This window comes from Onychostoma macrolepis, chromosome 15 (genome assembly GCF_012432095.1).
Source record: "Onychostoma macrolepis isolate SWU-2019 chromosome 15, ASM1243209v1, whole genome shotgun sequence".
Classification (NCBI taxonomy): Eukaryota; Metazoa; Chordata; class Actinopteri; order Cypriniformes; family Cyprinidae; genus Onychostoma; species Onychostoma macrolepis.
In genome coordinates, this window is record NC_081169.1 from 5216295 (window position 1) to 5288383 (window position 72089).

The 72089-nt window shown below is 37.9% G+C and overlaps 2 protein-coding genes across 2 annotated transcripts; both read right to left on the reverse strand.

Moving 5' to 3' along the window:
- Positions 1-7409: 7409 nt before the first annotated feature.
- Positions 7410-8366, reverse strand: LOC131520657 (olfactory receptor 6N1-like). Its single transcript, XM_058745062.1, has one exon. It carries the CDS (start codon positions 8364-8366, stop codon positions 7410-7412), a length of 957 nt encoding a protein of 318 aa, XP_058601045.1.
- Positions 8367-31336: 22970 nt separating this feature from the next.
- Positions 31337-32281, reverse strand: or64a1 (odorant receptor, family 64, subfamily A, member 1). The gene has a single exon (XM_058745383.1). It carries the CDS (start codon positions 32279-32281, stop codon positions 31337-31339), a length of 945 nt encoding a protein of 314 aa, XP_058601366.1.
- Between the last annotated feature and the right edge of the window lie 39808 nt (positions 32282-72089).

A 72089-nucleotide genomic window follows, 5' to 3' on the forward strand; every position in this document is an offset into this window, starting at 1 on the left:
ACATAACTCCAACACTGCTTCACTGCTACTTTAACACTCTGTACAGGTGCTGGTCATATAATTAGAATATCATCAAAAAGTTGATTTATTTCACTAATTCCATTCAAAAAGTGAAACTTGTATATTATATTCATTCATTACACACAGACTGATATATTTCAAATGTTTATTTCTTTTAATTTTGATGATTATAACTGACAACTAAGGAAAATCCCAAATTCAGTATCTCAGAAAATTAGAATATTTACATGGCCAACTGAAAAGTATGAACATGAAAAGTATGAGCATGTACAGCACTCAATACTTAGTTGGGGCTCCTTTTGCCTGAATTACTGCAGCAATGCGGCGTGGCATGGAGTCGATCAGTCTGTGGCACTGCTCAGGTGTTATGAGAGCTCTGATAGTGGCCTTCAGCTCTTCTGCATTGTTGGGTCTGGCATATCGCATCTTCCTCATCACAATACCCCATAGATTTTCTATGGGGATAAGGTCAGGCGAGTTTGCTGGCCAATCAAGAACAGGGATACCATGGTCCTTAAACCAGATACTGGTTGCTTTGGCACTGTGTGCAGGTGCAAAGTCCTGTTGGAAAATGAAATCTGCATCTCCATAAAGTTGGTCAGCAGCAGGATGCATGAAGTGCTCTAAAACTTCCTGGTATACGGCTGCGTTGACTGTGGACTTCAGAAACCACAGTGGACCAACACCAGCAGATGACATGGCAGCCCAAATCATCACAGACTGTGGAAACTTCACACTGGACTTCAAGCAACATGGATTCTGTGCCTCTCCACTCTTCCTCCAGACTCTGGGACCTTGATTTCCAAATGAAATGCAAAATTTACTTTCATCTGAAAAGAGGACTTTGGACCACTGAGCAACAGTCCAGTTCTTTTTCTCCACAGCCCAGCTAAGACGCTTCTGACATTGTCTCTGGTCCAGAAGTGGCTTGGTAGCCCTTTTCCTGAAGACGTCTGAGCGTGGTGACTCTTGATGCACTGACTCCAGCTTCAGTCCACTCCTTGTGAAGCTCTCACAAGTGTTTGAATCAGCTTTGCTTGACTGTATTCTCAAGCTTGCGATAATCCCTGTTGCTTGTGCACTTTTTCCTACCCAAATTCTTCCTTCCAGTCCACTTTGCATTTAATATGCTTTGATACAGCACTCTGTAAACAGCCACACCTTTCAGTAATGACCCTCTGTGACTTACCCTCTTTGTGGAGGGCGTCAATGTTCGTCTTCTGGATCATTGCCAAGTCAGCAGTCTTCCCCATTAATGTGGTTTCAAAGAACAAGAGATACCCGGAATTTATACTGTAGGGATGGTCATTAATTGAAACTCAAATGTAAATATTCAAATTTTCTGAAATACTGAATTTGGGATTTTCCTTAGTTGTCAGTTATAATCATCAAAATTAAAAGAAATAAACATTTGAATTATATCAGTCTGTGTGTAATGAATGAATATAATATACAAGTTTCACTTTTTGAATGGAATTAGTGAAATAAATCAACTTTTTGATGATATTCTAATTATATGACCAGCACCTGTAGTGTGGAAACACATGAACACTGAGCAGTGTGGGGACTTTGCTGTGAATTATTACATAAATCTTACCTGTTTCATTCACATATGACTGATGGATATGAATCACATTAAGTTTATTGATTTGTTTATGTTAAAAATATGTAATCTAAATGGACTACTAGTATTATTGTGGAGATTTTATTATGATTTTAATTGTATTCATTATGCCTCCTAATGCTAGAATAGTTTATTATTGTGTTATGCACTGTACAGACAGTACTTTCAGTGCTATTCAAAATCAAAACATTTACTTACTAATGCATATTAATTAGTGTGAACTGTGGGCTTGCTTCTGGCTGGTGAGAAGTCCAATGTCAGGTTCCATTCCTGTCACAGCCAGTCTCAAAGACTGATGCAAATGTTCATCAGTGAGTCTTGATCTCATCAGAGTTTTCATCAATTTCATGTATGAAAAGGTTTGCTCACAGATATACGTGCTGCCAAAAAGTGTGGACATCTTCATTGCATACCTTTTGATGTTTGGGTATGTCTCGTTAGGGAGGGCAGCATAGAATTCAATGAGACCGTTGGGCTTAAATGCGTTTTTCAGAACACCACAGTTCTGTAACTCAGCCAACTCAAACTGATAAGAAGGCAAGGCTTCGTCAATGTTGGTAGTGAAGGGGTTCTGGAAAAGGCGGATTTCTTTAGTGTGGACATGTAGCTCACGAAATCGCACATCAAACTCCGCCTTCAGCATTTCAAGTGCTTCCACTGACTTTTCAGCTGGGAATAGGGCCACTGGTTTCTCAGCTGAGAGACTTTGGGTAACGGGGAGATGAATGAAGTCTTGCTTTTGCACTTGTCCCACACGCAATGCTAGTTTCACCTTAAATGCTTTTATGTGGGAATACATGTCACAGATTAGTTTCCCCTTGCTTTGGAGCTGCAAGTTGAGGCCGTTCAACATCTCTGTCACATCTGTTAAAAAGGCGAGGTCCCATTTCCATTCTGCGTCGATCAGTTCTGGGACAGTTTTGCCCTTTGTCAGAAAAAAGGCATTGATTTTGGGTAGCAGAAATGCCTCGTAGAAATGCCTCAAAACTCTGCCTCGGCTTAACCATGGAACTTCAGTATGGTAAAGCACATCTCCGTGAGCAGACTCTAGCTCGTCAAGAAAGGCTTGGAACTGCTGGTGTTTAAGTCAGTTTGCTCTGATAAAGTTTATACATGACACCACCACCTTCATGACCGATTCCCACTTCAAAACTTTGCAGCAGAGTGATTGCTGGTGAATCAGGCAGTGGACTTGTAATGGGGGGCTGAGCCCTCTTTCCTCCATTTCTCTATTCATGCGTCCTATAAGCCCCCTCGACGCGCCAACCATACTAGGAGCCCCGTCAGTAGTGATGCTGGCCACACTGTAAAAAAATTAAATGTAAAAAAACAGTGAAATGCTTGGCAGCACAGGGTGCCAACCGTTTACCATTAATGGACATAACGGTTAAAGAACATTTAAAAAAAAAACAGTCAATGAATGGCAGAAGCAGCTGCCAAACAAAAACTGTCAAATTAAGGTACAACATCCTATTTTTTTTTCTTATTTTTACTTTACAGGTATTGTCTGGATTATAACTGTGAAACATTCTCTGTGAAACCTTTTTTTGCAGTTAACCATCATCTAACAACAACATACATGCAAAAACTAATAACTATCACTACATCAGCAATTCCACAGTTACTGCTTTTAAATAAAACTACATTTGGCATAACATCTTTTTTCTTGGTCTTCTCCTGGACTGAAGCACAGACTCTACTCTACAGCACAATGGTGACCCACAAAACACAGACAACAGAAACCCTTTAAATCCCAAATGAACATTAATCTAGATCTCAGCATCTTCACTAATTACAAACCAGTCTGACTTTATTTCTTTCATACAAAACTTCTTATTGAGAATTAACACAGGTTTAGATGTTGATGTTTTATTGAAATTAATCAAGTTTGAAGTCACCATTGTGGAGATAAGCGTTTGCTTTAGTTGGGCTTCTGACCCTTCATTTATGAACAATGTTTTTTTCTCTGGTTGCTGTAACTGTGTGTTTCTGAAGCACATTTGTTATAGCAAAAACTGCAAGAGAAATTATGACCAGATGAAGTGGTTTACGTACTGATGATTGTCTTATCATATAGTGGTTTTCATAACTCACTAGCTTCATCAGAAATATCTGAACATTTTAAATTTATTAGCTTTATTTTGTTGTAGTGTTACAATTTTATTGCTTGGAACGTGGCCCTGCTTTGATATTTTAAAGGTTTGTAAGTTATTTTGAAAAAAATTATTTAGATAAGAGTATGTAGAGTCACAGACATCAAGAAACTGCATATGAACCACAACAATGGTAACAATTGTCACCATTGTTGAGATTCATGTGCTGATTCTTGATGTTTTTGTGAATCAAGACACTTTCTATATAATGATAAAAAAATGAATCTCTGACTGTCATAACATCACAAGAACGCTGTACAGACAAAAACAAAAAACATTAAGTGCTAACATACGCTGAGACAATACTCATGATGTGACCAGGCTACTATATGATGATTAACCCATCACCAATAAGTAACCATGTTTATATGTTCTTTCGCTAACTAAGTCACAGAAGCCAGAGAAAAGCTGATATTATAAAGTGAAGAGTCAGAAGCCCAACTAAAGCAAACGCTTATCTCCACAATGGTGATTTCAAACTTTATTATTTTCAATAAAACATTGACATCTAAACCTCTGTTAATTCTCAATAAGAAGTTTTGTATGAAATGAATAAAGTCAGACTGGTTTGTAATAAGTGAAGATGCTGAGATCTAGAGAGATCTGTTAGTGTTTAATGTTCTGTTGCTGCCAGACATGTGATGTTTAATTAATTAATTAGCTAATTAGTTAATTTTACAGTGAAGGTGTTTGATTGTAATAATTTATGAAATTCCTGTAAATGAACAGTGTTGCCAGCTTGTTTAAATAAGGAGATTTTACTTTAATTTTAAGGTTTTAGTTTGGCACCCTGTGCTGCCAGTCATTTGACCGTTTTTTGTCTTTTGTGTTTGATCATAAAAATTCAGGAAATACCTGTAAAATAACAGTGTTTGTCATTTGACCATTTTATGATCTAACGGTTTTGTTATTTTATTAATTACATATTATTTTTGTAATTTTACATACATTTGTTTATAATTTAAATAAAATTACGACCTTTTTTTTAAAGTGCAGCTTAGACCAGTCTACACCCAGCTCTCCCATTGTTTGAATGAATAAATCATATTAATGGAAAACTTCAAATAATGAATAGAACACAAATATAACAAATACATTAAATTATAAATTAAAATGCTCCATCGGGACAAGACCATGGGAATCAGATAAGCCCTTTACACAATCTGACATGGCTGCGGTTGGAATTGAACTGCGGGTTTCATCTGGCCAGAGGAGAACTGGCCCCCCGACTGAGCCTGGTTTCTCCCAAGATTTTTTTTTCTCCATTCTGTCACAGAGGGAGTTTTGGTTCCTTGCCGCTGTCGCCTCTGGCTTGCTCAGTTGGGGACACTTAATTTTTAGCCATTATTGTCGATTTGGTTGCACAGATACTATTTAAACTAAACTGAGCTAGACAATGACATCTCTGAATTCAATAATGAAATGCCTTTAACTGAAAATTGAGTGTTTAATCTTATCATTATACATTACTGACACTCTATCCTCCAATTTGATACTGTTAAGAGCTTTGACACAATCTGTATGGTTAAAAGCACTATATAAATAAAGATGACTTGACTTGTTTGGCACACTTTACCAAAAATATCCTCCCCTGTCTTAGTGCCTTTTAGACTTTGTAGGGCTGCCAGCTCCTCGTACACTTCAAAGTTTGAGCTAACTCCGCGAAGAAAAATTAGCAGCTGTGCCGTGTCCTGCATGTCATTGCTCTCATCCAGTGCTAATGCAAAAAATGCAAATTCTTTCACTTTCTCCTGCAGCTGGGCATATACATTATCTCCCATTTCTTCAATTTGTTTGGTGATTGTACTTGCGGACAGACTCACCGCATTTAAGATCTCTTTTTTTATCTGGGCACACCTCCGCAGCAACAGCATTCATACATTTCTTGACGAACTCACCATCACTGAATGGCCTATCGCTGGTTGCAATCAGTTTAGCTACCTGAAAGCTATCTTGAATGGATGACTGGTTCAACTGGGTTTGTAGTACAAGCGTATTCTGCTGAGCTGATAGTACACTTCTTAGCTTCGACACTTTGTCTGCTCTCATTTGGCCTTGCAAGTTTGCATACTTTTCTCTGTGGTGGGTTTCATAGTGTCAGTGCAGATTGTATTCTTTGAACACAGACACTGTTTCTTGACAGATGAGACAACCAGCCACTTCTTTGTACTGAGAAAAAAAAAAAAAAAAATCACTTGTCCACTTTTGGTTAAATACCCTGCATTCTGAATCAACCTTTCTCTTTCCCAACCTTTTTACCATTTTGTCGTCACTTTGAATTTTCGCGCTGGCTCGCTCATCACCTGTTTGATCGCGATGGCATGTTACGTTGAATGTACCATTCTGTTGTGAATTTTAAAATTAATTAGGCTATATTAATAACTAAGGGAATTTTTTTTTTTAAAGCCAACCTTTATTATCAAATATAGACATGATATAAGTAAAACATATATTTAAAATTACATTTTAAAATTACAAAATATGTCTCTGGCATTGTTCAGAGGGCCGGTCCAAATGTGGGGGCGGGCCGTAGTTTGGGGACCCCTGCTCTAAAAGCTTGCATTCTGCAAATGAACGTCACTTTATTGTGACATCCCAAAGAGGCCAAAAAAAAAAATACTTGCAAAGTTTCTCATAGTCAGTATGTTGTATGTTGTGGACCCATCAAAATAGTGTTAGAAGATATTAAGCAGACAGTTTATTTATACTCTAATGACTGCTAGTTGACTTGTAGTTGCAAAGTTACTTACTGTTAGTAGAATGTCTAAAGTGGACTATCGAAATAATGTGTTACCCAATTCTTTTTATTTATTATACAATTAACAAAAGCAAAAACAAAGGCTAACAAAGGCTTTTGTTTTAATGTCATTTGTTAAACTATTGCCACACACTTTGGACATTTTATAATTTAATTTACACTAGTGCTGTCAAATGATTTATTGTGTTTAATCTCGTCCAAAATAAAAGTTTTTGTTTACATAATAAATGTGTTTGTACAGTTTATATATCATGTATATATAAATACACACACATGCATGTATATATTTAAGAAAAATATGTTATGTTTATATATTACATATATTTATATATGATATAAATTACAAGAATATAAATATGTACATGTAAATACATGTAAATATTTTCAAAATACATGCTGTATGTGTGTGTGTATTTATATATACATAATAAATATACACAATACACACACATATATTATGTAAATAAAAACTTTTATTTTGGATGCGATTAACCATTTGACAGCACTAATTTACACATATTATTAGTAACAGCATGAGTGTCTTAATGTCTAGCATTGTTGCCTCACAACAAATATATAATTAATACAGTACTTTTCAAAGTCATCATCATCAACATGACAGTTAACCTAAATCAATACAGTTTAATACATATGAAAGAATCTTATAATATGGCTGAAATAAAATAAATAAATAAATAAAACTACTAGCATCACAATTTGTACATTGTTTTCAACAAAAAGAGGAATGGGAAAAAAACATAAGTTGTTTAAAAAATATCTCACAAATAATCTAGTTTTAGAATGTTTAAGATAACAAAAATCTATATTTTAACTGTATTTTAATAAGAATAATTTACTCACGTATTTCTACTTCTTTTTTAAAAAAAAAGAGAAACAGTCTCATTACTTCCTTCCGTAGTTTTGTCAGATTTAGTCCATAAATAAGAGGGTTTAACATGGGAGGAACAAGTAGAAATTCTAGTGCCATGAAATTACGCAAATCTTGTGGCAAGCTTTTAGAACCATACCGAGTGTATAGCACATCAAACAGCAATGCAACAGTCACATTGAGCAATGCAAGAAGATGTGGTACACATGTTTGTATAAATTTGTTTCTGCCCTCTGTTGACTTTTTGCATTTTCCAATCAACTGAATGTATGAACAAAATATCAGTACTGCATGTCCAAAATATATAATAATAATTACATACCCAATCACATTGTTTACTGTTGTAGAAAAACAAGAGAGTTTAACAACTGACCAGTTTTCACAATATAGCTTTTCAATACTAGAGCCACATAAGGTTAGCTTTGATGTTAATACAATTACAACACACATGCAAAAAAATGGAGAAAGCCAGCAGAAAAGGATGCATTCAAGGATCCTTTGACTAGTCATTACTGAATGATACTCCAGTGGTCTACATATTGCCACATACCTGTCATATGCCATCACTGTTAATGTTGAAAAGTCACATAGAACCGATGAATAAATGACAAATATCTGAACCAAACATCCAGCATAAGAAATCATGTGACACTGGGATAATAAATCATACAAGAATTTAGGGTAGAATCCAGCTGTGCCATAAAGTCCATTCATGCATAAATTACATATAAAAACATACATTGGCTCATGAAGCTTCTTATGTGAGATTACAGTGTAAATTATGGTCACATTACACAACACGATTAATGGATAATACAATGCAGTCAAAGAAAAAAATACAAATCTGTTTCCCATTGTTTCATTTAGTCCAGAAAGTGTAAATACTAAGACAATGGACTCATTCTCCAGTGGTGGCTGCATCTGCAATATATAGTCTTATTATAAAGCTTTAAAGTTTTTTTTTTTTTTTTTTAACTTTAAAGTTAACTAATAGCTAGATAGCTATTTAGTCCTGTAAGCGAATAGAAACATTAAATACTCTATGGTAGAATACAGTTGATTGTCAAAGTTGTATGCAAAAAAATCAATGTGAAAATCTTACCACAATCTCTTTTTGTATGTTTGACAGAGTGTTGTGTAGAAGGTTGATTTGGTCAGATATATATGGACATTGGTCTCATGCTAATTTCCTTGTTTACGAACACTCGTAACAAAAAAAGCTCTCTTGAGGATCCTTTTAAAAATATGTGAAACTATATCAAAACTCACGAAAGCAATGTGCAAATAAGCACTCACGTATAAATGTCATTAAGTCATATTAATTTTTGCAAACCCTGTTCTTTCAGTGCAGTTGTTAATTACTTTTACAGTATGTAAATGTCTAACTACATTGTAATAACATTATTATATATTTCACAATGTATTTCTATTTGCATGTTTTTTTCTCTGCAATATGTTTCATATTTGTGAATTTCATGTTTAAAATGTTTTGTTTTTTTTAAATTTCAGAATTGTTGTTAAAATCATATGCAAGGAATTAATTATAAGGAACAAACAATAGTATCACAAAAAAAAAAAAAAAAAAAAATATATATATATATATATATATCTATATCTATATAGATATATAGATATAGATATATATACTAGGGCCCTTGAATGCTTGAATCTGATTGGCTGAGGCACGTTCTAAGGTGTGCAATTATTTTCAGGGAAATGCACACCGAACGTAGTTCGTAACGTAGAACTATGTTCGCCGTGCGTTTCCCTGAAAATAATTGCACACCTTAGAATGTTCGTCAGCCAATCAGATTCAAGCATTCAACTTATTCAATTTATTCTTAGTATAAATAAATATAATAAACAGTAGGATAAAAACGACAGATCATTTCCATGTTTTGCCGCAAAATTATGTTTTATTGACGGAAAGCACATACTCTATCTCTCCCGCTCTCTCTCCCTCACAGATGCACATACAGTTTGCACACACGTTAACATATGCGCTAATGTTGTTAGCGCTATTCTGATGATTTTTTCAGAAACATCAACTTATCAACATTAACTTTATGATATTAACCCTTTAGGCACCAGGGTTTTTTTTTTTTTGGGGAAAATGCTGGATTTTGACATCAAGAGTTAAAAAGCTTGTGGCTTGAAAGGGCTTAAAGATAGAGATCTACTGTAAATTAGAAAAATTACGGACATGACCGAAGGTTTATGTGGGGTGTAAATATACTCATCTAATTTGCATATTATGACGTCATCAGGGGGCGGCCCTCCTGAATTTCATAATATTCAGGAAATAGTAGATATTGAATTGATGTTTGAAATTATTTGAATGTTTTTTTTTTTGTCTTTTTATCCTCATTCCAAATGATCATAAAAGAGGAAACCAACAATAAAACAGGAGAAAGTACTAAATTATTATTATATTACTATACTATATAGCAGTGGCGTTCCGTCCATAAGCTATAAGCTGCGAATGCGCCGAAAACCCAGGCCGTCTGAGAGAATGAGTTCACGGGCTAATGAATATAAACATGATTATAAGTTGATGCCTTGTCATTTGAGATGTGACCTACAGCTTAATAAAGTGTTGGGAATACATATGTAAAATTATTTATTTGACAAAAAAGGTAATTTTTTGTAAATCTACGTCAGTCAAGTCAAGTCAAGTCACCTTTATTTATATAGCGCTTTTAACAATACAGATTGTGTCAAAGCACTTAACAGTATCAAATTAGAGGATAGAGTGTCAGTAATGTATAATGATAAGATTAAACACTCAATTTTCAATTTTCAGTTAAAGGCATTTCATTATTGAATTCAGAGATGTCATTGTCTAGCTCAGTTTAGTTTAAATAGTATCTGCGCGATAATCGCTAGAAATTAAGTGTCCCCAACTGAGCAAGCCAGAGGCGACGGAAGTGACGGAAGCTTCCGGGTAAGCGGATTCTCCGCAGCTTTGGTACCTCCGCTCTGTCGCTGTGACTCTCAGGATCGTTGCGCGTTCTCAGGGTTTACCTGGTATGCGCGTGATTTCATGCAAGAGGTAAGCTGTCCGCAAAGCGCTCGCCCAAGTGGAAAAACGCGCTGTTACTGCCAGATCTCGATTGCCTAATATTAAATTGTGTTTGATGCAAAAGCAAAACTGACTTGACTAAATCATATGCAAAAAAACATCATAACTGTTACGGGGCTGACAAGACGTGAGACGTGCGGATCCAAGTGCAAGCTTTTATTTACAGGCATGGTCATAAATACAGGCAGGGGCGAGCAATGGCAAACAGGTATGGCAGGGACAAGACAAAGAGTAATCCTAGGGCAAGCAAAGGTCGGTCGACAGCGAACAGTATCCGGAGGGGCTTGACGAGAGAGGTATCTGAAAGCGAAGCAATGCTCCAGGCAGGGGAAAACACAATCCAAAACAGGCAGGGGAAAACACAATCCAAAACAGGCAGGGGAAAACTAGGAAAACTATCAGGGGCTCTGTAGAGTTGCTACGGCTAGGGGAGCGGTAAACTCAAAAACTATCAGGGGCTCTGTAGAGTTGCTACAGCTAGGGGAGCGGTAAACGCATACAATACTCGGCAGTGAGGGAAACAAAGTCCAGGGTTTAAATAGAGTGTGTGATTAGTGAGAGCTGTGTGATCAGTGCCTTCAGCTGTGTGTGCAATCAGTGCAATGGATGATGGGAAATTAAGTAGATGGTGAAGTGTAACAGTAATGTGATCAGTGCAATGAATACTGTGGTGAGTGAGTGACCTCTGGTGGTGAGTGAATGGAAGTTACAGACCAGATTCGTGACAATAACTGTATATTTTCATGCTTTCTCAAGCAAAGCAAATTTTGAAAGTCCACACATAGCTGGTCATAGACAATGTTGAAGACGTTATTGTTAACAAGTGGTAAATAAAAAAAATAAATAAAAAAAAGGTTTATAAAAATGTATTTAAAATTTTAAATAACAAACATCAGGAAAAAAATAAGAAACAATACCTTTGTTTTCCGTATTGTGTCGCTTACAGTTAAAGTCCTTCTCTGATGTTATTGTTGTTTGCAACATTACTTGGCAATATTATTATTATTATTATTATTATTAATATCTTATTTGTTTTATTTAATTTTTTATTTGTATTTTCATTGTCTATTATTGGAGTAGTGTCACCCGGGTTGGAATTTTAACTCCTATTCACTGGGAATAAAAAAAATAAATGAATAAATAAATAAATAGCTAAATAAAATAAAATAAAATAAAATAATAATTCAGTCTATGCAGAGACATATAGAGCGGGGGAATCCCCCATCTCCCCACCCTCTGAATATTGCGTATAAGTGTAAACCTTATTTGGCGGTTTTTACTTGGGAAAATCAGCTGTTTTCTAGCATTGGAATAACTATGGATAAACCTGAATTCAATTCATTTCATTTACAAATAAGGTAGGAATGTGCATACTTTTAAATCGACACCTGCCACGGTGTTTTCTTTGAGTGTGTTTTAAAAACGATGAGGAGGAGACAGGGGAGGAGAGGGGGGAGGGGCGTGTGGTCTTAATCTAAGTACTCAGCATACCCGGTTAAAAAGGTCACCGCTCGCCACTGCTATATAGTAGTAAAATGCATGTGAACAGTAGCCTACTTTTTGATCAGTTCATCAGTAATATTCAGGAAATAATAGATATTGAATGGATGTCTGAACTTATTTGCGTATTTTTTTTTTTTTGTCTTTTTATCCTCATTCCAAATGATTTAGGAAAAGATGAAATCAACAGTAAAACAGGAGAAAGTAGTAAATTATTACTATATTACTGTGCCATAGTAAAATACATGTGCCTATTTTTTGATCAGTTGACCAGCTATCTGCCCAATCAGGTATCTAGGTGACAGTTTATTATTCTTGAGACTATGGTACCTCTCATTGCATGGCACAGCGCACAGACCTACCCCACACTGACTGCACCTGTACTGTCGGCGGTCCTTTGAGCGCGCACAATCAGAACAAATGACGCAATCTGGCTGATCATCAGCAACACAGAGCCTCTCCTATGGACACTAAGACCACGTCCACCCCTGCTACCCCCATCCCTGTTGGGCAAAGACTTGAAATGATCACTTGATGGTGCTTCATGAACACTCTCGCCTTTTACGGCGGCACCATTGCGCATGCAAAGATGTAGGGAGAAGCGCGATCATTAGACGACCAATCGTCATTTCCAAAAGGCAAATATTCCCACATCCTCACGGTACAACTTTTTAGCCATTTGGCGATTTTCTCTCACAAATCTCAAAATTTACTCAGACGCTATGAACTGAACTGCTTCCACATCAATGACACGATAGCTCACTTTCTCTGCTATTTCCTCGAACAATTTTGGTCTAGACTTGAAGTACTTCATGTCTGCCATCTAAGTGGTAGGGAATACAAATGAGATATTACACCAAATTAGGAACTACAGTCTATTTCATGAAGTATAGACTTGTTGCAATTTTGCGACTTTGGCGCTTAGAGGGTTAACTGCACTACAGGGTTCGTACAATGTGCTTAAAGTGCTTGAAGTATTGAATTTGACTTTTTAAAATTTAAGTCCTGGAAAACAGCCATATTTTTAAGAAGGTACTTGAAAAGTACTCAAATTTTTAAAAGGCACTATATGTGAAATTAGTGTATCTTTTTTTGTCATGTTTGCTACTGTGAGGATGTGATGAACACGGAGTCGAGGGACATTGATGTTTAACACCGAACACAGGAAACACTCGGCATAAGTAACAAGGAACTAATGAGCATAATTAAGGAAACACAGGTGAAACAAATGATACAATCAGACACGAGGAAACTAGGTCACAGAGCACATGGGGAGAAAAACACAACAACACAGGAACATAAGTCTGACATTATCTCCACCTTCCGGAAGACGCATCCTTGCGCCACTGGCGGAATGGGCAGTTCAGGGGGCCATGGCAGATTGGACAGTTCAGGGTGCTCTGGCTGGACGGCCTCTGTGGCCTTGGCCTCGGCACTCGGGCCCGGCCACTACAGCCGGAGACGTATAGCCCCCTCAAAAAATTTTATTGGGGGAGACTCCGGGTCCCCTGGCTGGAACCAGCTCTGGGCTGGGCTGGGCTCTGAAGTCCACTCCGCGCTGCATTTCGGAACCGAAGGCCTTCCTGGTCTGCCCTCAGGAACGGAAGCCAACTCTGGGCTATACTCAGGAATGGGAGCCCTCTCTGCGCCAAACTCAGGAATAGGAGCCCTCTCTGGGCCTGACGTGGGAACAACAGCCCTGCCTGGGCTGGACGGGGAAACAGGAGCTCTCTTGGGGGTTCCTTGGGGTTGACAGGTGGTCGGAACCATTGATTCGGTATGTGGAGGGTCCTGGCGTGGGCTGAGCTGGAGAGAACGGTGTGTTTCAGAGGGGGCTGGATAAGGAGTATTTAAATTTTCCTTTATTTCTTCTACCTCGAAATTGGAACCATTCAAATAAAGGACAAGATTAATCAACTCGATCAAGGGAAAATCACATGTAGGGAGATCACAATGGATTGTTTTCTCATCCAGCCCCAACTGAAAACAAGCACTGAGTGCAGCATCATGCTAGCTAACCCGGTTAGACAGCTCAAGGAATTCCTCCACATACCTCTCCAATGTCCGACCACTCTGTCGCAGACACTACAGCTGATCCTCAGCCTCTGTCATCTTTGTTCGGGTTCGGTGTTCTGTCACGATCGCTACTGTGAGGACATGAGGAACGTGGAGTTGAGGGAGTATAACGAGTAACAGTCTTTATTCATCCAAAAAGTAAGGGTTATCCAAGGCAAGCAGGAGACACACACATAGCACATTGACGTTTAACCCTCTGGGGTCTGAGGGTGTTTTGGGGCCCCGGAGAAGTTTTGACATGCCCTGACATTTGTGCTTTTTTCAGTTGCTTATAAACATTTTAATGGCTAAAGTCTAAAAACACTGTATTCAGCACAAACTGGGCTACAATAATATGTGAGCAGCTTGTACGTACGTGATTGTGTTTTTGAGAAAACGTTTATGCGTGGTTAGAAAAAAACTAAAATGGTCACACTTTATATTAGGTGGCCTTAACTACTATGTACATACATTAAAAAATAAGTACAATGTACTTAGTGTCCATACTGTATTGCAAAACACTATTGCTGCTATTGAGGTGTTATATGGGTAAGGTTAGGGACAGGTTTGGTGTTATGGGTAGGTTTAAGGGTGGGTTAAGGTGTAAGGGGTGGGACAACAGCGTAATTATAAATGTAATTACAGAAATTAATTACAGATGTAGTTACATATAGGTATTTTTAAAAATATAAGTACAATGTAAAAACATGCATGTACACAATAAGTGCATTGTAGCAAATTATTAATTTAAATGTAAGTACATAGTAGTTAAGGCCACCTAATATAAAGTGGGACCACTAACATTTTAAAGTAACTGAAATAAGGCCATAAAACACATACAGAACATTTGTTCACAAGACTTTTGAGAACTGGATCTTGTAGCCTAGAATATTTGCTTCAAAATGATCTGAAAATAATCTGACTCACTCATTCAGAGAAAACAATATATTGATTTAAATTTTCTAAGTCATTTTTTGAGTAGAAAGGGTCTATGCGAGAGGGCGTGAACTATCCTGGATAATGCTGTGACTCACACCTGAGAAGACAAAGGCCCGCATAATGAGCCATTGAGTCAGGTGTGTGACTGAGAGGGAATTGCTACAAGAAAGAATGTGAGGAAAAAAGAAATGTGTATACATATAACTATCACATAAAATAACTTGAGAAAACACAAAACAGACGTGAGCAACACAATGAACGGACAAAGACAAAGCAAACATGGTGACAATACATACACTACCAGTCAAATTATTTAAACAGTAAGATTTGTAATGTTTTTTTTTTTTTAAGAAGTGTCTTCAGCTCACCAAGCCTGCATTTATTTGATCCAAAGTACAGCAAAAACAGTACATTATATTTATTATAATAATGTATATAGGCCTACATATTGTTACTATTCAAAATAAATAAAGCACCCCCCCCCACTCCCACACTAAAATTAATAAATAAATTAGTGAGCATGTTGATAGGCTTATCAGGAGCAACTATATTATTACATTAGCAATCACCAATATTGCCCACGTGATTTTATAACATAGATGCACACATGCTTTGCGTGTATTATCATACAATATCACGTCGTGCAACATTTAAATGCAATGAAAGGTTGCCTATCATATTTCAAAATGTTGCACTCGATTTCACACTTTATTCTGGAGTTATAGTTTGGGAAAAATTCAACTAAAAAATGCGTTCAACTTTGTCACAACAACACATTATCGAATGCCAATAAGAAACATTACTTACTCTGTATTAATACTCTGTTCACAAATTGATTTTTCTGCCTGGACTCATGGCATTTACGTACCTGGGTGCACTTTTTAGTGTGACATGAAATACGTACCAATAAGTACATATCACTGCAGTTTCCAAAATAAATGAACAGTTTCACACAAATTTAGAGTTGTGATTAAAAAAGCATAATTTTCGCACAATTACTTGAAGAATATCATGCTATGACTTCAAAACAATATTAATATGCTGGGAGATTTGAAAACTGATGCTTTTGAACGTTAGCATCGCACACATCCACCTTGGGTTTTCATAGATGATAAGTTTGTTCGGTAGCTCACTGAGTACGGAGACGGATGAGAAGCACTGGTTCGAATCCCGTGTAACTATGGTTTGACAAAGCAGTTAAAATCTGCGTAAAAGGAAGTTCAAATGGCACAGTTGCATCAGCTTATACGTTTTTATATCAGTTTTGCATTTGTTAACACTATCGGGTAGGTTTAGGGTTGGATTTTGGTGTAGGGCATATTTCCAACATGATAGAGCATTAACCTTTAGCGACAGTTCCCGGATATTTGAATTCTGAACCGCCGCAATACGTATCTGAATCAACGTAATAAAAAAACAGCAATACGTACCAGTATCTACGTAATAAAAACGTGCCAGGGTTCACATACTGAACCTGTGTTTTAGTGCCACTCAGTGGACATTTCTATTTGAAACTGCGGTGAAACATGCAGCAAGGTACGTAAACCGGTGTCGCACAAAAAGTGCGCAGAGGTACGTATTTTTATGAGACCAGGTTGAGATTTTTATAGTGGCCTTTTATTGTGGCCAGCCTAAGGCACACCTGTGCAATAATCATGCTGTCTAATCAGCATCTTGATATGCCACTCCTGTGAGGTGGATGGATTATCTTGGCAAAGGAGAAGTGCTCACTAACACAGATTTAGACAGATTTGTGAACAATATTTGAGAGAAATAGGCCTTTTGTGTACATAGAAAAAGTCTTAGATCTTTGAGTTCAGCTCATGAAAAATGGAGGCAAAAACAAAAGTGTTGCGTTTATAATTTTATTCAGTGTATATTGAAAAGAGAAATATCTTGTGTTTTGTGCTTACAAGTTAATGTCTTAAACTGCCGGTCTTGTTACTTTGCTATTTAATAGTGTTTTCACTTTATTTTGGATTTTAATATCCAATGCAGAGTTGATGTTAAACGGCTCGTTCAGTGAATCGCTGGCCGACTCAGTGATTAGCCGTAAAACAGTGATTCTGTCCAAATTCCCTATAAAATCATAAATGATTCCCTTTGAGGTAAATTGACCTGTTTCCCTTACACACACACACACACACACACACATATATATATATATATATATATTGTGTGTAAATGATTACACAATCCATTGTGTAATGTACCCAAAACAGTCATGTAGTGTGAAAGGAACAGTGATCTGATGACTCTGAAAATTGTGTAGTGTAGTGCATAAAATTGTCTGTATGTGTGTGTGTTAGCTTCGTAATGGACGAGCCATATGTCTAATGTAGTCTAATTTAAATACAAATTCAGAAATGATAATTTCAAAGATAATTTGATCATCTCAATTAAATTTAAATGATGTTGGTCTGTGGAATGGATTTTTTTTTTTTTTTAAAGTTCATGTTTAACTCAGGGCTAACATCTGAATTCATGTAAAATGATGAACAACCCAAATTCAGGAAATGTTGGGACATTTTATTTTTTATTTTTTTTTATTTCAATAAAATGAAAACTAAAAGACTTTCAAATCACATGAGCCAATATTTTATTCACAATAGAACATAGAGAACATAACAAATGTTTAAACCGAGAAATTTTACACTTTTATCCACTAAATGAGCTCATTTCAAATTTGATGCCTGCTAGAGGTCTCAAAAAAGTTGGCACAGGGGCAACAAAGGGCTGAAAAAGCAAGACATTTTGAAAAGATTCAGCTGGGAGAACATCTAACAACTAATTAAGTTGGGACCAAATTCCAACACCAAAACTCCAGAAACTCATAACCTCGATGCCCAGATGTCTTCAAACTGTTTTGAAAAGAAGAGGAGATGCTACATCATGGTAAACATGCCCCCGTCCCAACTATTTTGAGACCTGTAGAAGGCATCAAATTTGAAATGAGCTCATTTAGTGCATAAAATTGTCAAATTTCTCAGTTTAAATATTTGTTATGTTATCTATGTTCTATTGTGAATAAAATATTGGCTCATGTGATATGAAATTCTTTTAGTTTTCATTTTATTCACATTTAAAAAGTGTCCCAACATTTCTGGAATTCGGGTTGTAATTCATATGATGTAATTCATCCTCATATGGCCTAATTTGACTTTGATAAACAAGGTCGTTAAATGTCATTAATTATGTTTCCACTCTCAAGGATTTCCATACTCCTTGTACCCTGAAGGTTTCTCTGTCCAGAGCTGCTCTCAGGTGGAATCACTGAACAGATACTTATCTTGTAATGACAACACTTTAATGAAACCCCACTGACCATACAGTTAGGGATGCAATCTGTCTGATCATAACTTTAATTGACCTCTTAAAAAATAAAAAAATTGTTTAATCTATGATGAAAATTGTTTACCATTCAAGACAATGCAAACACTCTATTCTAAACCACATTATCATACATCTAATTCAAATGTTTCTTTCAAATGGCTCACAAAGATATTAAACACACTGAGCACATATTATACAGTGTGCTTTATTAAAAATAATATGACCTTCACATCTTACTATTTGAGTTTTTATTAGAGTAACCTCTTTAAGTTTTAAATTTTGCAATATAATACAATGGTAATAAAGGTAGGTTAATTTTTCTAGACTAGAGTCAAGAGTGAAATTTTAACAAGTAACCTCTATTGCCTGGACAAGGTTTTTGTACTTTCTATCATATACTGTTCCTTCCAGCCAATGAGGCTTACATACAATTAACCCAAAATTCACTTTTGTAGATTTAAATGTCTTTAATCTATTTCTAATGCCTCTGTGCGTAGATTGTGAGTATTTGCAGTACATGTGTTGTCAGAATGATAAAGATGTTTTTGTAATTTGCTGGTGCTTTTTCTGTTTTTGTTTGTTTTCTTAAGTTGCAGCGTGTTGAGCTCTCTCGGCCACCTTAGATTTATTATTTACCAATTCACACTCTACCAGCAAATGCCAACAAACGGCATCAGTCACATTCATCAGGTTTTGTCTGATCAGTTTGTAACCCCTGTTGGTGTTTGTCAGTGCTTGTTTTCACAGACTGAACATGTTCAGTCAGCATTTCTTTGGGTTTTGGAATGTCTGAGAAGTGACATATTGAACTCGGTCAGCTGTTGGTGTTGTTGTGTGTCTGTCAGTGTGGAGTGAACTGGCCTTTCGCTATAATATTCTAAATTAAAATGTTGGCTTAATTGGCTAAAAATTTATTTGGCCTTCATAACTATCACGTGGATATTTGTATTTACATCATGTATTTGAAGGGAATAGATAGTCATCTTAATTTACTCCTGATTTGTATAAAAAAACTGCTTAATAACTATATTACTTGTATTTACTTATTCGTTTATTTAGAGTATTTGCTACAGGTGTCTTGAATATTTAGGTCAAGCAGCATTCATTGGTATGGTAGCAAATACAAATATTTTTAGTGCACCAACAAATGATGTAAATCAAAACATGTAATTAACATGTTTTGACTTGTTTTCACTCCTGATATGGTCCCTTGACCATTTCAGGAAAGCATCTTGACCATCACATCTCCCAGTGGGCTAAGATAAATGTACCTTCAGGTTTAATTAGCTATTATAAGCACAATCGAGTCCCTCTGGTCATAAGGTCAAAATACCAGTCCCAGTGAGGTTTATGACTGATGATTTACATGGATAATATTGCATCATTATATAGATTAAGACACTGACACAGACATGGGAACCACTGAGTATAATGTAATGTAATGTAATGTAATGTAATATTATTTATTTATTTATTTTATTTAGCAGTTTTCTTTAAATGAAAATTATTGTTTAATTATTTAATATATATATATATATATATATATATATATATATATATATATATATATATATATATATTTAGAGGACAAGTAATACTATAGACCATTATACTATAGATCCACTATTGTCGCGAATCCCGCCCGTGGTCTTCCGTCTGCTTGCCATCAGAGGTCGCCTTCCTATTATAGCCTACCTAGTGATAGCTATATTACGGAGTCATACCATCTTTTTCTAAGTCTAGTCAGTCCTGCTTATTACCTGTTTAAACCGTGTCTTGATTCTAGCCTGGTTTACTTCGTCTAGTCTGTTCTCTGCCTGCCTGTCCTGGACTTTAACCTGACTCGGATTACTCCTTCGTCTCGCCCCGCTCGGATACTGTTCGCCCCTCGTCTGGACTATAGCCTGTTAGCTGGATTACTACTTCGTCATGCCCTCCAGGAAAGACTGTGCCATACCTGTTGTTGCTGTCGACCCATGTCTGTTTGACCATGTCGTTGATTTAAGCTTTGCAAATGGATCCACACATCTCATGACTCTGTCACTTTGTAACAGAATACTCAGCCACACGAGGATCCAGTGGCTTTTCTACAGGACACTGGCCAGGTATGGACACAGCAGGACTGCTATTAGCTCTCGAGCAGGACACACGATCGCTCGAGAGCTATATTCAAGATAATTTAGAAATCGCTAATTATTCTGATTTGCCTGACTGCATGCTGATAGATTTCTTTTGTGAGGGCATTAATCAGCCGCTCAAATCTCGACTAATCTGCGAGGGTCCTCGTTCATCTCTTAGTCATTTTATGGATTATGCTTTGTTGACTATCGTTTCAGCATTCACTGTATGTTTTACAGAGGAAAGTGACACCAAGTCCACTCTTGTAATGGCGGCCACGGAGTGTGCTCACAAAATGGTGGCAACAACAAAATACTATAGTGATACTAATGTTGTTTCTGATCCTAAACATGTCGCGGTTTTATTTCAGACTCCATTCATGCCGCGGCTGCCGCATCAGAGCCTGTGTATGTCTCGGCTGATCTTCCAGAGCCCCGCCATGTCTCGTCTGATTTTCCTGAGTCAAGCCAAGTCACAGCTGATTTTCCTGAGTCGCTTCGGCTCCTTGCATGGTGGTGGCACCCAGCAATGCACCCTCAGCCTGTCATGTCACGGTCAAAGGAACCGTTGATGAACTCTCCCGTTTCCAGATGTTACTGCTGTAGAAACTCCAGAGGTGGCGGCATCCACTGCAGAACTTGCAGAGGTGTCAGTGGTATCCACTTATCAGATCTCTGCCTTTCCTGTCACGGCTACGGAGGCTGCTTATGAACTTCTTTCCTGCTCTGAACCGGCCGAGGAGGCCCTCTCTGAACTCTCGTCCTGTCCTGAACCGGCCATGGAGGCCCTCAATGAACTTCCGTCTGGTCATGTCACCGATTATGAACTCTTAGCGCAGTCTGTCACAACGAAAGAGGCCAACTTAGAATTCCCAACCATTCCTGTAACTACTCCAGAGACAGTATATGAACTTTATTTTTGCCCCGATTCAGCTGAGGAGTTTCCTTTGGAACTCTCAGCCCAGCCTGTTACAACCGAGGCCTTAAATGTACCTTTTCCTTGCCCCGTTAAACCTGTCATGGCCATAGGGGCCTTTAACAAACCTTTCGTCTGCCCTGCTAGCCCTGTCATGAGCAAAGAGGCCACTAATGATCTGTCTGTCAATCTTTTGCCTAACAAGGCTCTTGAGTGTGAACTATCTGTCTATTCTGTCCCAGTTAATGAGTCCAACTATGAATTGTCTTCTGGTCCAGTTTTCCCCAATGACTCAGAACCGTTTATTTGTACAGTCCAGCCAAAACATATGATTTTGAGTTGCCTGTTTGTTCACTCTCTGTCTATGCACCCAGTCCTAAACCACATGTCTTGCCAATGGCAGATAGTGATCCTAGTGAGGAATTGTCTGTCTGTTCGTTGTTCCAAAGCGTGTCTAGTTCAGAACCATCTGTCTCACCAGTTGCAGTCTGTAAGTCAAGTTGTACATTGTCAACCAATCTAGTTTCAGTCGATGACCTTGAGTTAATTTCTAGCGATTATCGCCGATTTGATTTCACAGATAATATTTAAACTAAACTGAGCTAGACAATGACGTCTCTGAATTCAATAATGAAATGCCTTTAACTGAAAATTGAAAATTGAGTGTTTAATCTTATCATTATACATTACTGACACTCTATCCTCTAATTTGATACTGTTAAGTGCTTTGACACAATCTGTATTGTTAAAAGTGCTATATAAATAAAGGTGACTTGACTTGACTTGAGTGTAAACTGTCTGCCTGTCCTGTTCTACCTAGGGTATCTGATTTTGAATCATCTACGCCGGTTTGTTGAAGCAGTTACGCTGGTTTCACATCGCACGCTTAAGCAGAGCGTAGGCGGAGCTGTAGCAGCGCGTAGGAAGAGCGTTTGCTGTGCACATCCATTGTCCTTTCACTCCGGTAGCATTTGCAGCGCACGGCTGAACAGCGTCTTCTGTACAGAATGGGTAAATTCACATCTAATTTCAAATACAACTGGTCTTGATTTATTATTAGATTAGTTTATATTACTGTATTTGTTTTATTTACACCATTTATGTTTATCTTTGTTAATGTGCAGTACGTATTGTAGATAGAAGAAAGGCAACTGCACTGTATTTGTTACTGCTGAGATTATGAAAAAGGATACGACGTAGATTTTGGGTGCTCCCAGTCAACCAGCGGAGGAGAGACTATGGTGCATATTACCATCTTTTGGCTGAACTGCAACTCGACAGTGACCGCCACCTAAAATGCTTCAGGATGAGTGCAGAGCAGATGAATCGCATTCTTTCCCTGATTGCAGCCAACTTAACAAGTCAAACAATACATTATAGGAGGTCCACAGAACCCATGCTATGACTTGCTGTTACACTGAGGTAAGATCAACATGTTTGTAACAAATGGCAGTGTGAATATTAATGTACTCTTATGTATTATATAGATTGCTATGTTTGTATTATATTTTTACATTTTAATGTAAAAGTTTTTTGGACTAGTATGAAACTTTAATTAAAGACATTACACTCAGGTGAATAATTTAAACAAAATATTTATTACGGAAAATGCTGAAACATCACAACAGAGGTATGAAATGTTTTTATTCCACTTGTAAGATTATACAAGCTTTACAATGAAAATAATGTTAATAACTGTAGGGTTTAATATGTAAATAATTTTAATTTAGCTCAAAGGGAATCATTTATGATTTTATAGTGAATTTGAACATAATCACTGTTTTGCAGCTGATCACCGAGTCGGCCAGCGAATCACTGAACGAGCCGTATAACATTAATTCTTCACTGGATATTAAAATCCAAAATATAGTGAAAACACTATTAATAAGCACAGTAACAAGATCAGCAGATTAAGACATTAACTTGTAAGCACAAAACACAAGATACTTCTCTTTTCAATATAAATAAGACTTTATTTATATAAAGCTAAGACATAAAATAATCTAACACATGAACACACGCATTCACACGTTGCAGAAAGAGAGAAAGGATGAGTTTATAGAATGACAATGTGAAATCCTAAGTTTATAGCAATATTGTCACGTCTGGACGGAGAGACAAACACTGGGTAAGTAGTAACACTCTTCTTTATTAATGTCCAACAGAAAGAGAACTTCCACAAGGGGTTCAAAACGTCGATATAACATAGGCACTACAAACTGAGGAATAATTAATCTTAACTTGACCCTTCTTTCAGGCACGTTCTGGCAGGAGATGTGAGGCAGCGGATACAAGCAATCCGGGAGGTAGGTAGCGGTGTGAGACTGGCTTGCAACCTCAAGACCAACCAACGATTGAGTGAGGTGAGTGTCCTGATATAGTGTGCAGGTAAGTGGCATCAGGTGGTGATTAGTAATCTGGTGATTGTGAGCGGGTGTAAGTGGTTGGTATGGATGATGCGATGGGTGGATCTGTGACAAATATGTGCTATTGCATAGATCTGAACAACCATCAATCACTTAATTAACCCTCGCATTGAGTTTCTCAATGAGGCTAACATTTATATTAAATGCACCAGCTCAGTTAGACCTGGAGGTTACTTGCTTGCGTTGCCTTTGTGTTACAGGGATTCCCTTCTGTCGTCTTCGTTGCAGGAAAGGGGTTTTCCCCGAGCTGGTGATTGGCTGGAAGTTCAGTAGTCTTTGAAGTGATGTCTTGGGGAGCCAATGGTTGGGCGTTGGCTGAGGATGGTTTTGGAGTCAGTTGCTGGTTCAAGTTTGAAGCGGGTGCAGTCGGAGCTGGACTTTGCGGCAAACTTAACTTTTGAACACGAGACTCAACGGAAAGAAAAGAAACTAAAGTAAAATAATAAAATGAGTAACGAGACTAGGTGGTTTTTCTTCTTATCGTGGTGTTAAGTAGCAACTGGCCTTTAGGCCAGAGCACGCTCAAAGAGCACTAAAAAGCAGCGTCAAAACGCGGTGGCGAGAAGACAGGAGAGAGAAGGACGAGAAGAAGGGAAGATTTGATGGTGTCCTGAGTTTTTAAACTCGACTTTTGGACACATCCCATCTGGTGTCTTGACCAATTAGATAGGCTATTATCTTAGCTAGGGTTGTTCCTTCCATCAAAAATCAGCATGTTATCAGTCACATGGTCCGAATTTTACACACTCTTGCAAAGTATACTTTTGGATGTGATTTCTATAACCAGAATATGATACATTTGACAAAGAATCAATTGGAAGAAACGTTTCAAGCTAGAATTGTCAAACTCATACATACCAAACACGACTAACCCTTAAAGTCATTCAATAGTTATTAGAAAGACATACATAATAAATGTTTAAAACATGATAGTCTAATGTGTGGGTTACATACATAATATAGTGTTATGCCTAGAAATGTCCTTTTAGGATGATTTTATATGCATATGAAAAGAATGTTCGGTGAAGACCAGAGAGAGGTTAAAAGGTCTCCTAAAGAATTTCAGTCTGAGGAAGCTCGTGATTTCCAGCGTGGAACGCATGTGATGGCCATCTCTTTGACCATCAGTCTTGATTACTTGTCCCAAATTTGACGATCTCCTTCCGGCATTGTACTTATCAATAAGTATTCTTTTGTCTTGTTGCGAGCTGTTCTGTGAAAGAGGCTTGTTGGTTAGGCTGTCTTCAGACGGTTGGAGCTAGGAATCTGATTTATGACGTCCTGTTTTCTTGGGGCCTCTCTGGAATTTCAGCTCCTCATGTTTCCATGTTCTGATCGAATCTTAAATTTGTCTGACTCGTTCTGATCCTACATAACAATACAACAACAAAAAACAATATCACAAGTAATACAATTATTTAAAACTGTAGTTTAAACCAATGAACTATTTACATTTTTTTTTTTTTTTACACAATTGTAAATAAAACAAGGTAATACTAAATACTACAATTGTTGGTAAGCACTGGCAGAATGTTTTTCTGACATTCTGAATGTTGTGGGGTGTGGTGTCACTTGGCGGGGGTGGTGGCTTTGTTGTCCTTCATGGTAGGTGGGTGTGGGGTGGTAAGGCTGAAATCTTATACGTACTCGTATAAATGCACAAATGCAATGACTGGAGATTTTCCATTAATAATAGGTTTCATTTTCGATTTGTTTCTCAGCAAAGCTTACAGTATGCCTTCAGAACACTTGTAATATATAATGAGTTGCCTGGGACAATTTTATGTTTGTAAAAAGATTGGAAAGGTTTACAATTTATTACATTTTTGGATAATGTCTTCATTGGTAATCTCAAAAAATAAGGTAGCCAAATTTGGCTTTAGAACAGTAATAAATAAATAAACTATAAACTAGAGCGAGCAAGCAAAATAAGGGTTATAAACACTTGGAATATGGAATGAGTTGCATGGTATAGTTTTATGTTTGTAAAAAGATTGAACATTTTTACAATTGATTAAATGGACAAGTGCACGCATTTTTCTTTTCTTTCTTTCTTTCTTTATTTTTTGATAATGTCTTCCTTTTGTGATCCGAAAAAAAAAAAGGTAGCCTAATTTGGCTTTAGAACAGCAGCAAGTTGACTAATTACTGGTTGTGGAGGGATAAATAAACTAAAAACTAGAGCGAGCGAGCAAAATAGGGGTTAAGCATAAAAGTGCACATAGTTATTGTATGGGGGCCCCATACCTGGAATTTGCTTAGGTCCCCCAAATCGCTAAGTCCGCCCCTGAATAGATTAATATATTTACAACAAAACACAAGTGTACTTGGACATTATAGTCAAGATATAATGTAATGATCATTGAAATTTAATTATGCTACAATGAATACAAAATGTTTATCAGTTACACTTAATAAAAAAATGTCAATATAAGTAAATACAAAGACAATTATAAAGAAAACAATACGTACTAACTTTCTAGGCTGCAAATATGGCAACATATTCGTCCTTTCATTCCCTTATGCTGCCACCAGCTGAACCACTGGGCATCTACTTTTGCTTTTTCTTTCTGACAAAATTAACATATTCCATCTTCTTGCATTCGTTCACTGTAAAAATATATATACATATATTTATTCATACACAGTAAAACCTCCAGTGTTAAATCAACACTCCCAGTGTATATATAATCCACACTCAGAGTGTTAAAAGAGTCACACTGAAGCAGTGTTAAAGTTAATGAGATAATTAGTTTAGTAATTGAGTAATCAGGCGTTGATGGTTAGACTTCAATAAATAAACCACCAGCATTTAGCGATTTTCATAATTGATTTCATTCAGAGCATACAGTTAAAAAAATAATAATTCTGCAATGCATACTGGGTACTAGCATAGTACAAAACTCATCCATGGCTCCCAGCATGCATTGCTGCATGATTTTTATTTATTTACTTATTTTTTTAAAGATCACCATTGTTGAGGTTCACAAGCTGATTCTTGATGTCTGTGTGAGTCTAATTACTTTTATAGAGAAAAACTTTTTGTGGACAAACTGTTTGGAAAGTCCTTTAGAGTAACTGACTGTCACAGAACCACTGGCTCTTAGAATCACTTTTACTATAGTCAATGCATTCTTTTAACCAGAGATTAGACATACAATGAGTCTATGTTCACTCTTAATGAAATCAGTTCACTAACAGATGACTGTCATTATAAACATATAACAAACCAAATACTGATCATTTTCTCTGGGCTTTTGAGTTATAACAAATATGTTCAAGGAACACATGGTCACAACAGCCAGAGAAAAAGACAGGGGCAAAAAAAACAAGTAACACAGAAGCCAAGAGTCAAGAGCCCAACTAAAGCAGACACTGATCTCTAACATGGTTACTTCAAATTAAACAAAAAATCAACATCTAAGCTTTAGTTAATTCTCAATAAGATCTTCTGTAGATGTCTGACAGAAATAAAGTCAGTCTGGTTAATAAGTGGAGCTGGTGATGCTGTTTGTGGGGTTGTTTAATCAGATCTTGAGATTTAATGTATTTTATTTCAGGTGATTTCATCTAAGGCTATGGCTGAAGTCAGTTGTAGTAGTTCTTGTGTTTCTCTTTTCTTCAGTGTTTCTTTTTTTTTAACAGCAGGTGTTCATCACTAATGCTCAGTCAGCACTTAATTAATCACTTAATTACTTAACTGCAAGTTTTAAAACTTACATGGTTTAAGCCAAGGGGAATTGGTTTACTCAAACGGTTTGAGTTACCCTAACTTATTGGGTTTTACAGTGTAGCTGGGTGTTAATTTACAGGATGACATGTGAATGACAGTCTAGTGATAGTTCTGTAAATCCTTGAGAAAATAAATAAAGTGTGAATGTGTTGTCCCAAGGTCAGGGGGTAACATTTGTAGATAAAATAAAGAAGAAATTTGATGGTCATAGTGAAGACTTCAGAAATCTATGGTGTAGTCCTACAGACTACAAGAGAAAGCCATTTGTAACTCACGTTAACTTCCCAGTTATGCTAGTCAGGCCTGACAGGGTGGTGTGGTCATAGGCAGGACTTTTGCTGGTTCCCTTTGTGTCACTGTTTGCTTTTTATGGCTCCATGCAAGCAAATGTTACCTGTACCACAAAAGACTGCTTTATAAATAATCTTCCTGACTTATCTCAGTTCCTCAGCATATCCAATAGCTCAGAACAACTTGATGATGTAACAGGAACTATGGACTCTCTCTTTTCTAGCACTTTAGATACGGTTGCTCCTTCACGCTTAAGGAAGATTAAGGATAAGAGTCCAACACCGTGGTATAATGAGCACACTCGCACCCTAAAGAGAGCAGCCCGGAAAATGGAGCGCAGCTGGAGGAAAACTAAACTACAGGTATTATGTTTAGCTTGGCGGGAAAGTACCCTATCCTACAGAAAAGCATTACAAACTGCTAGATCTGACTACTTTTCGTCTCTTCTAGAAGAAAACAAACATAACCCTCGGTATTTATTCAATACAGTGACTAAATTAACGAAAAATAAAGCATCAACAGGTGTTGGCATTTCCCAAGATCACAGTAGTAATGACTTTATGAACTACTTTACTTCCAAGATCGATACTATCAGAGATAAAATTGTATCCTTGCAGCCGTGAGCTACAGTATTGCATCAGATAGCGCACTATAGATCCCCTGAGGAACAATTCCATTCATTCTCTACTGTAGGAGAGGAAGAATTGTATAAACTTGTTAAATCATCTAAACCAACAACATGTATGTCAGACCCTATCCCATCTAAACTACTAAAAGAGCTGCTTCCAGAAGTCATAGATCCTCTTTTGGATATTATTAATTCATCATTGTCATTAGGATATGTCCCCAAAACCTTCAAATTGGCTGTTATTAAGCCTCTCATTAAAAAAACACAACTTGACCCCAAAGATCTAGTTAATTACAGACCGATCTTAAATTTCCCTTTTCTGTCAAAGATACTAGAAAAGGTAGTATCCTCACAATTATATTCCTTCTTAGAGAAAAAATGATATCTGTGAGGAATTCCAGTCAGGATTTAGATCATATCATAGTACTGAGACTGCTCTCATTAGAGTTACAAATGACCTGCTTCTATCATTTGATCGTGGTTGTACCTCTTTATTAGTTCTACTGGATCTTAGCGCTGCGTTCGACACTATCGACCACAACATTCTTTTGAATAGACTAGAAAACTTTGTTGGCATTAGTGGAAGTGCCTTAGCATGGTTCAAATCGTACTTATCTGACCGCCATCAGTTCATAGCAGTGAATGAAGAGGTATCATATCGATCACAAGGGCAGTATGGAGTACCTCAAGGCTCAGTATTAGGGCCGTTACTTTTCACGCTTTACATGTTACCCTTGGGAGATATTATCAGGAGACATGGTGTTAGCTTTCACTGTTATGCTGATGATACTCAGCTCTATATTTTTTCGCGGCCTGGTGAAACACACCAAATTGAGAAACTAACGGAATGCATAGTCGATATAAAAAAACTGGATGACGAGTAATTTTTTACTGCTAAATTCTGAAAAAACAGAGGTGTTAATTATCGGACCTAAAAACCCCACATGTAATAACCTAGAACATTATCTAACACTTGATGGCTGCTCTGTCAATTCTTCTTCATCAATCAGGAACCTAGGTGTGCTGTTTGGTAGCAATCTTTCATTTGAAAGGCATGTTTCTAGCATCTGTAAAACTGCGTATTTTTCATCTCAAAAACATATCTAAATTGCGACCTATGCTCTCAACGTCAAATGCAGAAATGTTAATTCATGCGTTTATGACCTCAAGGTTAGACTATTGTAATGCTTTATTGGGTGGTTGTTGTGCACGCTTGATCAACAAACTACAGATGGTCCAAAATGCAGCAGCTAGAGTCCTTACTAGAACCAGGGAGTATGACCACATTAGCCCGGTTCTGTCAACACTGCACTGGCTCCCTATCAAATATCGGATGGATTTTAAAATCTTGTTAATTACTTATAAAGCCCTGAATGGCTTCGCTCCTCAGTACTTGAGCGAGCTCTTATCACACTATAGTCCTCCGCGTCCACTGCGTTCTCAAAACTCTGGCCGTTTGATAATACCTAGAATATCAATATCGACTGTGGGCGGCAGATCCTTTTCCTATTTAGCACCCAAACTCTGGAACAATCTACCTAACACTGTTCGGGAGGCAGACACACTATGTCAGTTTAAATCTAGATTAAAGACCCATCTCTTTAGCCTGGCTTACACATAACACACTAATACGCTTCTATTATTCAAATCTTTTAAAGGATTGTTAGGCTGCATTAATTAGATCAACCGGAACCGGGAACACTCCCCATAACACACGATGTACTTGTTACATCGTAAGTAGAATGGCATCTACGCTAATATTGGTCTGTTTCTTTCCTATTCTGTTTCTCAGTCCGTATCCGAACAGATGGTGGATCGGCACCAAGAGATTATGTCTACAGCCCTGATCGTCAGCGGAGACCAGGACACCCAGATGAGCCCCAAAGACATATCCCCAGCGAAGACCTCGATTAAAATACAATAAAACTAAAAATATAACAAAATAACTAAAAATATAATAAAATACCTAACTACATAATACTATTTATTATTTTTAGAAATTGCAACAAAATAAAAAATAGAAATATAAACTTTTGAACTGCGGGTTTCGTCTGGCCAGAGGAGAACTGGCCCCCCGACTGAGCCTGGTTTCTCCCAAGGTTTTTTCTCTCCATTCTGTCACAGAGGGAGTTTTGGTTCCTTGCCGCTGTCGCCTCTGGATTGCTCAGTTGGGGAAACTTAATTTTCTAGCGATTTATCGCCGATTTGATTGCACAGATACTATTTAAACTAAACTGAGCTAGACAATGACATCTCTGAATTCAATAATGAAATGCCTTTAACTGAAAATTGAGTGTTTAATCTTATCATTATACATTACTGACACTCTATCTTCCAACTTGATACTGTTAAGTGCTTTGACACAATCTGTATTGTTAATAGCGCTATATAAATAAAGGTTTTACTAAATTTACTAATCCTGCATTTCCACGTTTACAATGCATAAAGACAGAATATTAAAATTAGAATATTTTTAGGGTTTTTAACTATACATTTGTTATATAGTTTAAATATTAAACTTTTAAATTGGTGACATATAACACAAGGTCATTTGTGCATATTGTTACAACTGTACTTATAGCAAAAAATAAATAAAGAAAATAAGATGAAGAAAAGAAAGAAAGTATTAAACACAGTAAAGTACTATATGCATTTAGTATTTATAATAAGTATTTTATTGAATATTAGAGTTGAAATTGTTACAGAACATCAAGGAAATAATAAATTTTATGAAGACATCAGAAGTATGGTGTGTGTGCCTCATTGTTTAGGAATAAATAAATAATTTCAGAAAATGAAGTTTTATGATAAACAACACTGTAAAACCAGTAAGTAGCTTTTTAAAATAATCGTATGTTATATTTTAAGTACTTATTCTGGAAAATGGCCAACTTTTGAGCGCTGAAACAAGCATGCAATGTTTTTGCGAATTTCCGGCAAATTTAAGCCGTAAATAAGGGGATTCAAAACAGGAGGGATAACCAGAAATTCCACTGAAAAAATGATAGCCACAATCTTAAATTTGTCTGAATCATACCGACTTAAAGCAATATCACAAAATGAAGCTATAGAGTAGTTAACAAAGCTTATAATGTGAGGAAGACATGTTTGTAATGCTTTGCCCCTAAATTCTTTGGAGCTTTTTTGACAAATTATCAAAATTCTGGCATAAGTATAGAAGATGAAGAAGGCAGGGAGAAAAACTGTTGTTGTTGTGACAAAAAATCCAATTATGTTGTTATTCAAAGTGGAAGTCCCACAAGACAGTCGAACCACAGACCAGTTGGAACAGTACAGTCGTGGTATGTCAGTCCCACACAAAGGCAACCTGGCTGAGTAGAAAATAACCAGACCCATAGAAAACACTGCATAAAGTGATGCTAGTGCCATGTACAGTGCTGTAACTTTTGAGGTCATAATTTTATGATATTTTAAAGGATTGCATATGGCAACATATCTGTCATATGCCATCAGAGTTAATATGGTATATTCAGACATTGCATAAGTATAAATCGTAAAAATCTGAACAAAACACGCTGGCCTAGAAATCGTATTTGTATCAAAAAGGAGATCAACCATTAGCCTAGGGAAGAAACCAGCTGAGCCACAGAGATCATTGACAGACAAACAAGATATCAGTATGTACATTGGCTCATGAAGAGATCTCTCTTTAAAGACCACAAACAAAATGATGGCATTAAATAATATAATTGCTAAATAAACTATAAGTGTCAATATTAGGATAAGATATCTCAAGTGAACAAAATCCTTGAACAAAGTGAAATAAAAATAGGAAGGCATGGTTCCATTTTCCATTTGGTGATCAAAAAAGTGAAAGTGCCACTCAAAATAAATATCTGGATTCAGTTTTTGTCTGTTATTTGAAGAGTAAAGCATCCAAGTAGTTGTTGATATCCCTTGTTCAGTCTAAAATTTCTTTATTTGCTCCAGCTCATTTTTAAAGTAACAATCACGGTGAAGAGAACTGATTGTTGATGTTGATCTGAGGCAACTGCTCAATTTGCTGTAAGCAGATTATATAACAAGAGCTGACATCATCTGGGTCTTTACAAACTATACACATGAGAATTGGCCACATTCATTTTTGCTGTTCATTAAGTTCATCAACTACAATTAAAACTTATCCTTTACAGGACGGCTGTTGGTTTTTATTTGATAACATTGGTTTGGGGTAAGCACAACCATGAATAATGAATAATGAAAGAGCAATAAATTATGTAAGTAGAGAGGAAAATGTGACACAATATGTCAGACTGAATGTATCTATATGTATATGTACATGTATATGTACAGTATGTATATATTGACAAAAGATATGATATGAACAACATATCACTCAGCAATAGAACCCAAAATAAGCATAATTCGATGGAAGAAAAATAAATGTAATGAAACCAGGTTCAGCACTGCCTTTGTAATCTTGACTGAATTGCTATACAACTTTTATAATGGCTGTTGATGTTTATTAAATATTATTATTTAATAAATGTTATTTTATATAAAAATTATTACTATTTAATAATAGTATTTTGGTACTTTCACTTTCCTCAGTGGATATTGAAACTAATATTTTATTGTGAATATGAAATTAAGCTGAAGAATGAATGCTGTATCATATGCAGGTAATCAGTCCATCTCTCTCTCGTAATACTCTACTGTAGTGATTGGAGAAACAAAGCTTTTTGAAAGAGTTTTTTAAAACAGTTATGATGTAACAAAGCAATTACGTCAGTTAGGAACATGTGATTTGAAACAATATATTCTTAAAGGTTTCAAAGTTTCATGAAGCAGTGCTTTGAAAGCAGCCATAACTATTCTACATATTATAATAAGCTTTCAATGAAGCAACTCATACCCCTTTTCAACCAGCATGAAGCAGGTGCTAGTTCAGAGCCAGTGCTATTGCCAGTTCAGAGTTGGTTCGAATGGTGAGCCTTCTACGAACCAGTTTGCATTTCCACTGGCTAGAAAGCCACTACAGAGCCAGGTCTTATGTCACTTAATACATCATCAGTGTGCCTTCATTACTAGTTATAAAGTGAGGTTTTCGATTTGAATTTTTGGTGGAAGAAAATCGTTCTGCAAGGGGTTTAAAGATACTCTGTGGTTATTTCCTATTTATTTACTGTTATTATTATTATTATTAAATACATTGAAGGGTACAAGAAAGCATATTTCATCTACACAAACAAATTAGATGGAACATTGCAAATATTATATTTTTCATATGTTTGTGGTGCTTAGCTTCAGTTAGGCAGTAGGTGGTGCAATTGTGCTAAAACAACATGCCCTTGAAAATAAGACACCTCTTTTTTGAAGGAAGGTCAATTTTGTTGTTGATAACCAGCTTTCTCATTTGCAGAAAATAACATTGACAGCTTCCATGTTTTGATGAGTGAATTGTGTTTCCTGACATAAAATAGTAGCCCATATGTGAGGAAGCTCATTGTGCTTTTTATTTTCAACACATCCTCATCAAACAAAAGCCCAATTTACAAATTCTGATTATGCATGCCAGACCCTGTTTTAATAAAATGCTAGCATGCTCAGCCAGTTCTCAGATTCTCAGTGTTAACTAACCATTAACCATTAAACCATTTGCTGCTTCTTAATAATTAGTAAGCTGTTACGTTTAGTTATGAGTAGGATTTAGACATCTAAAATATGGGGCCACTTGCATAAACTTAACCTCTATGTTAAGAAAGTGTCTTAGGTATGAGTTTGACCAACTAGCAATTAGACAAAGGGTAATCATTCTTATTTTTTGATTCAGATAAGACTAATCTTAAATAAAAAAAATAAATAAATAAATAAATAGACAGATAGATAGATAGATAGATAGATAGATAGACAGATAGATAGATAGACAGATAGATAGACAGATATATGACAAACTTGTAAGACTAGTCTAAACCTTTTATGCAACAGACCCATGGTCATGCAGAATAAAGCATTAATATGTGCTTTATAAGTACTATTGAACAGCCAATATGCTAGTAATATGCATACTAAAAAAAATAAAATAAAAAAATAAATAAAAACCTACACTGTTAAACAATTTTGTGTGAAATTCCAGCATATTCCATTTCAAAGTGGGACTTGTCTTGTATCTAACTGCCCTCTCAGAAATTGCTTGCAAACAAACAGCATCAGACTGTGTTTCTACAGTGCATATGTACTATGAAGAGATACATGCAAAAAAGCATGAATAGATCGTGCTGTGGAGTTTTAGAATTAGAATAGTTAGACTAAATTAAAGTCAGGCAATTTGTTTATTTCATATTCTAGCTTGTCATCTTTTTCACAGATGTTTTCATGTCACACATCTGACATGACTAGATCAGAAATTTGAATATGAACACACAAGATCGAAGATCCCAAACAAATTCTAATCAGTAATCTCCATTATGGTGACCTCAAAACAATTACAGTAGTAAACAACTAAATTTCTCACAGTTGCATAATTAAAGACAGCTTAATAATGTGAATTCACAGTAAAACAATAGCAGTAAATTACTGTGGATGTTGCAGTGATATTGTAAAATAATATTATTTAATCCTGTAAATTCCTGGCTTTTTTTTATTTTTTATAGTGTAGTTAAAAATGATAATTGGTCCCTAAACTAAAGCGTTACCCAATCATTTATTTCCAAATATATCAATGATTTGTTAAATACAACTGCATTATAACAAGCATTTTAATTACCATAACATGGCAGTTTTTATACAGTGTTTGTGAATTCATCACTGTCTAAATGTAAGGTCACTGCAGGTCAAAGATCACTCAAAGTTAATGTGACCATTATTATTTTTTTTTAAATACAGCACCAAATGATGCAACAAAGATAAACATGTTATTAACATGTCATTAAGTTGTTTTCACTTCTAAAATGGTCCCTTGACCATCTCAGGAAAATATACTGTTACCAGCTCTCCCAGTGGTCCAAGGTAAATGGACCTTCAGGTTAATTAGACAAAAAAACAAAAACAAAAAAAAAACACTTTAATTAAGTCCCTTGGTAAAATGGCCAAGACTAGTCCCAATGAGGCTGATCACTGTGGCATTAGATAAAGAATACTGCGTCACTAGAAAGAGTAGGCCAAGCAGGTGACACTGAAATGGGAATGGTGGTGAAAAATGTGAAGACTCAAATAAACAAATAAATAAATAAAATAAATGTGGCGAACAGAGTTTTATTCTTACTTTACTTAAAATAACACAAGTGTCTAAAGAAGTCTCAGAGAACACCCCAAACATAAAATTATAAATGTACCGCTATGGACTAGAGGGAAGAGGTGAAAAGGGAAGAGGTGAAAAACAAGAGCTATGTAATACAGAGAAGCAACCTATGAGATGTTCTGTTGTTACTGCAGTGAGAACACACTTGACCCACAAGGAACTGCGATGAATGCATTTTATAAAATTTAAAACACGTGTGAAAACTTCAAATCAACCTTCCAAATTTAACTAAAAGATCTGTGGTGTAGTCTGAAGACTGACTGGGCTATGTTTCCCAAAAACATTTTAGCAAACTACGTATGATCACAAGTTCCATTGTTACCAACATAGATAAATAAAGATTCACAGGCCTGAAATCTATAATTTTTTCCTCAGTTTCAAGGTGATAATACACAGGAAGGCATGCCAGGAAGGCACACAACTTTCTTAGCATGTTGCTGGGTAATGTTGCCATCACTGAAAAACCAGGTGAGACCACTGATCTATAATAGAGAACTGGATTGCTCATGACGTCATGAAAGTGAAGCTGCCTCGCCGCCATATTGGTATTCCCCAGTATTCCCATACATTCTATTAAATTAATAGGAAATTGTACGAATTTAATGAGAAAACATCACCTAACAAATCAGCGTTTTTAAATCTGAAGTATCCCTGTGCATTCTTACAATGCAAACTCCATAGGCATGTTATTAGAAAATGTCGGGAATTTCCCCTGCTTATTAAAAACTTATGTTCATATACATTACAGTAGAGAACATCAGATGAACATGATAAACATCAGACGGACACAACCTCAAAATACCGTATATAACAAATCACAAAGTGCTCATTCTGAAATCTGAAGAAAGATTTATGCTTTGTATATACATACACCTTCACCTTGTACAGTTATTCATTGTTTATAATTTTGTTATAGTGTTTTCATTCGTACAGTAAGCTAACTGCAAATGTTTCAACGATGATTTTGTTAACAGCATTCGTTTTGAAGCAGGTAATGATTTAAACGGTGTTTAAATAAATGATTAATTTAGCAAATATGTTACATTTTACATAAACGGTAATGCTAGTAAACATCTTGGAGAGTCTGAAATAGATGTTGCTCAATCATGACATTAAAATACACATCATAATTTATTCAGAGAAATAACTGACCAACTTACAGTACGGAAGAAGCAAGAAGCTTTATTTCAAGATGATGCATGGTAAGTAGTAACAGAGGCTATTATTCATTGTATATTCAAATCAATTTCTGATACTAATACGTTCATGTTTATTGATTCCTGAATAATTACGTACATAAATAAATAGGCTATATTTTGTGTTGGATCAGTTAACATTACCTGTGTCGGCAGTGCGCAGCGGACCTAAACGATTTAAATATATTGTTTATCCTGCCCAAAAAGACCATAAACATTGCAGATAACATCTGAAGTAAAAATTAATTTACATACACATAACATAAAAACTAATCCTGTTTGACTGATTCACTTCAAATCGGGTGATTTTAGGTCATCGGTTTGCATGTGATGAATTTAGAAGCCACCAAACACTTCCATGTTTTCCCTATTTAAAGACGGTTACATGAGTAGTTACACGAGTAAGTATGGTGACACAAAATAAAATGTGGCTATGCGGATAAAAAATGATAACTAATGTATGGCGCAGTAATATCATCACTCCTGAAAACTCCCCCTCTAACTTCTGTCAATACAACCAACGTGACCTGCACGCCTGCACTATCAGTAGTAGTTTGAGCAGACTCGGCGAAGTATCAGGGGGAGGGGTAGGGGGAGTTTTCAGGAGTGATGATATTACTGCGCCGAGGTCGAAGTGCTATGAAGTACTCTTCCGCCATACATTATAGTCATCATTTTTATCTGCTTAGAAAATCGCCACTGTTTATTTTGTGTCACCATACTTACTCGTGTAACTACTCATGTAACCGTCTTTAAATAGGAAAAACATGGAAGTGTTTGGTAGCTTCTAAATTCATCCCTGTTTGGATCCTAAGGAATAAATGGTTATAAAAGTAGACCAATAAACCACAACCCACGGCTCTGTAATTTTTTCCCGCGACTGTATTTTCAAAATAGCCCACTTGTGCTGTTACCCTGGCAACACTGGCTCGCTGTACCCTCATCACACAATGATAGATAACCTTCCGCGCTGCGATGAATAGAAGAAGTTGGGGTCAAACCTTATCAAACGATTATTTTTTTTTAATTAATCACATGCGTTAACGCGTTAACGTTGACACCCTTAATATATATATATATATATATATATAATTTGTGACCCTGGACCATCGCTGGGGTATATTTGTAGCAATAGCCAAAAATACATTGTATGGGTCAAAATGATCCATTTTTCTTTTATGCCAAAAATGATTAGGATATTAAGTAGAGATCATGTTCCATGAAGATATTTTGTAAATTTCTTACCGTAAATATATAAAAACTTAATTTTTGATTAGTAATATGCATTGCTAAGAACTTCATTTGGACAACTTTAAAGGCGATTTTCTCAATATTTTGTTTTTTTTTTGCACCCTCAGATTCCAGATTTTTAAATAGTTGTATCTCGACCAAATATTGTCCAATCCTAACAAACCATACATCAATGGAAAACTTATTTATCAGCTTTCATGTGATGTATAAATCTCAATTTCGAAAATTGACACTTGACACAGTTTTGTGGTCCAGGGTCACATTTAGTCATATCAATAAAATTCCCAGTGCCTTTCGCGTCTGTCACAAATCCAGTCCATGGACTTCCATCTGCTTGCCACCAGAGGTCGCTCTTGCGTTACATTGACTCTCAGACTACACAGACTGTTACATGTCACTCTGGACTACAGTTCCCATCATCCATTGCACTGATTACACACTCTCATCTGCTACCAATCAGACACGCTTTATAAGCCCTGGACTTCCTTGTTCAGATCACCGAGTATTGTGCTGCGTTTATCACTTACCTAGTGATAGCTGCTTTACCGAGCCATTCCGTGTTTAAGTTTAGTCTTGTTTTTTCCTTAAGTTTATAGCCTGTATCGGATTTTTCCCTCGCCTTGTCATTTGGACTCTGTTTGCCCCTGCCTGGACTATTACTGTGCATTTGGATTATCTCTCTTTGTTTTGCCCCCCTGGACTATGTTCGCCGCCGATCTACACCATCTGTTCACTGGACTATTCTTGTGTTTTGCCCTTGCCATACCTGTTTGCTGGTGTTTGGACCCTGCCTGTGTTTTTGACCACGTCTCTGTTTAATAAAGCTTGCAAATGGATCGTCTCGTTTGACCTGTTACAGAGTTGGCATATTGATGCCAAGGGTTTCCTAGTTAAAGCAATGGAGGACGCTGCACGTTGAAAAATGATGCTAAAGGAGTACCCTGTGCATCAAAAAGTGACGCCAATGGGTCCTGACCATGCGTCGATATGTGACAAGTTGGGAGTGAGAATGTGTTGCAAAAACAGGTAGAGAAGAAAAGATGCATGTTAACTGCAAAATAATTACAAAATAATGTGAAAAATTAGGTGGGAAACCATCAGGAACCATTTAGTCTCCAGTCCCACAGTGCTTTTTACAGTATAGTGTCCCCCGTCATTATACTGGGGCATTAGGACCCCCACAGACCACAGGGTGAGCACCCCCTGCTGGCTTCACTAACACCTCTTCCAGCAGCAACCTAGTTTTCTCAGGAGGTCTCCCATCCAGGTACTGACCAGGCTCACCCCTGCTTAGCTTCAATGGGCAACCAGTCTTGGGCTACAGGGTGATATGGCTGCTGGCCCATAGATAAGTTGATAAGTTGAGAGTGACTGACAGATTGAGAGTAACTCTTGAGGTACAAGCACCAGATCAAGTAAGACATGTCAGTGTTTTTTGCCTTGGGAATACTCTGTAGTGTCTGCTCTTTATTTGGATATACATTTTGTCTGGATTGTGTCAGAATTTGTATTTAAAAAAAAAAAAGAAAAATACGATAAAAATGTATTTTTTTTCAACATTGCATTCATTCCTATGGGGGTCAAATTGACCCGCAAGGGAAGGATTTGTGCCCTTTTTTACACCCACATGAAGTCCTCGAATCCACTCAGTTTTTTTGTGTGCATCAACCATGTTTAAGTGTGACAAAATTAAATAAAGAAAACCCCGCAGTTTTTTCGACATTCCTTTCATTCCTATAGTCGAGGGAAGGATTTGTAAATATTTTTAATTACAGCCACATAAATCCTCAAACTTTTTTTGTGTGTGTGTGTTTCAAATTCAAATGGAACAATAGTCACAAAGTCTTGTGACATTCAGATGAACGCTCGATTTAAAAAAAAAAAAAATAGTCTTCATGTATTTCACAACATCAGCTTGTGATTTTTATTAAGTGCGGGTCATACTTTAGGATTTTTTTTTTTTTTTGGAGACTCCAGGTGGGTTGCAGTTCTGGAAAATGGTGGTGTTGGAGAATAAAGGGTTCCTGGTGGTTTCACACCTAATTCTTCACATTATTTCATAATTATTTTGCAGTTAACATACATCTTTTCTTCTTGACCTGTTTTTGTGACCCTGTTGACCCAATGAGCATCTCACTGTCCAGTAGGAGCACCTCAGTTTTGCAGTTTCTTATATTGCATTAGCATTGCAATCCTTCTTGTGGGCATTTAATATATATATATAATCTGTGTTAGTGAGCACTTCTCCTTTGCCGAGATAATCCATCCACCTCACAGGTGTGGCATATCAAGATGCTGATTTGACAGCATGATTATTGCACAGGTGTGCCTTAGGCTGGCTACAATAAAAGGCCACTCTAAAATGTGCAGTTTTACAGTATTGGGGGGGTCCGGGGGGGCCCAAAAACCAGTCAGTATCTGGTGTGACCACTATTTGCCTCACGCAGTGCAACACATCTCCTTCGCATAGAGTTGATCAGGTTGTTGATTGTGGCCTGTGGAATGTTGGTCCACTCCTCTTTAATGACTGTGCGAAGTTGCTGGATATTGGCAGGAACTGGAACACGCTGTCGTACACGCCGATCCAGAGCATCACAAGCATGCTCAATGGGTGACATGTTCTGGCGACAACCGGATCTCACAGAATTCCGTGTAATGTTCACGGATTTAATTAACCTCCGAATCTGTGGTGGCATCACGGAATCGCCGAAAAGTCCGTGATGGGCTCACAGAAAAAATTCTGTGATGGGCTCACAGAAGTGATACCAATGTAAGTCAGTGACAGGCATCAGCCGTGCTCCACGCACGGAAACCCTTAGCATCAATATGCCGACGCGATACTGGGAAATTTATCATCATCATTATTGTTCAGAACTGGGTAGGTTTAGGGTAGGGGTGGGGTCAGGTACTCCAGTGAAAGTATAACTGCATCGGAGTCACTCTTTTTACGTGGTCCGATGCAGTGCTGGTGTTGAACCAGAGAATCCGTGCATGGACCACGGCTGATGCCTTCTGCGAGCCCATCACGGAATTTTCGGCAATTCCGTGATACCACCACAACATTACACGGAATTCTGTGAGATCAGGTTGCACTGACTTACATTGGTATCACTTCTGTGAGCCCATCACGGAATTTTTTCTGTGAGCCCATCACGGAATTTTCGGTGATTCCGTGATGCCACCACAGATTCGGAGGTTAATTAAGTCCGTGAACATCCGGTATCTCTGTGCATTCAAAATGCCATCAATAAAATGCACCTGTGTTCGTTGTCCATAACATACACCTGCCCATACCATAACCTCACGGCCACCATGGGCCACTCGATCCACAACGTTGACATCAGCAAACCTCTTACCCACACAACGCCATACACGCTGTCCGCCATCTGCCCCGTACAGTGAAAACCGGGATTCATCCGTGAAGAGAACACCTCTCCAAAGTGCCAGACGCCATCGAATGTGAGCATTTGCCCACTCAAGTCGGTTACGACGACGAACTGCAGTCAGGTCGAGACCCCGATGAGGACGACGAACATGCAGATGAGCTTAAATGGTGGAATTGTGTCTACCTCTGAGTGCAAGTGAGGACACGTTCGAGCTACATTCGGTGCAGCTGTGGAGAAGCTGATCCGCGACCTGGTGGAGAAGCAGGCCCAGCTGAGAGAGCAGAAAGCCACGCTGGAAACATCCCGGGCTGACGCTCACAAGTCCGGGGTAAGTATACAGCGCGCTGCTAACACTCCAACCACCTCTACTCCGTGTGTTTCTCTGCACAGGCCCTGTGCACCCAGGACGCGATCTTCCCAGGTGTCCTTCACTCCAGCGCCGGGACACCATGGACCCTGGGTGCACCAGCCGCGGAAGACGCGAGACAGGTGATGACCTCTCCCCCTCCGCCACCTCCGGTCTTCGAGATCTCCACCCGGAATCGCTTCGCTCCCCTCCGCGAGACGGAACGCGACGCTGTGATCGTTGGAGACTCCATTGTCCGGCACGTCCGTGCTACGTTAGCTGAAGGTAAAGTGCACACTCACTGTTTCCCTGGTGCTCGTGTTCTCAATGTTTCTGCGCAGATACCCGTGATCCTGAAGGGCGATGAGAGCATCGGCACTGTCGTGCTGCACACGGGGGTTAACGACACCAAGTGGCGGCAGACGGAGACACGGAAGAGGGACTTCAGGAGCCTGATCGAGACGGTACGCAGCACATCGCCCCCGCGACGAGGACACGAAAGGTTCAGTAGACTTTGTGCTTTAAACGAATGGTTGTTGTCATGGTGTAAAGAACAGAAACTGCTCTTTGTTAATAATTGGAATCTTTTCTGGGAGCGTTCTAGGCTTTTCCGTGCTGATGGCCTGCACCTCAGCAGAGTCGGAGCGGAACTCCTGTTGGACAACATCTCCAGGACGCTACGCTCCATCTGACTAGTAAGCCAATTCTCAAATAACTGCTATGATGGCTTTTGCTCTACCTTCCTAAATGACAGAAGTACTTGCGTTGTCCAATCTATACAGACTGTATCTGTTCCCCGAATAGTGAGGTCAACATATAAATTTAATGTAGGATCTAGAAAAAATCTGTTCGTGATTAAACCTGAAAAATGCAAAATAAATGAACAAAAACAATTTCTAAAGCTTGGGCTCCTAAACATTAGATCACTCGCTCCCAAAGCAGTTATTGTAAATGAAATGATCACAGATAATAGTTTTGATGTACTTTGTTTGACTGAAACCTGGCTTAAACCAAATGAATATTTTGGTCTAAATGAGTCTACTCCACCAAGCTACTGTTATAAATATAAGCCCCGTCAGACTGGTCGTGGTGGTGGTGTCGCTACAATATATAGTGATATTCTCAATGTTACTCAGAAAACAGGATACAGGTTTAACTCATTTGAAATACTTGTGCTTAATGTTACACTGTCAGATATGCAAAAGAAATCTCTCCTATCTCTTGCTGTGGCTACTGTGTATAGACCGCCAGGGACATATACAGAATTCCTAAAAGAATTTGCAGATTTCCTCTCAGATCTATTGGTTAATGTTGATAAAGCGCTAATTGTCGGAGATTTTAACATTCACGTTGATAATACAAATGATGCGTTAGGACTTGCGTTTACTGACCTAATAAACTCTTTTGGAGTCAAGCAAAACGTCACCGTGCCCACTTATCGTTTCAATCATACGCTAGATTTAATTATATCGCATGGAATTGATCTTACTGATATAGATATCGTACCTCAAAGTGATGATATTACTGATCATTTCCTTGTATCGTGTATCGTGCATGCTGCATATTACCGATATTAACTATATGACTCCGTGTTATCGTCTAGGCAGAACTATTGTTCCAGCCACCAAAGACAGATTCACAAATAACCTGCCTGATTTATCTCAACTGCTCTGTGTACCCATAAATACACGTGAACTAGACGAAATGACTAGCAACATGGGCACTATCTTCTCAAATACATTAGAAGCTGTTGCCCCCCTCAATATTAAAAAGGTTAGAGAAAAACGTACTGCGCAATGGTACAACAGTTATACCCATTCTCTCAAAAAAGAAACTCGTAATCTTGAGCGCAAATGGAGAAAAACTAACTTGGAAATTTTTAACATTGCGTGGAAAAACAGTATGTCCAGCAATAGACAGGCTTTAAAAGCTGCCAGGGCAGAGCATATCCACAAACTCATAGATAATAACCAAAACAATCCAAGGTTTTTATTTAGCACAGTGGCTAGATTAACAAATAAACAGACGCCATAGTAATGACTTTATGAATTTCTTCACTGATAAAATAGATAACATTAGAAATACAATAACAAATGGTTCTACACCGTCTAGTACTTCAGTTTCATTCACAGCTCCCAAAGAAAAACTGCAGTGCTTTACAATTATAGGACAGGAAGAACTAAATAAACTTATCACTGCATCTAAACCAACAACATGTTTATTAGATCCTGTACCCACTACACTACTGAAAGAGTTGTTACCTGTAGCAGAAGAACCGCTTCTCAATATTATTAACTCATCGTTATCTTTAGGTCACGTCCCAAAACCATTCAAGCTGGCGGTTATTAAGCCTCTTATTAAGAAACCACAACTAGATCCTATTGAACTGGCAAATTACAGACCCATTTCAAATCTGCCGTTTATGTCTAAAATTTTAGAAAAAGTTGTGTCTGCTCAATTGTGCTTCTTCTTACAAAAAAATGATCTCTATGAAGAATCTCAGTCAGGTTTCAGGCCTCACCATAGCACAGAAACTGCACTTGTTAAAATTACAAATGACTTGCTTCTTGCATCAGAGCAAGGCTGCACCTCATTGCTAGTTTTACTTGATCTTAGTCAAGTCAAGTCACCTTTATTTATATAGCGCTTTTACAATACAGATTGTGTCAAAGCACTTAACAGTATCAAATTGGAGGATAGAGTGTAAGTAATGTATAATGATAAGATTAAACACTCAATTTTCAGTTAAAGGCATTTCATTATTGAATTCAGAGATGTCATTGTCTAGCTCAGTTTAGTTTAAATAGTATCTGTGCAATCAAATCGGCGATAATCGCTAGAAATTAAGTGTCCCCAACTGAGCAAGCCAGAGGCGACAGCGGCAAGGAACCAAAACTCCTCTGTGACAGAATGGAGAAAAACCTTGGGAGAAACCAGGCTCAGTCGGGGGGCCAGTTCTCCTCTGACCAGACGAAACCTGCAGTTCAAAAGTTTATATTTCTATTTTAATTTTGTTGCAATTTCTAACAATAGTAGTATTATGTAGTTAGGTATTTTATTACATTTTAGTTATTTTGTTATTTTGGTTGATATATCTGGGGATATATCTCTGGGGGTCATCTGGGTGTGCTGGTCTCCGCTGACGATCAGGGCTGTAGACATCATCTCTTGGTGCTGATCCACCATCTGATTGGATACGGACTGAGAAACAGACTAGGAAAGAAACAGACAAATATTAGCGTAGATGCCATTCAACTTACGATGTAACGAGTACATCGTGTGTTATGGGGAGTGTTCCCGGTTCCGGTTGATCTAATTAATGCAGCCTAACAATCCTTTAACGGATTTGAATAATAGAAGCGTATTAATGTGTTATGTGTAAGCCAGGCTAAAGAGATGGGTCTTTAATCTAGATTTAAACTGACAGAGTGTGTCTGCCTCCCGAACAGTGTTAGGTAGATTGTTCCAGAGTTTGGGTGCTAAATAGGAATAGGATCTGCCGCCCGCAGTCGATTTTGATATTCTAGGTATTATCAAACGGCCAGAGTTTTGACACCGCGTGTGACACTTAGTGCTGCGTTCGACACTATAGACCATGACATACTCATAGATCGATTACAAAACTACACAGGTATTCAAGGGCAGGCTTTAAGATGGTTTAGATCCTACCTATCCGATCGCTACCACTTTGTTTTTTTAAACGGGCAGTCATCTCAACTATCACCAGTAAAGTATGGAGTACCACAAGGATCTGTCCTAGGTCCTCTGCTATTTTCAATATACATGTTGCCCCTTGGTGATATTATTAGAAAATACGGGATTAGTTTTCATTGTTATGCTGATGATACTCAACTATATATCTCAACAAGACCAGATGAAACTTCTGAACTATCTAAGCTAATAGATTGTGTTAAAAATGTAAAAGACTGGATGACCAATAATTTCCTCCTATTAAATTCGGATAAGACCGAGATATTACTTATTGGACCAAAAAACAGTACTCAGAATCTCTTGGATTACAATTTGCAACTAGACGGATGTACTGTTACTTCCTCTACAGTCAAAAATCTGGGTGTTATATTAGACAGCAACTTTTCCTTTGAAAATCATATTTCCCATGTTACAAAAACAGCATTCTTCCATCTTAGAAACATTGCCAAGCTTCGAAACATGCTGTGTACCTAACTAGTCTTCTACCACGCTACAATCCAACCCGCTCCCTAAGGTCGCAAAATTCTGGACTTTTGGTAGTACCTAGGATAGCAAAATCCACTAAAGGAGGTAGAGCTTTTTCACATTTGGCACCCAAACTCTGGAATAGCCTTCCTGATAACGTTTGGGGTTCAGACACACTCTCTCTGTTTAAATCTAGATTAAAGACACATCTCTTTAGCCAAGCATTCACATAATAATCTTGTACTGCATTTATATCTGATCAAATGTACATTATAATTCTTTAGATTGGGTTGAACAAATCATTTTTGCTTGAATAGAACAGCAGCTACGCTAATTATGTCTCTATCTGTTTCTCTGATTCTGCCGAATTACTGAAGCGTCAGTCTGGATCCAACCCTTAAAAAGATCAGAGATGACCAAACACCTGAGAAGAGATGATGGCAACACCTCAGAGGACCACGGATGATGCCAACCCTCAGACAACATACACAATTACCAAGTTAAGTCTGTCATAACTTAAATATATTGGGTTCCTTCTGCATGTATGTGTATATATATGTGCATGTGTGCGTATGTGTATGCATATATATAGTAGAAACTTACTATATATATGTCCTGTAAAGCTGCTTTGCAACGATTGTATCGTAAAAAGCGCTGTACAAATAAACTTCAATTGAATTGAATTGAATATATATTAGATTCATTACATGTAAATTAAAACATTTAAATTTTTTTTTTTTTTTTTTTGATGATTAGAGCTTACAGCTCATGAAAGTCAAAAACCAGTATCTCAAAATATTATAATATTGACATTTGAGCTTCATTAAATGATCATCCCCACAGTATAAATTTGGGGTATCTCTTGTTCTTTGAAACCACAATAATGGGGAAGAATGCTGACTTGGCAATGGTCCAGAAGACAATCATTGACACCCTCCACGAAGAGGGTAAGTCACAGAAGGTCATTATTGAAAGGGGTGGCTCTTCACAGAGTGTTGTATCAAAGCATATTAAATGCAAAGTTGACCGGAAGGAAGAAATTTGGTAGGAAAAGGTGCACAAGCAACAGGGATGACCGCAAACTTGAGAATACTGTCAAGCAAAGCCGATTCAGACACTTGGGAGTGCTTCACAAGGAGTGGACTGAAGCTGGAGTAAGTGCATCAAGAGTCACTATGCTTAGACGTCTTCAGGAAAAGTGCTACCATGCCACTTCTGAAGCAGAAAAAAACATCAGAAGCATCTTACCTGGGCTACAGAGAAAAATAACTGGACTTTTGCTCAGCGGTCCAAAGTCCTCTTTTCAGATAAAAGTAAATTTTGCATTTCATTTGGAAATCAAGGTCTGGAGGAAGACTGGAGAGGCACAGAATCCAAGCTGCTTGAAGTCCAGTGTGAAGTTTCCGAAGTCAGTGATGATTTGGGATGCTGTGACGTCTGCTGGTGTTGGTCCATTGTGTTTTATCAAGTCCAAAGTCAATGCAGCCGTCTACCAGGAGGTTTTGGAGCACTTTATGCTTCCATCTGCTGACAAGCTTCATGGAGATGCTGATTTCCTTTTCCGGCAGGACTTTAGCACCTGCCCACAGTGCCAAAACCAATTCCAAGTGGTTTGTTGACCATGATTGACCCTGGACCACAAAACCAGTCTTAAGTGTCAATTTTTCGAAATTGAGATTTATACATCATCTGAAAGCTGAATAAATTAACTTTTCATTTATGTATGGTTTGTTAGGATAGGACAATATTTTGCCAAGATACAACTATTTGAACATGTGGAATCTGAGGGTGCAAAAATATCAAAATATTGAGAAAAATCGCCTTTAAAGTTAGCCAAATGAAGCCCTTAGCGATGCAGTGTAGATATATTCACGGTAGGAAATTTACAAAATATCTTCATGGAACATGATCTTTACTTAATATCCTAAGGATTTTTGGCATTGGCATTTGACAGAGTTCTTTGCCATGAGGTGAAATGTTGAACATCCAGTGGTCAGTATGAGAGAATTGTACTCCAAGCACCAAATTTTAACTGCTCTAAAACAAGATACACAAATTTGTATGGTCCTGTCAAGCAGACAAAAACATCAACATGATGATAAGTACATGTGGCTTTGCATGGTTAAACAACGTATAGCTGTTTTCACGTAGGGTGTACTCACTTTTGTTGCCAGCTTTTTTGACAATGGCTGTATGTTGAGTTATTTTCAGAGGACAGTAAATCTTCACTTCTATACAAGTTGCACATTGACTACTCTAAAATATATCCAAGTTTAATTTCTATAGTATTGTCCCTTGAAAAGATATACTAAAATAATTGCCGAAATGTGAGGGGTGTACTCACTTTTGTGAGATACTGTAAGTGTTACTGAGACATAAACGTGTACACAGTCACTTGTTGAACTTTTCCCAAACTATAATGCCAGACTAAAATATGTCGAGTGCCATGGTGGAGGAAGGGCTGATGACTCCAAGGGGCCAACTGACGGTGGCGGAGGAGCCCGAGGCAGAAATGGAGAGCCGATAAGCCAGGGTGACGGGGAGGATTTGGGGGACCAAGGCGGAGCAGATGACACCGGCGACTGAGGCGGAGACGGGGATGCAGATGGCCGTAGTGGAGCCGGAGCAACAGAGGACTGAGGAGGAGCCGAAGGGATAGAGGAGACTGACGGAGCCGGAGGGACGTGGCGCAGCCTCAAGCGATCTTTCCCCCTGCTCCAGCAGGAGGAGGAGGAATTCTGGGCGGGCGAGGGGATCCATGGGGAGAACACAACAGAAACAAAAACACTGAGTGAAAAGGGAAACAAAAATGGAGTGAACATACGGAGGTAACTGTTTTTAGGGCAGGTCTTCTGTCACACTCTGTGAAGATGAGGAATTATGGAAACGAGGAATAGCGAAAACAGTCTTTAATACAATCCAAACACAGGGTACATCCACACTGGAGACGGTAGGATACACACGAACATAACAAGTAGACCCGTCAAACACTAACTGAACAGACTGGGGCTTATAAACACAGGATAATGAGGGACAGACAGGTGGGGGGAATCAATTAATAATCAAACTAAATGAGGACAGGAACATGACCAAATAAGGACAAACAGGAACAGAAACTGGGACAAAACATGACACAGACAGTCCAGAATCCTGACAAACTGTAATCAAATTACATAAATGTAAAATGTAAAATTTTGCAAAGCGAAAACACGGGCCGTCCAATAAGATTCGAGCATTACATCACGTGGCCAGAGCAACTGCTGTTACCCAAAAGGTCAACACAGTGGCTCTAAAAGCTCAGAAGACTGTATTGAGCATGAGTGTAAAAACACTGACGTAGAAGACTTTCAACCAACATACAAAGAGGGTGGTATGCACCTTTGAAGTTGGTTCGTAACCCGCAAAAGAATATGGATGTCAAGATGTTGTTGTCGTTGGTGTCTGAACATGGAGAACCTTTTGACCATTTTAAAAAAACAGACAGACATATGATGACAATATATTTTCTGTATGTGTTTTATATACAGCTCATGGTATTTTTATAACAATAAAGGATGTTGATGACATACAAAGAATCTGCCTATTATAATCAAAATCAACTATAGATCACAATCGGAAGTTATTAGAAGCACTCAATGATGATTTAAAGTGACTTATAAACAAATACATTAATAATTACATACATTTTCAAGTGTAGCTTGATGCTAATTGTACCTCTAATTATGTTATAGGATATTCTTGTAAGCATAAAGATATTTGTGTTTCTGGTGCAGAACCAAACTTTATTTATCTTAATTTAATGCTGCATATTGAGCAGCGGACGATGTTAAATCCATATACGAGATACATATCTGAGGAAAAATACATTGTTGGTTGGCACCACCTAGCATGCAGGCCTGAATTAGCAGAAGGCGAACAATCATTTCGCACTCGGTGTGAAAGCACCGTTCCTCTGCGATTCGCCTCACTTTTTCGCATCGCGCTCAGTGTGGAACGGCCTTAACGCGTTATACTAAACTCTGGTTCTAGTTTAATATAGATGCAAAATTCTTATAGACATCTTCTTCAAGGTCAGTTGTTAATATCTCAATTTAACTGGAATTTTACAATAGTAATGGGTAACTTTGAAATTTGGGTGTATCACCTATTTCTAGTTCATATTCACCTACTACTAGCTACTAGATATATTACTAGCCCATTGAAACAGGAGCTCATGACTTACTGCTTAAGTGTTCATAACTCATTAGGTGAACTTAAAAACATTCATTATGAATAGGAAGATTTTTTTTTTTTTTTTTAAATCAAACACTGTGAGGATAAACAGCAAAGACTTTTCTTCTTTTTTTTCACAGCTTGTTCTGTTAATATGTACCAAGGACACCAGTATTAGTGGATAGACAGTATTGTATGTGCTTTAGCATCCTTCTTCAGTACCAGTATCAATATATCAGTATCAGTGCTCTATTTTGTACATGCACATATTTTGTATTCATGTACTGTGGCTTTATCTAGATAAACATAATGCATTGCAAGAGTAAAAAGAGAACAATACACAAAAATAAATAGAACTGTATTATAAACAACAAGTTAAATGATTATAATAAGAAACATTGAAGTTAGTAAAGCTAAATGTTAAAGTGGCACCAAATGTTTATCACCGAATGATGCAACTCAACAAAGATAAACATGTTATTAATGGGTCATTACTGTGTTTTTCACTTCTAATATTGTCCCTTGGCCATCACAGGAAATCATCTTGTCCAACACTTCTCCCACTGGGTCAAGATAAAGGGACCTTTAGGTTTCATTAAACATTACAACACTTTAATTGAGTCCCGTTGGCCATAAGGTCAAAGAGCTAGTCCCAGTGAGGCTTATCAATGATGTTGTGTCTAAAGAATATTGCATCATTTCAATGGAAGGTCAAGCACAAGACACGGAGATGGAACAGTGGTGGAAAATGTAGAGTTTCTCCCTAGCTGAAGAATGTACAAACCAATTTGACATACAATTTGTGTGTAATAACAAAGTTTAACTGGAATCAAATATATATGTAGATGCTAATGTGTGCAATCCTTTTCACAATCTACCATTTTTGAACATTGTTTTGGACATTTGGAATTATGTCACCCTTCCGCCGGCTGCAGCGCCCCGGCCTGTTCGTCACCGATGGTGGTCCCCTGCGTCCGTCCCTGCTCCCTCACTGCATCTGCAGCAGCCTCCAGAAGCAGCGCCGTGGAGCTGGGCGTAGGCAGGGCACCCCGCCCCTGGGACAAGCAACCCAGAGAGAGAGGGAACTACTTTTCGGGAGATGGTGAATGCACCTCTCCGGTGGAGAATCTTTTGTTTCCAAAAATCTCGACAAAAGAGCAGTTTTCTCTGTCTCTGGGTCCCAAGAAGGAATTGAGAGTCACGGACGGACCAACACCGGACCACACTCATCCTCCTCTCTCGCTAGTGGGCAGCAGTGGGCATTTTGAGAGCATCATCAAAGGCCCTACTCACGCACCCTCTGCCAAACTATGGAACCAGGTAAGCGTTGCACCGCACACTCAGACCCCTCTTCGGTCCGCCCACGGGCCGGGTCCCCTGCGTTCCACCTCGCTGCCCCACCATGGGTACGTCAGTGGTCCCGCTTGTCCTGCTTGTACGGTGCCCAGTAGCGCTACCCAGCGATCTACCTGAAGGACTTGTACTTTCATGTTTCAATCCTTCCACACTGCGGGCCATTCCTGTGGTTCACGTTCGAAGGACGAGCATATCAGTACAAGGTCCTGCCCTTCGGGCTGTCCCTGTCGTCCCGTGTCTTCACGAAAGTTGTGGAGGCAGCCCTTGTTCCCCTGAGGGAAGAGGACATTCGCATTCTCAACTACCTCGACGACTGGCTCATACTAGCTCAGTCTCAGGATCAGTTGTGTGAACACAGGGACTTGGTGCTCTTGCACCTCAGCCAGTTGGGCATTTGGGTCAACTGGGAAAAAAGCAAACTCTCCCCGATGCAGAGGGTCTCTTTTTCTTGGTTTGGAGTTGGATTTGGTCGAACAAACAGCACGCCTCAAGCAGGAACGTGCTCAGTCAGTGTTGAACTGCTTGAAAACATTCAAGAGCAGGACGACAGTCCACTGAAACAGTTTCAGAGGCTCCTGGGGCATACGGCAGCGGCAGTCATGCCGCTAGGGCTGCTTCATATAAGACTGCTTCAACACTGGCTTCATGGCCAAGTCCCGAGGTGGGTGTGGCAACACGGCACTCACCGGGATTGAGTCACACCAGCTTGTTGCCAAATGTTCACCCCGTGGTCAGGTGAACATGGTCACGTCTACAGACATGCTGTGGTCTACATGGATACCCCCACCACCGGCTGGGGGGGCCACGTTCGATGGGCTTGCAGTGTCAGGGGTTGGACGGGCCCCCAACTTCACTGACACATAAGTTACCTAGAGTTGCTGGCAATATGCCTGGCCTTGAACCATCTCAAGAGGTGCTTACGAGGCAAGCACGTACTGGTCCTTATGGACAACACTGCGACCGTTGCACACATCAACTGACATGGTGGTCCCGTCGCATGTCGCAACTTGCCCGCCACCTCCTCCTCTGTAGTCAGAAGCATCTTAGGTCGCTTCATTCCATTCTCATTCCGGGCTTGCACAACCAGGCAGCCGACGAACTGTCATGAGCTGCGCTCCTCAGAGAATGGAGACTCCATTGCCAGACGGTCCAGCTGATTTGGAGATGTTTCGGAGTCGCTCAGGTAGACCTGTTTGCATCTCTAGAGACTTCTCACTGCCAGTTGTTTTACTCCCTGACCGAGGGAAGACTCGGCATGGATGCACTGGCACACAGCTGGCCGCGGGGCCTTCCCATTTTAGGTCGATGATTCGTGCCAAGAGTTTGGGCTGGCTAACTCCCAGGTAATCCTGAGACCCCGGCCCAGATATGTGCCCAAGGTTCCCACTACTCCCTTCAGGGATCAGGTGGTGAGACTGCAAGCGCTGCCCCTGGAGGAGGCAGACCCAGCCCTAGGTTTGCTTCGTACTGTCCGAGCATTGAGAAGCTACGTAAAGAGGACGCAAAGCTTCAGGACCTCAGACCAGCTCTTTATCTGTCACGGAGGCCGGCAGAAGGGGAATGCCATCACTAAGTAGAGGATGGCCCACTGGATAATGGATGCCATCACCCTGGCTTATCAGGCACAGGGTGTGCCCTGCCCGTTCAGGATAAGTGCTCACTCTACTAGAAGTGTTGCATCCTCCTGAGCGCTGGCTCGTGGCACCTCACTGACAGATATTTGTAGAGCTGTGGGCTGGGCATTGGGTCGTTTAGTTACACTTGAAGTGGATTGGTCTCTCTAAGAGAGATCCCAATTTCGTCGGTCATCATCCAACGTGGCAACTCCATTCCCTCCTTCAGGGAACAAGGGTTACATACATAAGCGAGACGTATAGCTCCAACTCTAATCAAACACACCTTATCCAGCAAATCAAGGTCTTAAGGATTACTAGAAACTTCCAAGCAGGTGTGATTTGGAGCTGGTTGGAACTAAACTCTGCAGAGCTGTGGCCCTCCAGGAATTGAGTTTGAGACCACTGCATTAGAACTCTGTCACCATTAGGGATGGGTATCGTTAAGGTATTAACGGTATTACTACTCTTACTGATACTGCTTATCGATCCGGTACTTTAACAGTATTCTTATCGGTACTTTTTTATATATATATATATATATATATATGAATGAGACAGATTAGGAGCTGGATTAACATTGCTTTATATTCTGAAATGTAAAATAAATATTTAATTAAATTAATATAAAACATCAATTTGTAAATGCACCAGTGTGCAGGCATTTTTAGTGTTTTATATACATAAGATACAGTAAGAACATGAACAAAGAAACAAAGTAAAACAAACCAACAAATACAATAAAACAAATATACAAATTAAATGAAATGAAATAAACAGTGCTTTCATTTTTCCATGAAGGTCTACTAACATTAATGTTCAGGTAAGTAATAGCTACAAAAGAAATCTAAAAGTAATCAAACGTAAAACAAAAAAATTAAAATGTAAAATAACACTGTATAATTTTCACTGTATGTATTGATAGATTAATGCTTATTAAAGCTATAACGTTATTCAGATTAAGAGCTGTGGGTGATTTTCTCTTTGCATTTTGTTATTTAACATTGATGGCCCAAGCACCAGTCTGTCACTTTAAGACAAAATATTGACACACATCGGATTTTCTCCCAACTGATCTCGTCCACTTAAGACATAAACTGTGTTTAAGTGAATACTCTCGTAGCTGGCCATTTTGACATTTTGTGTGCATTTGATCGTTTGGATGCGCCTGAAGCTCAAAGTGTAATCTGCTTGTCCGTTTTGGAGCGCGGCGCACACACACATTTCATCCTGGGGAACAGCGCTGATTGTGCTTTCAACGTTTTATTATCAAACATGTCCCGCAATGTAGCAGCAGTAAAGACAGCATCTTACAATAATCACCGATTGAGCTGATTCTGACGTTAAGTTTTGGTTAGGGAGGAACGAATGCGCACCGCTGTAAAGGGAAGGAAGTTGTGCTAGAAGAAACGCGGCTATAATACTTAGAAGCCAAAATCGAAATAAAAAAAAAATAAACTAAGCTTAATATAACAGCCACAGGCCTAAAGCATAAGCAGATGTTTGAATAGTTAGTTCTCTCTTCTATCATAATTAAACAGGGCTTTCATGTTGCACGTGCTGAAACTCCTCCGCGTAAGCGCGTTCTCGTTTCTGAATTGCGAATAGCAAAAATGTATCATAGACAGATGTTTGAATATTATTGCACATAAAAACAGCTGGCAACTCTGGTGAAATATAATTTGCTAAATAATGTGTATATATAGTAACAATAAATGTATGTGTGTTTTCTTGATTTCTCCAGTACCGACAGCAGAACCGATAACGTCAGAGCTTATCGATACTCCGGTCTTTCATAATTTAGCCCCGAGACCGATTTAATACCGGGTTTCGGTACCCATCCCTAGTCACCATCTTTTCTGGGATTTTATAGGTAAGTGGATAAATAAATGTATTGTCTCAAAGACTCTAATAGGGATCATAGGCATCTAATGTGGGGGTGGGGTCATATCTTAAACCCAGCATTTTATCTCAAATCAAATGCATTTACAGAACTATCTGCATTCAGATACAATTACTTTTAAATCCACTAGAGGTCTTCTTTTTTGTATTGAGAGGGGCACACCGGCAAAGATGCATGCTGTGTTATGTATTCAAAATGCCTATACCAGGGGTTCTTAATGTTGGCCCTAGAGGTCCACCTTCCTGAAGAGTTTAGCAACACCAAGACACCTGAACAAGCTAGTCAAGGTCTACAGTATTACTGCACTTGGAAGTTACAGGCAGGTGAGTTTGATCAAGGTTTCAGCTAATCTGTGCAGGAAAGTGGACCTTGAAGACCAGAGTTGAGAACCCCTGGCCTAAAGGCCCATTCACACCAAGAGTGATAATGTTTATTATAACTATAAAGTTCTAAAAAATAATTCTAAATTTAAGAGAATAGCGGATTAACTGCTCCCTACTGATTAATATTAATGTAACTGCTTAACAAACTGACATTATAACCATTTTCGGTTACATTTTATTTTGACAGTCCACTTTAGACATTCTACTAACTATAAGTAACTTTGTAACTACAAGAAAACTACATGTCAACTAATTCTCATTCATTTGCAACTACATGTCTACTAACTCTCAGTAGGGTAGGTTTAGGGTTAGTAGAATAAGCTGACATATACTTGCAAAGTTTCTCATAGTCAATATGTTGTATGTTGTGGACCCATCAAAATAAAGTGTTAGAAGTTATTAAGCAGACAATCTACTAATACTCTAATAACTGCTAGTTGACATGTAGTTGCAAAGATACTTACTGTTAGTCGAATATCTAAAGTGGACTATCGAAATAAAGTGTTATCCCGTTTTCTTCAAGATTTTATTTTTTTCCTAACCTCCCTCTCCCTCTTTCCTGGCCATGTTGCTGATGATTGTAAAGAATTATTTCAAATTTGACAGTGAATTCTTCTTACAGTGTTGGGAGACAGCATTGGTTCTTTTCTCCTGTAGGCTTCAATGACAAATGAGGAACTAAAGCTGCTAGACTCTAACAGATCTTCTCATGCTCACTTCTGCAACCTTCGAAAACCACAAAGCAGCCTTTTCAGCAGCTGTCAAAGTCTCGTTGACATTCCAAAAATAAATAAATAAATAAATAAAAGGGCACTTCCAGGATAATTGTACCACACATCAAGTATGAGTCTCTTTTCTTCCAACACAGAATATTGAGAAAATTCAGATTTTGATCAAGGGTTTTTGTAACATTTATATTACGTCAACTATTTTAATTATTTTCAGCAGTATTTTAATTCTTTAACTGAGCATTTAAAGTTTAATGAGACATCTTTCTGGCATGGATTGGTATTATTAGTGTTTATATTTGTAGCGTTTGGACCGATCAGACACACAACTATTTGTTATATTTAACAAATAATCTCTTATGCCCCCTCAACCAGCCAAAGGGCCAACTATGAGAGTCTGTGGACCCTTCCCCCGAAATGCATCTAACACCTAAGAAGAGAAGCACCCGGCTGCAGCCTGCAGATCGAGGCGGGGCTGCACCTGGGGCGGGGCTGCACGTGCAGCCCTGCCCACAAAACTTCTCATTGGTTAGTGGCAAAGTAATGACGTAGATCGAGGCGGGGCTGTATCTGTGGCGGGGCTGCACGTCTCGTCCTGCCTACAACTGTTCTCATTGGTTAGTGGCGTCAAGTCATAACATCATTCTAGCGGGTTTTCATTTACGCTGTTCTTCGCTGCATGGTGAGTTCTTGTCTAATTTGTTTAATTACAATTTTTAATTCTAAAGTGGCGTTTAGAGTGTTGTTAAAAGGAAATGTGAAGTAGTTTCAAAATAAAATCGCATAACTTTAATCACTCAACCATGTCACGCAAGGTGTGAAGGTCTGCTTTTAAAATAACCAGGTCTGCGTTTCCCAAAAGCATCAGGCCTAATGCCGCCTTCACGTTCTATCGGAAATTTGATAATTCTCACTATAGAAGTTGTGATTATGAAATGGAAGAGCGTTCATGTTTATTCATGAGTATTTATGATAATTCCGAGAGCACTTGAAGGCAGCATTAGAAACGTTAGTGTGTGTGGTTTTGGTGGGATTATGATTAGGATATAGTGTTCCCAAAATAAGCCCCTTAAAAAGAAATACAGTGGCAAAACTGAACCAGCAGAAGTAATATAGGACAAGTTCATATTAACAATAGCTATACAAATTTATATTGTTTTTCTGTGAATAAAATGATTAAATGTAAAATATTTAGATTTTATTATTATTATTATTAAGTATACATCTATTAAAATAAACAGTGAACTACATTTAATAATAATAATTCAACAAAAAATATGATTAAGTTTAACAGTCCTTGAAAGTAGAGCTTGTTTTTTATATTACATACTGTTATGCTGCTATACAGTATATGTCCTAGAGCAGGTGCCAAATCCCTTGCAAAAATGCACAAAACTGTGTTAAGCAAGGGGAAATGTGAGCAGTATTTAAAAAACTGCACTAGTGAGTGCCCATTCTGCAATTACACCAGTATGCCACTGATGTATTATCACATCAAAAATCACTTTCAGTGGGCAGTGCAACAGCATGGTGAGTTTAACTGTCTTTTGCTTATGTCACTTTAGTTAAAGTTTAATATGGTGCCGAACCAGCCAGCAATGCACTGTGCATGCTTCTGATTTAATTGTTTGTGAATTTGTAGTAGAATGTTTAATTTTAAGGCTCAGGTAAACTTCATTTTCTGCATTCCGCACATTGACCATGGGTCTTTGTTGCTCAAATCACAAAAAAATGTACTTGCACATGGATGGTGCTGATGAAAATTCTGTCTTGTGACTGTCCACCGTCCAGAGCAAAATGCAAACAAGTGAAGGTTCAATTTAGGCAATTTTCAACAAACTTATTTTCTTTTTTTACCCTTTCAGATTTCACCATTTTAAAATGTGGTCCAAATTTGCTGAAGCACATCGCCACCAATGCTTCATCACCAATCCAGCCTCAGTCTTCCTCCTCGGCCCAGTAGCCGCAGCCTCAGTCCTCCTTGGTCCAGCCGTAGCCTCAGTCTTCCTCCTCGGTCCAGTAGCTGCTGCCTCAGTCCTCCTTGGTCCAGCAGACACTGCCTCAGTCTTCCTCGGTCCAGCAGCCGTAGCCTCAGTCTTACTCCTCGGTCCAGCAGCCACTGCCTCAGTCTTTTGTGTTTGGAGTTCACACAAAAAATTAAGACAATGACTGGTAACCAAACAGTTGGTGGTCCCCATTGACTTCCATTGTATTGGGGGGAAAAAAAATACTATGTAAGTATATACATGTACAGACCAAAATTTTTTGGGTGCACTGTCTATCCTTTTACGCAGCTCCTTGGCTGAAGTATACTTACTTTTGTAGATGTGCTTACAGTGTTCAGAATGTTAATACTCTCAGCTGTTGTTGTATTTATTATTACATGTATTTATTATAACAGTTTCTTCCTCCAGGCAATCCAACTTATGAACAGTTAAATTTGTTTGTTTATTTATATTTATATGTGTGTATTTTTTTAGTCTCATCTTATTTTTATTGTCTGTGTGTCGTTGTTGTCTCTGTAAACTGGAAGCTTATGACACTAAAACAAATTCCTTGTATGTAAGCATACTTAGCAATAAAAGCTCTTTCTGATTCTTATTCTGAAGAAAGTGTGTAAAGGATGTTAATTTTTAACCAGAGATTTATATGTACAAAAAGATGTGTTATATACAGATATACAAACTTCATCTTTATTTATCAGAATTAAACTTTCATACCTAAATAAATAACAAGGAAATAATTGTCTTGGCATGTTATTCATATACAAACAATGCTGCTATTTTTACCATAAGCTTTTCATTGTCAAGTAAATAAAAAAATTATTAATTTGTTATCAATATGGTTCATTAGTTAACATGAACTAATAATGAACTGCACTTATACAGCATTTATTAATCTTTGTTAATCTCAACATTTACTAATACATTATTAATCTTGCTAACATTAGTTAATGCTCTGTTAACTAACATGAACAAACAATAAACAACTGTATTTTCAATAACTAACGTAAACGAAGATTAGTAAATACAATAACAAATGTATTGCTCATGGTTAGTTCATGTTAGTTAATACATTAATGTTTAATGAACCTTATTGTAAAGTGTGACCATTCATTTTAATAACATCTTAAGATATGACACTTGCTGAGAATATTTAACTTTTATTTAAATGTTAATAGTACATGTAACAGTAAAGCATATACTGAAATTAAAATAAAAAAAACGACCATAAATAACTTATAAGTGGTAAATGACCAATGCACATGAATAGAAATAACTTAAACGTTGTAAATAAACTATATTCGTTGACATTGCAATGTGACAAGTCAAAAGCAGTACTTGGATTCTTGCTTGGAAATGTACATAATGAAACATTTTCCAAAAATTAACAAATTTACAGTGTATTGTTTAATACTATATATTTTTACCAGTTATAAGTAATTAACGGGTTCACAGTTTTGTTTTATATAATTAAGTATTAATACCATGTAGGTCTATTGTTTCAACCGCATTTCCTATTTACCGCTGCGTCGACGTCATCGTGGCGTCGACGTCATTACTTTGCCACTAACCAAGGTGCAGCCCTGCCTCGATCTGCAGGCTGCAGCCGGGTGTACTTGCCTAAGAAAGGCAGAACAGGCCTCTGGTTCTGGTTCTCTTCTCGAATTAATTCATAGAAAAACTATTCTTTGAATGAACACACATATTTTCAGGTCATTGTGTATATTATTACTGTTCTTGTATATGTTCTTGTGTATTGTATACTATCTTATGCATGCTTACGATAGATCACCTCACTCATACCATGTTTGGTCTCTATGAATTTGTCTTCGGATGATCTAATTGAGAGTGAATATTACATGTTGATACCTATGCAACATATTAGGGTCCTAAGAATCTTTAGTAGTTTGTGCATTAACCCAGGCGAATTACCTATGCAAATTACCATATTCAGAGACAAAGAGTCGTAAAACTTCCCAGACAGCAAGCAGTGTCGGCCCAGATCCCACATCTGGCCCGCATGGATTTCACACGGGCCAGGATCTGGGTCAAAACTATGTTTCTGTCTGGGTTACCCTCCAAAAGTTTAAGACACCATTGGCTCTATGACACCCCAGAGGTGTGACTTCTATAGCAGATAAAGCTCTCACATCAGTGACGCCCCTCCAGTCTGTGAATCTTTTAGATTCTGAGAAGATGAAGATGTGAGCTAGAACTCTTCTAGACCCTTAAGTTTTTTTGCCAGGCCTCGCGTCCTTGACTTTCAATTCAACCAAGGATCCTCGGACCTCAGCAGATCTCTTTCTTAGCTCTTTTTCCCTCTCTAACTGGGAAGAAACTCCCAATTATCACCGAGCCAGAATAACATCTTTGGAGTTCATCACCCTTCAAACCTGGAAGAACTTGAACTCCAACACCACCAAACCTTGAAACCATCAAGATCATCCGAGACTGCATCCGGACACTCGTCAATGACCAAGGCAAAGCAGGTATCGTACATGCAACTAAACGAAACAGAGGTTTAGTATAAGTTATAGACCCCGTTATGAACGGCGCTGATGGTTTTACTCAGGCAGTTAACTGACTCTTTCCATAACTGCATTCTCTGGTTTCTCTAATGGCTTCATTCATCCACTTTAGCTCCCCTTTGTATGTACGCGTGAGTGTATGTTTGTTTGTTTAGATTAGTTATGTGTGTTAGCGTTTAGTTAATAAAAGTTGTGTGCACAAATTACATGAGTTTCTGGTTCTACCTTGCAAATTAATGTCTCTTTACTATTTTGACCCTCACTACATGCTCTAATGCATTAATAGGAAAGTATTTTCTGTGGCCAAGGAAATATACTTTCTTAGAGTTGATATGAACTTAGACTGAACGTTCGCAGCAATTTAATTCTGCTACAGTTATTACTGTCAGCCGATATAAATAATTGTAATTAATCATAATTAATTGTAATTATTTATATACATTTCCCTTTTGAGCTAGATTTGCTACATATTATTATCGCAGTCAAAAGACGTTGAATTAGTTATACTGGATCCGACAGCTGAATTCTGTACTAAATCCTAGTAGCATTGCTACTGGCCCACTTGGACCTGTCCCTTCTTTTTTTATTCTTGTTTCATGTTTATGTTCATGTTTCATATTATATTTCATGTTTCACCTAATGTATTGAACTTTGAATATGCATTTAATTCAAATCTTAGTTTACTGTAGGGTCATCAAGGCTTATAATGAAGTCATATTATCATAATACAGACATTCATGTCAGGCACTTTTCTGTGCCCTGACTGCAGAGAAAGTTTAATCTCATCAGTGACTATCCAAGATCAGACAGTCTTACCTCACTGTCAAATTGTATAACTATAACCGAATGACAGCCGTGCAGATATACAGCCATATTTCACAGCTACTCATGTGATATTGCTCATATATGTATGTGTGTGTGAGACCCCATATATATACAGTGAGGAAAATAAGTATTTGAACACCCTGCTATTTTGCAAGTTCTCCCACTTAGAAATCATGGAGGGGTCTGAAATTGTCATCGTAGGTGCATGTCCACTGTGAGAGACATAATCTAAAAAAAAAAAAATCCAGAAATCACAACGTATGATTTTTTAACTATTTATTTGTATGATACAGCTGCAAATAAGTATTTGAACAGCTGAGAAAATCAATGTTAATATTTGGTAAAGTAGCCTTTGTTTGCAATTACAGAGGTCAAACGTTTCCTGTAGTTTTTCACCAGGTTTGCACACACTGCAGGAGGGATTTTGGCCCACTCCTCCACACAGATCTTCTCTAGATCAGTCAGGTTTCTGGCCTGTCGCTGAGAAACACGGAGTTTGAGCTCCCTCCAAAGATTCTCTATTGGGCTTAGGTCTGGAGACTGGCTAGGCCACGCCAGAACCTTGATATGCTTCTTACAGAGCCACTCCTTGGTTATCCTGGCTGTGTGCTTCGGGTCATTGTCATGTTGGAAGACCCAGCCTCGACCCATCTTCAATGCTCTAACTGAGGGAAGGAGGTTGTTCCCCAAAATCTCGCAATACATGGCCCCGGTCATCCTCTCCTTAATACAGTGCAGTCGCCCTGTCCCATGTGCAGAAAAACACCCCCAAAGCATGATGCTACCACCCCCATGCTTCACAGTAGGGATGGTGTTCTTGGGATGGAACTCATCATTCTTCTTCCTCCAAACACGTTTAGTGGAATTATGACCAAAATGTTCTATTTTGGTCTCATCTGACCACATGACTTTCTCCCATGACTCCTCTGGATCATCCAAATGGTCATTGGCAAACTTAAGTCGGGCTGGACATGTGCTGGTTTAAGCAGGGGAACCTTCGTGCCATGCATGATTTCAAACCATGACGTCTTAGTGTATTACCAACAGTAACCTTGGAAGCGGTGGTCCCAGCTCTTTTCAGGTCATTGACCAGCTCCTCCCGTGTAGTTCTGGGCTGATTTCTCATCTTTCTTAGGATCATTGAGACCCCACGAGGTGAGATCTTGCATGGAGCCCCAGTCCGAGGAGATTGACAGTCATGTTTAGCTTCTTCCATTTTCTAATGATTGCTCCAACAGTGGACCTTTTTCACCAAGCTGCTTGGCAATTTCCCGTAGCCCTTTCCAGCCTTGTGGAGGTGTACAATTTTGTCTCTAGTGTCTTTGGACAGCTCTTTGGTCTTGGCCATGTTAGTAGTTGGATTCTTACTGATTGTATGGGGTGGACAGGTGTCTTTATGCAGCTAACGACCTCAAACAGGTGCATCTAATTTAGGATAATAAATGGAGTGGAGGTGGACATTTTAAAGGCAGACTAACAGGTCTTTGAGGGTCAGAATTCTAGCTGATAGACAGGTGTTCAAATACTTATTTGCAGCTGTATCATACAAATAAATAGTTAAAAATCATACATTGTGATTTCTGGATTTTTTTTAGATTATGTCTCTCACAGTGGACATGCACCTACGATGACAATTTCAGACCCCTCCATGATTTCTAAGTGGGAGAATTTGCAAAATAGCAGGGTGTTCAAATACTTATTTTCCTCACTGTGTATATATATATATATATATATATATATATATATATATATATATATATATACATACACACCCACATATACACACACACACACGCATATATATATATATATATATATATATATATATATATATATACATACACACCCACATATACACACACACACATATATATATATATATATATATATATATATATATATTAGGGCTGTCAAAGTTAATGCGTTGACTCAAATTCATTTTAACGGCACTAATTTTATTAACGTGCGATTAACGCAGTGCACATTTTCTGTTTGACCTGTGGCCTAACCAGTAGTTGGAGAAATGGAGATGCACAGTGTTGCCAACTTAGCGACATTGCAGACCCCTTTAGGGACTTTTATTCCCTTCAAAAAAGCACCCAAACCTTATTTTGTTTCTGAGAATCGCCGGTACTTCCGTGCGAGCGCGAGTTCTAGCTGTCCCAGCGCACGCACCTCTCTCTCTCTCTCTCTGCATCTGCTCAGTTTCTGTTCAGCGAGCGGCGGAGAGGAGCAGCGCTTTCAGTTAAACACAGATATTATGTTGCTTCTCTAATTTTACATGCAAGTATAGCCGAAATCACAGTACAGCTATTGTTTTTATGTTATGTGTATTTGATTTCATCAGACGACGGCTCAATTATCAGGATTCTTGTGAAGATTAACATCCTGGAAGGGAGAGCTTCTTATGTAGGCTTAATGGGTCACGTTTCAATCACTATTTCATATTCATTCCATTGTCTGACAACAGAAACAGTAAAATATATCAGTGAAAACAGTTTAATTGAGAATTTAGCTGATTTAAAATACAGTATGTGGGCAAAGAGAGAGAAACAAATATAATAAATAATATTGCATGTTCAGAAGAAGAGCTGCCCTGTCGTGCAAAAATGTAAACAGGTTTGTGTAAGTAAATTGCTCAGTGCAAAGAAAGAGAAGTAATGGGAACCTGGTATTTCTTTTTTTCATGTGTCTAACAGACATGAACAAGTTCTTTGAAAAACATCTATGACCTTTGAAACATGTCTAGACTTCATGGTCTATGTTGACTATGGCTTCAATAATAATAAACATACATTTGCATAAAGTATCCATATTTGTCCATGCCCATGTTGATTAGAGTATTAAAAACTTGAAAAGTATTAATTTAAGGTACATTTAGAACAAATAAAAATGTATGATTAAGTTGCAATTAATCGCGAGTTAACTCATGACAATCATGCGATTAATCGCAGTTAAATATTTGAATCAATTGACATCCCTTATATATATATTTATTTATTTATTTTAGGGGTGTAACGGTTCACAAAATTCACGGTTCGGTTTGATACGATACAGTGCTGTCATGGTTCGGTACGTTTTCGATACAGCAAAAAGAAAGAAATGCCAGAGAAATTTCCTTGATTTGTACATGAATTTTTTATTTAATAAAACTAATTTTTTACTTTGAACAATGATGGATCTATACTTGACCCATCTTCTTGGGTGTCTTCTTAGCAGCATATAAAACAAAAATAGCTCTGGTTTGAGGTATTCCAGTTGATGTAGCCTCTTGTCTTGTAGCAGATTAATATTTTCCGATTTAAATTCACTTAAATTGATTTTACCTTTTACGGGCATTTTTTTTTCTCTAAAAGTGTGCATCACCTTTTGAGTCAATTTTTACATTTAATCAGTCAATAAGACATTTGGGCAAAATTCATCTTTGCTATGCAGAGGAAACAAATAAGCTGCATCTGAATGGCATTTAGATGCTTTCACACACTTTTTAATGCAGCTCAGAGGGACATGTAATGCTTTAACCTGCAGTTACAAATGCATAAATAATGTTTTGATATTTTAAACATAAAAGTGGACAACTGATGTTTGAAATTAATTACAAAAAATGAAAATATACTTTAAATGTGAAATTAAAACCGCCAGCAGGTGGCAGCAAGTCACTGTTAATAAGTGAGTCATTGCGATTGAACCGAATTCTGAAAAATTTTAACGGTTGATTCAATCAGGATAAAATGCCATCATGTTGCTCAGAGACGCAAAACAGTTCTGTGGCTGTGTTTGGAATTATTTTTGTTGGCGAAATTGAGCAAACACAGGCAATATGCTGTCTAAAACGTAAGTCTCTTAATTAACTTCTTGCTTATTGAACTGTTGAAAAAAATCATTTGTAATCATGCTGATTTTTGGAGGGAAAAAAAACGGCACTCTTCTGTGATATTGATTAACTATATGAAATTATATCCCCCATATGTTGAATTTTTTTATCATTCTATATGAATTTTAATAGACTGAATCATGCCGTGAAAGAACGCACTCAAATGCGCACATTAGTGATCCGCGGGTCGGGTGGATCATGTAATAAAAAAATACATTCTAATTAACTGCGGGTGGGTGGATGAGATAAATCATTAGTGATGCAAATATTCTCTAAAATATGAACGTGTTTTAAATTCATTTTTTCATCAGACAAACAGACGCGCAGATTTCATTTTTGTGTGTGTTCGCCTGTTCGAGAAGTTGCAGTGATAGGTACAGTGGCATTCCAGATAAAGTTTGAATGGAGTAACACGTGTGTTTATGCTATTAAGAAAGTGTAGACTATAATTTGGCCAAAGAAGAACTTTTGTTTTTTAATTAAATGTTAATTTAAAAGCAGCCTATTATCCTTGTATTAGCCTGTTACCGTTACCCCTTACGGCTCTGACGACGTTTTGTTCCATCCTTCACACGGTGCCAAATCACACCAGGAGCAAAGCAACTGGATTTGCGAGACCACGAGATTCTGGGATGCTTCTGAAACGTGCTGCGGCGTGGCTAGTATAATATACAGGTGCATCTCAATAAATTAGAATGTCGTGGAAAAGTTCATTTATTTCAGTAATTCAACTCAAATTGTGAAACTTGTGTATTAAATAAATTCAGTGTACACAGACTGAAGTAGTTTAAGTATTTGGTTCTTTTAATTGTGATGATTTTGGCTCACATTTAACAAAAACCCACCAATTCAACAAATTAGAATACTTCATAAGACCAATAAAAAAAAACATTTTTAGAGAATTGTTGGCCTTCTGGAAAGTATGCAATTTACTGTATGTACTCAATACTTGGTAGGGGCTCCTTTTGCTTTAATTACTGCCTCAATTCGGCGTGGCATGGAGGTGATCAGTTTGTGGCACTGCTCAGGTGGTATGGAAGCCCAGGTTTCTTTGACAGTGGCCTTCAGCTCATCTGCATTTTTTGGTCTCTTGTTTCTCATTTTCCTCTTGACAATACTCCATAGATTCTCTATGGGGTTCAGGTCTGGTGAGTTTGCTGGCCAGTCAAGCACACCAACACCATGGTCTTTTAACCAACTTTTGGTGCTTTTGGCAGTGTGGGCAGGTGCCAAATTCTGCTGGAAAATGAAATCAGCATCTTTAAAAAGCTGGTCAGCAGAAGGAAGCATGAAGTGCTCCAAAATTTCTTGGTAAACGGATGCAGTGACGTTGGTTTTCAAAAAACACAATGGACCAACACCAGCAGATGACATTGCACCCCAAATCATCACAGACTGTGGAAACTTAACACTGGACTTCAAGAAACTTGGGCTATGAGCTTCTCCGCCCTTCCTCCAGACTCTAGGGCCTTGGTTTCCAAATTAAATACAAAACTTGCTCTCATCTGAAAAGAGGACTTTGGACCACTGGGAATAAACACAAGCATTGACTTGACTAGTGCGACCATGATCAGCTCCGGTGGCCGCGTCTGAGCGCGCGGCAGACGTGATGCGCAGATCAGCTCTCACATCACTGAATCTGCTGTTAAAAATGAACCATCCATTCATCATATCATCGTGCAAAAATAAGAATTAGTCTAATTAGGATCATTGTAATGTGACAATCGGGTGCGGGTCAGGTCGGTTATCTAAATCAGAGAAAAATATAGGCGCGGGTGGGTGGCGGGCAGATAATTTATTTGAAGCAGCAGATGCGGGAGACGTTTGAGCTCATCCACACATCTCTAGCGCACATGCACTAATCTAACCTAATAGGATAATATGCTGTAATAGGATTAGTCAAACAAATCGTTCAGTTTGTAATGCGTTCAATACGAATACATGTATCGTTAAACCCCAAATATATATATATATATATATATATATATATATATATGTGTGTGTGTGTGTGTGTGTGTGTGTGTTTGTGTGTGTGTGTGTCAGTGGTGTTCCGTCCATATAAACTGTGAATGCGCCGCATACCCAGGCCGTCTGAGAGAATGAGTTCACGGGCTATAAACATGATTTTAAGTTGATCCCTTGTCATTTCAGATGTGACTTACAGCTTAATAAAGTGTTGGGAATATGTATGTATTTTTATTTTATTTTATTTATTTATTTTTTTTTAAAACAATGGTAATTTTCTGTATATCTACGTCAGTGACGGAAGCTTCCGGGTAAGCGGATTCTCCGCAGCTTTGGCGCCTCCGCTCTGTGGCTATGACTCGTCAGGGTTGTAGCGCGTTCTCAGTGTTTAGCTGGTGTGTGCGTGATTTCATGCGCGAGGTAAACTGTCCACGAAGCGCTCGCCCAAGTGGGAAAATGCGCTGTTACTGCCAGATCTCGACTGCCGAAAATTACATTGTGTTTGATGCAAAACTGACTCGACTAAATCATATGAAAAAAAAAACAAAAAAAAAAAACATCATAACTGTATATTTTCATGCTTTCTCAAGCAAAGCAAATTTTGAAAGTGCACACATAGCTGGTCATAGACAATGTTGAAGACGTTATTGCCAACAAGTGGTAAATAAATTTTAAAAAAGTTTTATAAAAATGTATTTAAAATTTTAAATAACAAACATTAGGAAAAAAATAAGAAACAATACCTTTGTTTTCCGTATTTTGTCGCTTACAGTTAAAGTCCTTCTCTGATTTTATTGTTGTTTGCAACGTTACTTGGCAATATTATTATTAATATTATTAATAATAATAATTTATTTATTTTATTTTATTTTTTATTTGTATTTTCATGGTCTATTATTGGAGTACTGTCACCCGGGTGGGAATTTCAACTCCTATTCACTGGGAATAAAAAAAAAAAAAAAAAAAAATTAATTAGGTAATAAATAAATAGCCTAAATAAAATAAAATAATATAATAATTCAGTCTATGCAGAGACGTATAGAGTGGGGGAATCCCCCATCTCCCCACCCTCTGAATATTACATACATGTAAATGTTATTTTACACGTTTTTACTTGGGAAAAGCAGCTAGTTTTCGAGCATTGGAATAACTATGGATAAACCTGAAACTATAGACGAAGGATTGGAGATTAATTTCATTTACAAATAAGGTAGGAATGTGCATACTTTTAAATCGACACCTGCCACGGTGTTTTCTTTGAGTGTGTTTTAAAAACGATGAGGAGAGGAGAGGGGGGAGGGGGTGTGGTCTTAATCTTAGTACTCAGCATACCCGGTTAAAAAGGTCACCGCTCGCCACTGGTGTGTGTGTGACCCTGGACCGCAAAACTACTCATAAGGGTCAAGTTTTTGAAACTGAGATTTATAAATAAGCTTCCCATTGATGTTTAGTTTGTTAGGATAGGACAATATTTGGCCGAGATACAATTTTTTGAAAATCTGGAAACCGAGGGTGCCAAAAAATCAAAATACTGAGAAAATCACCTTTAAAGTTGTCTAAATGAAGTTCTTAGCAATGGATATTACTAATCAAAAATTAAGTTTTCATATATGTACAGTAGGAAATTTATAAAATATATTCATGGAACATGATCTTTACTTAATGTCCTAATGATTTTTGGCATAAAAGAAAAATCAATAATCATGACCCATACAATGTATTTTTGCCTATTGCTACAAATATACCCCAGCGACTTCAATACCAATACACATGTATCAATGTGTACTATGGTGTGACTGCAAAAATGTATTAAAAAAAAAAAAAAAAACTCTAACATTGAAGATAAACCCCTCTCATGCTATTCGTAACTCTAAGAATGAAGATGTCACAATCTCACGGGGGAGCACGGGAACCAGGAACGAGGAGACGAGGAATTAGCAACACGGGAGTTTAATAAACACAATAGGGAAACAGATCACAGGCAGGGTTGACACTCAGGTTGACACTCAGGTTGACACTCACGTTGACGTTCAAAGACCGACAAACACTAACTGAAAGGACTGGGGTTTTAAAGACAGGACAATCAAGGAACTAAAGGAGACACACCTGGAATCAAATTAACCAATCAAGGGGAGACAGAAACTAGGTCACAGGGCACACATGGGGAGCAAAACACACACAAGACAGTCCAGGGACGTGACAGAAGATACATTTTTCTCATGTTATTTGTATGTTAAGTTTTTCTTTTTCTTTTTTTTTTTTTTTCTACATTTTTGCTATGTCAAAATGTTTTATTTGTCAGCTACCAATATATATACTGTATATAGTAACAGAAGCTTGGGCTCAGCTGTTAAACTGTCAACTTGAGATTTGAATCCGTGATGGAAGGAAGTAGTTCTGCACAAAAGAGGTGTGTTCAACTTGAAGCAACTCTGTGAAGCACCACTGCTTTCAGACGATTACAGGATGCAGGGCAATAAATACAGAGTTCTGGCATGAAACTCTAGATGGCACAGTCCGATAGGTCTAACTCAATCTGACCTAATGACATCATTATCAGATGGTACAGCTGATTGGTTCTCTCCTATATCGGTAGCCAATGAACTCTCCTACTCAACATTCAAATATATGACTAGTGCTTGCTGCAGCAGTTCGCAGCGTGCTTCAGAACAGCAAAATCAACGTCTAAAATAAGTGAATGCTCTTCTAATCCATCTAATCCTCTTCTAATTAGATTAGATGTGTATTGCGTGGTCTGCCTAATTGAATTAAAAAATGAGTAACCATAATTGTTGCGTCAAGAAATTCCTGCAGTCACAACAAAAATTTAAACTCCCAGCTAATATGAATACTGCCACAATTACACTTCTTCTCAAACCCAATAAAGATCCAAAATTACCATCAAGCTACCGTCCCATTTCTCTGATCAATGCTGACATTAAAATCATCACCAAAGTTTTATCTCATAGAATAGAAAAGGTCACACCATCTATAATACACCCAGATCAAACCGGTTTCATTAAAGGTAGATTAGCATCCACCAATACATGCAGATTATTTAATTTAATGTACTATTCTTCAATTCAAAAAGCAAAAGCCATCATAGCCACTCTGGATGCAGAAAAAGCTTTTGACAGGGTCAACTGGAAATTCCTGTTTTCCACATTAGAGAGGTTTGGTTTTGGGGAGTCATTCATTAATTGGATTAAAATTCTATATACATCACCTTCAGCCACTGTCATCACTAATGGACTAACATCACGTAGCTTCACACTGCACAGGGGGACTAGACAAGGATGCCCACTCTCTCCCTCTTTATTCACCATTTTTATCGAACCGTTAGCAGCAGCCATCCGACAGCTTCATTAAAGGAGTCCAAACATTAAACATACAGCACAAAATCAGTCTTTATGCAGATGACATATTACTATATTTACGAGATCCCTCAACATCAGTCTTTATGCAGACAACATATTACTATATTTACAAGATCCCTCAACATCATTACATGAGACAATTAAACTTATTGATTCATTTTCTCACATTTCTGAATATGCAGTCAACTGGAGAAAATCTTCTATTCTTTCATTAAATCACAATAGCTTGGATGTGACATCCCAGACATCACCTATCCCTCTATGCACCAATCACATCACATATTTAGGCATTAATATTTCCCCCAGGCTGTCAGACCTGGTTAGTCTTAATTTCACCCCATTACTCAAAACAATAAATGATGATCTTCAACACTGGATGAAATTACCAATGTCCATTATGGGCAGAATATCAGCAATCAAAATGACTATACTCCCTAAACTAAATTATTTATTCTCAATGATCCCAACACAACCCACCCTCGCCTGGTTTAAATCTTTAGACTCAATTATTACCAAATTTTACTGGAAAAATAAGACCCCAAGAATTAAACTATCTACTCTACAGAAACCAAAAACAGAAGGAGGATTGGAAGCACCACATTTCTACCACTACTCTCTGGCTAATCAGCTTCAACAGATATACAAATGGATTCACCCAAACTCATCAGAAAACATATGGCTAGATATTGAGCAAACAATTTGTAAGGATATTCTAATTTCAGATTTACCATTCTATAGTTAGACAATCAAAAAACACCCCTGTTTTAAAGCACCAACTATAGCAGCAGCTCTGACAGCCTGGTGGAAATTTCACCAAATAACAAACACTCCTCTTGCTCCATCTAAATACAACTCCATTTGGAATAATCCAGATTATACAGTTAATAAAAAGCCACTTAATTTACACACATGGGCAAAAAAGGGTATAACACAACTCCAACACATCTTTCATAGAAATAATCTGGCCTCATTTTCAGATTTGGTCCAGGAATACGGCATCAGGAGTAATAGCTTTTTAGAATATCTACAAATCAAATCATCTATCCAATCAAAAATTAACATTTGAACTGTTAATCTAGAACTCTCACCTTTAATCTCAGAGTTAATTAATATAACGTCCTCAAAAAAACTACTCTCCAAAATATATAGAATAATATTAAAATCAGACAACACATTAAGTTTACCACATGCTAAGTGGGAATCAGACCTATCTATTGCTCCTGATACCGATTTCTGGACAC

Bases quoted from the DNA above. Each gene is read 5' to 3' on its own strand.
- LOC131520657 (XM_058745062.1), bottom strand. From the start codon at position 8,366: ATGCAGCCACCACTGGAGAATGAGTCCATTGTCTTAGTATTTACACTT.
- or64a1 (XM_058745383.1), bottom strand. From the start codon at position 32,281: ATGGAAAATGGAACCATGCCTTCCTATTTTTATTTCACTTTGTTCAAG.